The 72,089-nt window shown below is 40.3% G+C and overlaps 1 protein-coding gene across 5 annotated transcripts; it reads right to left on the bottom strand.

Moving 5' to 3' along the window:
- Nucleotides 1-31,467: 31,467 nt before the first annotated feature.
- LOC147605366 (pentatricopeptide repeat-containing protein At2g03380, mitochondrial-like) lies at nucleotides 31,468-58,000 on the bottom strand. Of its 5 annotated transcripts, none has more exons than XM_086793235.1 (6): nucleotides 57,855-58,000; nucleotides 46,545-46,706; nucleotides 43,432-46,425; nucleotides 43,194-43,313; nucleotides 42,779-42,847; nucleotides 31,468-31,791 (listed from the first exon to the last, which is right to left on the bottom strand). In XM_086793235.1, exon 3 carries the CDS (start codon nucleotides 46,302-46,304, stop codon nucleotides 43,473-43,475), a length of 2,832 nt encoding a protein of 943 aa, XP_086649361.1. In that variant the 5' UTR covers nucleotides 46,305-46,425; nucleotides 46,545-46,706; nucleotides 57,855-58,000; the 3' UTR covers nucleotides 31,468-31,791; nucleotides 42,779-42,847; nucleotides 43,194-43,313; nucleotides 43,432-43,472. The 5 variants fall into 5 exon arrangements, with proteins under 5 accessions (XP_086649361.1, XP_086649363.1, XP_086649362.1 ...); XM_086793237.1 differs by having other exon boundaries at nucleotides 31,602-31,791; nucleotides 42,779-43,017; XM_086793236.1 differs by lacking the exon at nucleotides 31,468-31,791 and adding an exon at nucleotides 38,057-38,139 and having other exon boundaries at nucleotides 42,779-43,017.
- Nucleotides 58,001-72,089: the final 14,089 nt, after the last annotated feature.

Here is a 72,089-nt window from a genome sequence, read left to right as displayed (position 1 = left end):
AGGTCCATGAGAAGGAGAAAAAGAGGAAATTTATAGTAGGTCTCAGATCCACTATTAGAGCTGAAGTAAATCCACTATTAGAGCTGAAGTAAATCCACTATTAGAGTTGACATAAATATGTTTCATCCATATTCCCTTAGCTATGCCATTTCTTAAGCCGTGAATTATGAGAGGAAAAAATGGATTTCCAAAAGAGGCAAAGAATTCCAAACATTAAGTGATAAGATCCCAAAAATCAAAATTCTTTTTAAAGAAATTTGACAAACCAAAGGTAAACAACAATGACAATAATGTCAAGAGGGATGACAATTCTAGCAAGCCTTACAAGGAAAAGGGACTCCAAGCCTCGTGTCATTCAGTGTTATAGCATGTGCAATGAAGAGGGCCATATTGCAATGGATTTTTCAGAGAAGAACAAGAACATGAACATGGCAAAGCTGCACATCATTGAAGATGACAAGGCAAGAGGGTAACGAGTATTTGGACTATTAAGGTAAAAGCAAATCTCACTGTCTTTTGAGGAACAAAAGAAATTGTAAGATGTTACTATTCTCCATGATGATGCTAGCACACATGGCTTTATTGTTGAGATATCGAGCTCAACTAGTGCTACGCGACATTGGTGACCCACCTGGGTGATAGCTTTTGCACTTATGCCACTGGCATGGTTGGTGACATTATGGTTGACCTAGTATATGTTTGACTGGCATAGTTGGTGACATTATGGTTGATATGGTTGATATGCCTCCAAAACCTAGTATATGTTTGAAAGGCAGGAGCATTTCTTTGGACGACCAGGTTTGAGTTTTTCTTTTTTAGAATGATTATTTGGATTGGATTTGAGTCATATTTTTAACTTATGTGATAGGCTTACGAGATTAGTGATTGTGGATAATGATGGATAATTTGGCCTTACGAGAGAATTAGTCCAGATGGCCAAAGGTATGACTATGACTTGTTTTTCTATATTGCAGACTTGTCAATTGAGAGGGATATGAGAGACTTTGTTAACACATTGGTTCTAGGGGGTGTACTATTATCAATGCCTATTATAACCAGGATGGAATGCATAGAGAAAATTTATGTCTAGATATGATCTTTTTTAGGATCAGAGGAGCTCCCAAGCTTCATTTATATGGACCTCATACCAAAGAATTTATAGGATCATTAGCTTTTTTGTACCACCCCTCACACAAGATACGTGCCCCTTGTCGAGTTATGAATTGTGCCTATCATGGCATGTGGACTACAGAGTATATTAGGGATATTTAATAAAAAGACGAGAGAGCTCAAGAGAGAGCAAAGGAGGAGGTTTGAGGAGCCCTAGATCAATGAATCTCCTTGTACATAAATAAATATTGAAATAAAAACTTTTGTTTCCTTTTTATCTTAAGAAAATAGGATTCTTGTAAATTAACTTGAGTGAGTTTCTAAAATTGCTATATGATGTGTGAATAATAATTTTATAGAGATTGGATAATTCAAGCATTTTTGAGTTCTTAGGTAATGGATCTAGTTCCTGGAAAAATTTAAATAATGATCTATGTTTGCCTTTTCCCATATTTCCATGAGAGAATAATAAATTTTAATCATAAGGATTCTTGATAAAAATGGTATTGGATGTAGGAAAGATGTCTAGTTGGTTATCAGGTCTTATAGGGTTTGATGAATGCAAGGATAGAAAGCATTTGCCTATCAAAGATTATCCACTAGTTTTCATCTAGCCAGAGAATGAGTTATGAAGGACATATGGGATAACCTTTTTCATTCTAAACGATGCTTTCTATGGAGAGCCAGAAGAGATAGAGAGATGTTGAAGTTCATGGTGGACCAAATACGAGGATCATCATAGTGGATTAAACATAAGCATACACAACATTGAATGATTAGCAGTAAGTAATCAATAGAAGACCAACATAGTGATATAAAACTCGAGCTTTTTGTTCCATTAGATGTTGCCTCTTAAATAAGCACAGATACATAGTTTGATTACATCAATAATGAGGTCGGGAATCCACCTCAAAGATCATGGCCACACCTCTCCATAATTCTCTTCTTGATTCTAGCTCGTCAACCAGGCTACATTCTCTTTTCCATGATTTCCCACCTACCAGATTCTCCACGAATGGCTTCGACCTACTTGGATAAATTCTTTTGATACTTTACTGCTTGTTGGTGATTACACCTTTGACCTTTGCACACATTTTCCCTAAGGTTATACTTCATATAATATCGCTCATCCTCATATACTCATAAATTTTACCCAACAATTCCTCTCTCAAATTGATGACCCTCAACCGTGGTAGTGGTACCATGGGAAGCTACATAGGTCACACATGTACCAACTCCTATGCCCCCAAACTTTTACTCAAATTGATGACCCTCAAAGTACCATGGGAAGCTACATACCTTGACCACACCTGTACCAACTCCTATGCTCCCAAACTCGTACTCATCCCAGTTGCATTGGCAGTAGACTCATTTGGGCACCTAAGCCCCAACATGATCTCACTCTAAATTTGGTCCATTAGTTTACAAATTGAGAGGATTCAATTGGCATATGTGATTTACATATGAGTTAGGATCCTTATGAGCACTTAGAGAGCCCAATCAATAACAACAAAATTGGCCTCATGAGAGGCCACAACATCCAGCAGGTTCTTCATCTTCAACCTCCACCAAGTTTGTAGATAGCCTCTTCTTAGTGTAGCAATATTTCTCGAAGTGTCCAGGATTTTTCCCCTTTCCATTGGTAATTCTCCACAATCCCTTTCTTATTAATGAAAATTTAATCTTAGTTTGGTATGTATGAAAGCTTGTTCCTTCAAATTTATCTTAGTGGTGGTGGCCATAGGGAAGGCCTTAATGAAAATTTATCTTAGTGGTGGTGGCCATAGGGAAGGCCTTACCTCAGAAAGGCAGTGTCTAGTCTCTTTACCTCAGAGAGGCAGTGTCTAGTTCCTTTACAAGAAAATAAGTACAAAGATTAATCCCAAATAGTTTAAGTAAATGAGCCCTCCCATAATTAGATATGCATGAGAATAAATGTGGAACAAAATCTAAAAATATGAAACAAAATCTGATTTCGACAGCTGATTCTGACAGCTAACTCAGACAACTGAGTCCGAGAGTTGACTCAGATAGTTGAATTAGATAGCTGAGTCGTCAGAGAGCTGACTCAGACAGTTGATTCAGATAGCTAACTCTAACCTCACTCAATTTGCTGACTCCGAAATCTGACTCAAGCAGCTGACTTCAAAATCTGACTCAATTAACTAACTGAGAGAGCTGACTCCGAGAGTCTAACTCCAACAGATGATTCAACCAACTGATGTAGATAGCTGACTCCAAGAGCTGATTTAGTCAACTATGTAGATAGCTGACTCCGAGAGCTGATTCAGGCGGCAACTGATGCATATTCAGCCAGCTGATGTAAATAGTTGACTCTAAGAGCCAATTTAGATGGATGATTCAGACACTTGATTTAGACATCTAATTCAGATAGCTAATTTAGCATTTTCATTCGCATTCAAATTTTGTTAGTTGATTTAGTAAACTTGGCCAAAAAAAGTAAATCCGTCCAAGAAAGTCAGCAGCAAGTGTGGCAACACAACAGGTGGCAATTGTTAGAGCAAGTCATTATAGCGATCAACAAAGTAGGTCGTTGATTGTCAGTATAGTGGGTTATCAGACTTCAGCACCCAATAGGTCATTGGATTGCTAGCAAAGCAGGTCATTTGATTGTCAGCAGAGCAGGTCGTTGGATTGTTAGCAGAGTAGGTCATTCGATTGTTGTCAGCAGAGCAGGTCGTCGACTTGTTTGACTGATTTAGTAGGTCGTCGTCAAGAATCAATAATAGGTTGTCTGACTGATTCCATTTTTGTATTGTACCTTGATGCTGATGCTAATATACTTGATCTCAGATGTCGACTAAAGTAGAGCACCGATTAGAAGACAAAGTGGCACACATATTGTTGAGAAATGTGGTGCCATGGAGCACAAGAAAGGTAGGGAGTGAGTCACATGAGCAAGAGAATAAGCATGCACATTATGAAAAGGAATAGACTAAGGGTTAATGTCAAAGGTTGATTTGTATGGTCATTTATAAAAGGTGAAGTCAAAGATCAAAATGGTGGCACATGCAAAGTGCAAGGGAGCACATGTAGTGTAAGCGTTTATGGACACATGGTTGAGATCTCTATGAGGGCTATAAATGACGTATTTGGATCAACTCTAATGTATGAAATCGTGTTGTTTTTTCTTATGAGCATTATCATTGTGTTGTTAATTTTTAATTATTTTGTTAATTATCTTATTAGTCTCTTCAAGCATGTTTATAATCTCTTCCTATGAGCCGCCCTAGATCCATGTTTTAACATGGTATCAGAGGGTTGGCCATAGTTAGAGCTTAGGATTAGGGCATTTTCTTTTTATTTAATGCTTCCATTTGGCTTGTAGTCGAATTAGAGAGCTTGGAGTTCTCGCATTAGGATTTGCTAACCATTGAAGATATGAAGAAGGAGAATATGTGAGGAAGTACCTTGGATTTTCCAAAAGATATGGAGCACTCCAAACATCCGGATCTGAGAGATCAGGCCTATTACATGTCTTAGGGTTCCATTAAGGCAAGGTGACTATAGGAAGCATCATTTCTACAAAATAGAGGCCGGCAAGCTATTCCAATTCAGCACAAACTGCTTCTAGGTTTAATATGCAGCAAGCTACTATCATTAGCAAAAGTAGCCACCACGAGACTATTAACAATCCATGTAACCCATAGAGATTTGTTGACTTGCAGTACACAAGCTCCTACATTAGTGTGGCATCACACAAGCCAGAGCAGCATCTTAAAAGAAAGTGACACAAAATAAAATTTAGACGTAGCGAGAGAGCGAAGAAGCGAGAAACTAAAGTAGAGCTTGAACCACAATATCAACATCATCCGATGCACCCAACAAAGCGATAATCAAGTAGATCCACCGGCATTAGAGAGAAAATAAGAAAGGTGTCATAGCCTAGCACCAATAATAGTAGTGCACACGGCAGTAGGCAGCCAAGGAGAGCTAGAGACTTTAGAAAGCACATCAATGAGCATAGTAACTTTCACAACAAAACTACATTGAAAAATGGCGTCCCCAAGAAAGCGGCCAAATAAGTACACAAAAATTGCCTCACTACCCAAGATAACATTGTAAAGGCCACCAAATGAGTAGGCCAAAAATCATTTGAAATGTTGTAACACTCGACCACTAGAAAGTAACCAAAGTTGAAAGATCCCTGCCCTCTCCGCGCAACGAATTCTGGGGTACTAGCAGCGGAAGTAGCACTTCTTCAATAGGATAGAGCCTCTCACTCGAAGCCTCGCCCCCCACCACCACGGATATCCGGACAAGAGACTAATCCCTCGATTCTTCCAAAACCGAACCCGGAAAAACTTCCCTCGCCCAGCAAACATAGGCGATTCCTCCAGGAAATTTTATTATAACGTAGTCAAGGTCTTAACCAACCAAACTCATCCGACCGAACCCGTAAGTCACATGGTCAGATCAAGGAAGAGACGTGCACTTGAATCATAGAGACCAACACTTTTTTCCTCATCAAGAGTTGATTCTTTTCCATAGAACAAGGACTATCCGGGATTTACTTCATCTATCGTAACATAACAGAATTGATTCTCATTTTAGGGATCCATCAGTCCAACCTAACCCCATCCAATCCCATGGGTTAGCCAACCGCCCCCAACCACTGTAGTGATAGGATCCATTTAGGAATTTGTTTATGTTTTGCCCCGGGTACCAGGGAAAAGAGTTCCCAGGCCCCCTAGAGCCGGCGCTTCAAGCAAACTTCAAGATAGTCACACCACTTACACACCCAATATGAAATTGCATGTTTCACAGATTCAGCTATCTTTAAAACAATCTTTTAATGAAACCATAGTATCACTGATCATAATCCTCCAAAATATCTAGCTCAAATTCAATTTCCAATCATTCCTTCATCGATGTACCTGTGGCATCATTGGCAACCAGAACGCTCACCACCTGTTCACTGTGAGGGGCCTTTTCAATAGTTCCTAGCTCATAGTACCCGAAAATATAATCACATAAGAAAAATCCAGATGGGCTCTTCGTTGAAGATCAGCAAGCTCAACCAACAGATCCATATAAAAGAGCCATGGACTCATCCGTTGAGGATCAGCAAGGCTAATCAACTAGATCCATGCCCGAGTTCAGAAAACAACTCTAACACCTTGTTCCATTTTCTTCCCCGATGTACGCGTGGGTATCTTCGGCGACTTAGAGCCCAAGCACCGTATGGTCAGCACCCTCTAGGCTCCTTCTTCGCAAGTCACCTAGCGCTTCACTCATGTCGCTTCCTTGGTCCCTCATCCACCGTATCGGAAGCTCACCATTTAAATTGAACCGAGGCTGGTCAAGACCTCGGACGACCTTGCTACGCGAGATGTCCTCCATTGACTCCCCGTCTCAGCTCTTGCAACTTTATCACTTAGGTCTCCACGACCTCATTCACAAGATGGTCAAAATGCTTCCCCAGCATTCTTGACATAAAACAGTCATTTAAAAACAGGTCATAAATATAGTTTCTAACGAATTCTCATCTTTCCACATTGTTCCACATCATTTCTCGGTATTCCTTATTCTTCTAAATCAATTCACATTGCTTATTCCATATCAAATCATATGTATTCGCATCGTCTTCATCCATTCTCATCCAATCACATCATATTACATCTCATCACATCTATCCACATCACATCACATTCATCCACATCACATCTATCCACATCACATCACATTCATCCACATAACATCTCATCACATCCATTTATATCTATTCAGATCCTCATCACATCTCATCACATCCATTTATATCTATTCAGATCCTCATCACATCATGTCACATCCATCCTTATCATATCTCATCCATTCACATCTAACCATATCCACATCACATCACATCCATTCACATCTACCCCGATCCAAATCACATCACATCACATCTCATCCTTTCACATCTACCTAGATCCACATCACATCACATCACATCTATCTACATCACATCTCTCATCCATTCACATCTATCCAGGTCCACATCTCATCACATCTCATCTATTCACATCTCATCACATCTCATCTATTCACATCTATCTAGGTCCATATCTCATCACATTCATCCACCTTACATCTCATCCATCCATTCACATTACATCACATCCATTTATATTCATTCAGATCCTCATCACATCACGTCACATCCATCCTCATCACATCTCATCCATTCACATCTACCCATGTCCACATCACATCACATCACATCACATCACATCACATCCATTCACATCTCATCACATCACATTCACATCCATTTACATCTCATCACACCCATTCACATCCATCACACCCATTCACATCCATCACATTCATTGCATCCACATCACATCACATACATTCCATCCACATCTATCCATATCGCATCACATGCATTTCATCCACATCACATCACATTCATTCTATCCACATCCATCCATTCATTCCATCCACATCCATCCATTCATTCACATGCTCATCTATCCACATCCATCCATTCATTCACATGCACAACTATCACTTCACAACTCATTCTCATCCATTTACATCACATCACATCTCATCCACATCTCCTCACATTCACATCTACATCCACTTACATCACATCACATCTCATCCACATCTCCTCACATTCACATCCACATCCATTTACATCACATCACATCTCATCACATTCACATCCACATCCATTTACATCACATCACATCTCATCCACATCTCATCACATCCACTCACATCTCATCACATCACATTCACATCTTATCACATCACATTTATATCTTCTCTTCACATTCACATCTCATCTAATCACATCGCATCCATTTCCATCCCATCACATTCATTTACATTCATTGAGATCCACATCACATCTTATTACATCCACTTTTAGTACCGTTTTCTACTTTCGATACTGATAGGACTTTTATAAGTTTCTGCCAATTGCTTGGCCTAGTTAAAGGTACTTTTTCTCGTTCCCATTGAATCTACGTATCAGAGTGTTGTTGAAGGTTTAAAAAGGGAAAATAAACCTTATCAGAATTGAATATAGTAAAAACTCAGAAAGAGCATTTAAGTATTGTATTTTCATTCCTTAAGGTTCATGAAGGAGAATTAATTCTAAACTTCCGTTTACTTCATTGGATCCTCGATTCTCCCAGGGATTCTAGATTCTCTTTTTTGAATAAGAATTATCCAAGTTTTCTCAATGGATATTTTCACATTCTTTCATAAATTTCTCAATTAAGATATATTCAATATTCTTCTTTTTGAATAAAAGATTCATGGGATTTACAAAAATCAATTCTACCCATATTTCTCAATAAAAATAATAATACTCAAAATTCCACTTTTGATAAATACTCATAATTTGAATTAAGCAAAAAATTCTTCTTTTAGCATTTAATTGGTTGGATCTCGAATATCATGGGAATTCCTCTTTTTGCATAAAAATAAATTTACCAAAAATTTATCTTTTCTCTTAATTAAATATTTATGTATAAATATTTAATATGTAAGAAAAATCATCTTTTCTCTTAATCCTAGAATATGGTAGGAAGTCATCTTTTAGCATTATGCATAAAAATAAGATATGTATTATTTTCTGAAAATTTTGCCATAGCTTCGCTGCTATTACTGATAACTCTCAATTTTTTTTCTAAAAGAATAAAAGCTTGTAATGAAAATATGATAGTAGTTCCTCTTTTTTCTTAAATTCAAACTATGAATTTAAATCATAATTTTAACCATAAAATTAAACATAACTATGATTATCTCACTAGATTAAACTAATTTCAGCATTCCTCTTTTTCCAAGTTGTTAGGATAATCCGTTTCTCATTTAAAATGAATTAGAGTAGTTTTCAACTACTCATAAATAATTTGAAATAATTTACCATTATTTTAACAGCACAAAATCATGAAAATATCATTTTCTTAATATCTAGCTTATTAAGCTTATAGTTTAGCTTCTTTGAATTAAGAGACTATCATTGAGAAGTATCCTTTTTCAAGGGATTTAGCCATAAATATGGCTATTCTTTTAGAGAGAGAGAGAGATTTGCTTCAAGAAAGCATTACAAATAAGCGTAAAGATAAAATTTCTCTTAATTAAACATTAAGACTTTAAGGGAAAGCTTGATTTGAATTAAAACAATCATTTAGAAAGCTTCTCAAGCTTGAGAGGGGTTGAGAGGAAGAAAGTTATTGAGAAAATTAGAAAAAACCATAAAAATTGATTTTACCTCCAAGTTTGGCTTGATTCTCTAATTGCAGTGAAGCCCCCGACCAATCAATTGGTCCACCAAGAGGAGAAGAGCAACTCCAAGAGTTGTTGTAGAGAGAGAGAGAGCTCCAAGCTCCCAAGAGAGAAAAATTTAAAGGATAATAGAAAATATGATTATTTTAATATAATACTGGCATGGTATAGCTCCAATATTTAATTACAAATGACTAAGGATCTATTTATAGGTGAGGGAGGCCACTAATCAAGTCCAACTGGGTTCTAGAATTTTCCAGGTTCAGTTTGACTCAATTTGGACAAGATTTGGACTAGTTTGGCTCCCTTTTTGATTTGGTTTGATCCAGGAGAGAGGAGAGAAAAAAATATCACAATTTTTTTGAATAAAAAACCCTTCTACACATGTGAAATAGGTGCCTACCTCAAGAGTCCCCCTTTCCTTAGCAAGGTGTCAAAAATGCATTATTATACCAAAATATCTCATTTTTTTATAATATCTCATAATTTTTAACTAATAAACATTATACTCAGTCAACTCTTCATCTTATGTGAGCATTTACTCATTTTTGGATATTTTCTTTTATTCTTTTGGATTTATCTCATCCCAACACTTGGATTAATCCAATTGTCCCATTGAAACCTTAATTGGACCATAATCTAATTTTTTTTTGAAAATGTAGACCCTTAGGCTAAGGTCCCTTATACCATTTTCAATTATTTCCTAATGCACATTGGAAAGTTCATTTTGAACTTCTAATTCAGGGGAATCCATTTTAGACACTAGGAGAATTTTTGTATCCAAAGATATCTCAATTTTGAATCACCTCTCTCTCTAAGCCAAAATAGGGTAAAATAAGATCTTTCTTCTATTTCAGAGAGGGGAATAATTACAAGAATAGAAGGGGAGGTTCTTACACCTTTACACCTCAAAATTTGGAGGGAGGAATCTTACAAAAGTAGCACTCTGGGAGGGAGTGAAAATCAACCCAACTATCTCTAAAAATAACCTTTGATCTAGAGAGTAAACAAGCCAAAAGAGCCTTTGAGTTACCCAACCAAGTTAGAAATGAGGGGGGGTGATGGAATTGTTGTAACCTCACATCCGACCATCATGCAGTAGCCTAGAAATGTGGCACAAAGGGGGGTTGTTGAGAAATGTTTTGCCATGGAGCACAAGAAAGGTAGGGAGTGAGTCATATGAGTAAGAGAAGAAGCATGCACATTAGAAAAGCTAATAGACTAAGGGTTAATGTCAAAGGTTGATTTGTATGGTCATTTGTAAAAGGTGAAGTCAAAGGTCAAAAAGGTATCACATGGAAATTGCAAGGGAGCACATGTAGTGTGAGAATTTATGGACACATGGTTGGCACTAGGGTTCACACATCTTGTGAGTTGAGAGTTCCATGAGAGCTATAAAATGATGTATTTGGATCAACTCTAATGTATGACATTGTGTGGTTTTCTTATGAGCATTATTATCATTATGTTGTTAGTATCTTAATTATTTTCTTAATTATCTTATTAGTCTCTTCAAGCATGTTTATAATCTCTTACTATGAGCCGCCCTAGATCCATGTTTTCACACGGATTTGGCTGATGGTGGAAAGACAATCAGCACAGCTGAGGAGGGTGCTCTAGCTGAGAGACGAACAGGGCATGTAACCTTTGTTGGTTGCAGTATAGTGCTGATGTAGCTGATAAGGAAGCCGGTGTGCTCCGTGACGTGCTGTGCAGTAGAAAATGCAGATAGAGCATGCTACAAGAGATCGATGGGGAAGAGCGCAATAATTATTGTGGTCAGTAATAAGTAGAAGGACTTGATGTAGTCGTTATTTAGTAGGTGGTCACTACTACAGCTGATCGCATAAGACAAAAATGAACAGTGAAGTGGAGATTTAGTCGATAGTAGGCAGAAGACAAAATGAATAACCTCGCTCTGATACCATGTTGAAGTTCATGGCAGATCGAATACAAGGATCAGCATAGTGGATTAAACATAAGCATGCATAGCATTGAATGATTAATAGTAAGCAAAGTAATCAACAAAAGGCCAACATAATGATATAAAACTTGAGCTTTTCTTTCATTAGATGTTGCCTCTTAAATAGGTGCTGGTACACAGTTTGATTATAATGAGGTCGGGAATCCACCTCAAAGATCACCGCCACCTGTCCATAATTATCTCCTTGATTCTAGCTCATCAACCAGGCTACATTCTCTCCTCCATGATCTCTCACCTACTACCAGATTGATTCTCCACGAATGGCTTCTACGTACTTGGTTGAATTCTTTTGATACTTTACTGCTTGGTGATTACACCTTTGACCTTTGTAAACATTTGCTCTAAGGTTATGCTTCATACATTATCCCTCATCCTCATGTACTCATCAATTTTATCCAAAAGAGAAAGCCTCGAAATTTTTTTTCATTAATATAACCTTAAGATAACAAAGCATATATCTAAGAGAACCTCACTCTCATCGTATAATGATTATAAAGAAGCCAAGGTTAGCGGCGAAGAAATATAACCTATAGGGAGACAAATCCTTATCCTTAGGAGATTTCATTTTACAAGGATAAATTTCTTGAGCTTGTACCTCCCACATTGTAGGTTTATATACACTAACCGTAAAAGCGAGCTTACATTATTTGGAAAGTCATGTTATAAACTAATATGGTAAAAAGATTAAGATTTAAAAAGTAATTCAGTAGTTTGATAGGAAAACAAATAAAGGAAACATGTTAGTAAATTAGTTATGAAATGATGCAAGCTCTTACTATGGCTCAGAACTAGACCTTACCCCATACTTAAGAAGTGATGAGCATAGCTTTTATGCATTTGGCCTTGGATAGAGATATGGAAGAGCTATGCTGTTTTGGAGTTCAAGAAATATTACTTCAGTCTCAACCATATCAACATATTTTCTTATGGTCACAAGATAATAGTTGCAAACCAAGAGGAAATTTGTGGTTGAAATAAGTTTAGATCATTAATCCTTTTCTACGCATCAAACCTTAGCTTGTCAATGATAATGGAGAAATTATAGTTAGTAGAAGAATATAGAATTTTTGATAGCACCCCATTACCCTTAGTAGAGGAGTACATTGCCATACTTCATCACCTCTCACTATATTTACCCCGAGAAAAGTTTGTAATTATTGGATAATACCATATTCCTCAATGTTAACCACTCTATTGGTTGACATGGTTTCACTCGCCCAACCTACCATAAGGTGCTTTGTCATCTTATGAGCACTTATCTATTACCATGTGCTTAATGTCAAATAGGGAAAGTCTACAGACTTAGTGTACATAGTTTCTTATTATGACTAGTAATAGGGGCCATACAATTTTTAAGTTTGGCCAGCCTAGTGTGCTTTGTCATCTTATGAGCACTTATCTATTACCATGTGCTTAATGTCAAATAGGGAAAGTCTACAGACTTAGTGTACATAGTTTCTTATTATGACTGGTAATAGGGGCCATATAATTTTTAAGTTTGGCCAGCCTAGTGTGAAAACTATCCACTTGTATATATAAGTAATCTTTGATAACAAGTAATCTTTGACAATAGGTAATAATCATTCCTTTACAATAGTTTTCTTATCAGATCTCCTTCTTCCCTCTTCTTGCTTACTTGTATGCCTTTAAATCTTGCTTGCTTGATGGATGCATGCTAGATAGGTTTGATTATAGGTTTTACTCCTCTTCTTCCCCCACTTTTTGTGAGAGACAACCATTACAAGAAGATGGATCTCTTCTTACCTCCATCATCTAGGCAATGAGAGCTCTCACTTCATCCCTTTAGCAAATTAACATTCAAGTATGATAAGGAGTGAGAACATGATGGATGAGCTAGTACACCCACATGGGAAGTCACATTTTATGACTCTAAGGTAAAACCCAATGACACATGCAAGTCTAAGGTAAGCTCTTGACTTGAAAATATTTGGTGCTCACTACTAGGGACTAGCATAGGGCTTAGCTCTATTTTCCCATCCATTCTAAGCTATTGGGATCACCCGGTGAGATTAGGAGGTCACACTCCAAAAAACATACAGTTTTGAAGTATTAGACATGATGGTTTGTTGATTTTAATTTTCATTTGAAGTTTACTTTTCATTAGGGCAATGTATGTCTATCTATTGGTAGGGTAAAACCTTGATTTTTTGGTGATTTGCATGAAGTTGGAGCCCAAGAGGCTTAGATTTCATTACTTCAATCTAAGAATTAGCTTAGAAATTAAGATTAGGAGTGGAATCCATTCCAAAAACATGATCATTGAGCTCCACTAGGTTAAATTAGAGTGAAATTATCAATTTTAGTTCATGCATTTCATATTTTTTAAAAAAAATATATTCTTGCATATTATGGAATTGGTAGAGTAGAAGCATGGAAAATCATCTAAAAATAATAAAAAACCACTTAATTAGTTGCATCATAACCATTAATTAAGATTAAAAATACTAAACACACCCCATTAAGTCCAAAATTTTTACAAAAGCCAAGCTAAACTAGCTCTAAGGTAGGGGACATAAGCCCATAGTCCCACACACAAAGACATAAACTTGGACACATGAGCCTATAGATGTGAACCTGAGACGTGAGCCGTGAATCTATACATATGTGAGCCATGAGCTTGGACATGCGAATCTTTAGATGTGAGCTTGTAGACTTGAGCCTAGAGGTAGATATACCTAGACCAATTATTACAACCATAAAGACCTGTACTATGGACACACTTACCTATGTCCTTGGAAGATATTCTATACAATTTGTACTGGCTACAAATTCCAAGGAAAATTCTTATCCTTTATAACTATTTGGTAATTATAAGTACACTTATTACCCCAAGAAGTGCACACCCACCTTGTTCTAATTATTCTTATATTTATAATTATTTGGAAATTATATGTACACTTATTACCAACAAGGAAAATTCTTATTCCTATAATTATTTAGAAATTACAAGTACACTTATTACCTAATAAGTGCACACCAACCCCATCATAGGCACTGTTTCTAGATTTTCGTGCCATGGATAGGCGTGTTTTAGATTAGGAAAGGACGTAATCCAAGTTTGTACAAAAAAGGAATGAGCTTACACGTGTAAACTTGGACACATGATCCTATAGACGTGAGCTTACACGTGTAAACTTGGACACATGATCCTATAGACGTGAGTCTAGAGGTGTGAACTTAGATAAAAAAGCCTATAGATGTGAACCTACATATGTGAGCCGAGGCACACGTGAACCTGTAGATGCAAGATTGGAGACATAATCTTGTAGACATGACTCTTTAGATGTGAACTTGGACACATGAGCCTAGTAGCAACTTTAAAAAAAGAAAATTTTTTCTTAAACCATTCTAAGACCTAATCTAAGAACACCTTTTGATATGAACCTAATATGGACTAATTATTGGAAACGACAATATAGTCACTTGTAGTACATCAAACTAGACCTCCTCAAACCCACCATGCCTTCCATCCTAGCAAATAACCAACACTCAATAGAGTGATCCTCTATTAAGAAGGCTGGAATCCTTTAGACCCACCTCTAGTGAGGACCTTTGGGAAAAAATGAGCCAACAAAACATAGATGTGTGTGGAGGAACAATGAACACGTACTGTTAAAAATAGGACCTGCCATGGTCCTCACACCTGGTTCTCTGAACTCTAAGTTCACAAACTAGCTTTGTAAACATCACCTTAACTTTTATGAAGAAGGCACTTAACTTTCCTATCTTTAAGCATAGCTCTAATGAACGAGCGAGAGAAGGGCCTCAAATCTCAAGGTTTTCTCCCATAGAAAGCAGTCAAAACATGCCAAATATCACAATGTTTCAAACATTTGGTGTCGATCTTGTGTTGAGATATCGAGCTCAACTAGTGCTACGGCGGACATTGATGACCTGCTTGGGTGATAACTTCCGCATCTACACCATTGGCATGGTTGGTAAGATTATGGGTGATATGCGGTCAGTGGGATGACAAGCTATGTGATAGCGATTTTGGATTACTAGAGACTCGCATAGTTATAGCGCCAGCTCATTTAGTCAGGTTCACATTATGGACCAACCCTTGTATGTTGTAGTAGTTGAGTTGTAGTAGTTGAGTACTAACCCATATAGTGTGTACTCTTATCTTTATGTTATGTTGGTTGAGTAGAGAAGAAGAAGATAGAAGAAAATTCAGCCATCCATCTCTTTCTTGTGTCTTGCTCTCTCTTGTGTGTGTTTGCTTGCTAGGGTTTGAAGCTCTCCCTCTTCCCCACATTCTCTTTCTTGTGTCTTGCTCTCTCTTGTGCGTGTGTGTGTTTGCTTGCTAGGGTTTGAAGCTCTCCCTCTTCCCCACATTCTCTCTATAGTATCAGAGCTTGGTTCGTGTGACAGCTAAGGAGGCAAGCAAGAGGCAAGAACAAGCAAGAGGAAGGAAGCAGTACTACATTATCTCTTACTTGGAAGTTCAGAATGACCAATTTCCTAATGGGTAAAGGATTTTGGGATTATGTAGAATGTGAGGAGCCTCCAGAGTTATCTGAGGAGAATGCCACTTCTACAGATATAAAGGCATTCAAAGATTGGAATCAGGGTGTAAGAAAAGTCATGTGCTAGATTTCAATTAGTGTCACAGACACTATGATAGAACACATACAAGACGCTATGATAGAACACATACAAGATGCAAACACTCCAGTAGTTGCATGACAAAATTTGGTTCAGATGTTCCAGACTAGCACAAAGACAAGGAAGTTGCAGTTAAAGCAAGAGTTGCATATTATGGAAAAGAAAAGTATGTCCATCAATGAATATGCCTTAAAGATCAAGGGTATTGTTGAATCCCTTGGGTCTATCAATGTATTAGTGGAAGATGATGATTTGGTGAGTGTCTGTCTGAATGGGCTTGGCAAAGAGTATAAGCCATTCAAGACCTCCATTGCAGTTAGGGAGAATATTCCCAAATTTAGGGACTTGATATCCATGCTGATCATAGAAGAAAAGGCTTTAGGTGATGCAGCCTTGATTCTCCTTTGGATATGATCAGGTAGAGGCAGAGGCCATGGTTGAGGCCAAGGTGGTGGCCGACAAGGAAATTAGAATTCTGGATAACAACGGTCCAATGATTTACAATAGCAATCATACACACAGGTGGAAGAGACCAGTCTAGAGGCAGAGGGAGCCAAAGAGGCCGAGGTGGTTGGCAAAGAAATCAAAATGCAAATAGAAAAGAGTGCTATTACTGTGGCAAACCAGGCAAAGGACTGTTACAAAAAGTAGAATGACATTAAAAGTGGGAAGTTGTAGCAAGGCAACTATGCGTCATCTAGCAAACATGGAGGTGATGAAAGAAGCGAGCAGCTGTTTGTGATGTAGCACATGCTTAGTTCCATAACAGGGGATGTGTCAGGATCTTAAGATATATGGTATGTGGATTCTGGTGCCTCTAACCACATGACACGTCATGCTGAGTGGTTTAGAGATATGCAGAAAATGGAAAAACCAAGTTATATAGAAATAGGTGATGATATTGCACATCCCATTATTGCGCATGTTGATAAAGTGCCATTGTCTATGCAGGATGGCAAAATGAAGTACTTGGCTTATGTACTTCATGTTTCAAATATTACAAAGAACCTGGTTTCTGTTGGACAAATGGTTGTGGTTGAGCAGGGTCTGCAAGTGTGGTTTAATCCTCAAGGATGTTTTGTGGAAGACTTCAAAAATAAGTGTCGCTTGGTTGTAAAGGGTAACAGAAATGGCAGGATGATGTTTACTTTGGTGGATGTGAACATGCCTAAGATAAAGGTAGCCATGTTTGCACATGGAACAGGTTTCGTTGTAGATATTGACATATGGCACAAACACATTGGTCATGTGAATGTACAGTGAAGTCTATGTAGGTCCAAAATATTATTGCAGGTAAGGTATGTGAAGCATGTCAACTTGGTAAGTAGGCAAAACATGCTTTCACACATGAAAAGCATGTCAGTGCAAGGCCATTGGATTTCATACATTTAGATGTATGGGGACTGACCAAGACTGCAACAATTGCAGGTTGCAGGTACTATGTTACATTCATTGATGACCATACTAGGAAAGTGTGGGTTTATTTTATGAAGAAGAAAAGTGAGGTGTTTGATCACTTTCATAGATTTAAAGCCTTGGTCGAGAAGAAAAAAGGCATGCAAATAAAATGCCTAAGATTAGATGGTGGGAGAGAATATTTCTCCAATAGGTTTAGCGATTTCTTGAGAAATAAAAAAATATCTCATCTTATTAAAATAAGTTCCCCTGAAACAGAAGCTCAAAAAGATTTTCAGAATGTGCATTATATTAGAAATTAAGTATTATCTGTTCAAGAGGCATTATCCTGGGGGGTGAAGATTTTTTCAAAATTTTAAATTAAGGAAGATTTATCCAAATGTAGGGAGGAGATAAATGAAGAAATAAAAGAAAAATCTCCCAAAAATGAGTAAATACTCACATAAGATGAAGAGTTGACTAAGGACAAGGTTAATAGTTAAAAAAGGGAGATATTTAGAAGTAATGATGTATTTTTGACACCTCTGCATGGGGAAATTTCTCTCATGAAGGAGGTTCCTATTTCACATACTTGAATGAGTTTTAAACTCCCAAATAATGGGATATTTTTATCTCTCCTCTCTCCTGTTTCAACTAGATCCAAAAAGTGAGTAAAACTGACCTAAAAATGGTTAAAAATTGACCAAACTGATCTGGAAAATTCTAGAATCAGTTGGCTTGGTTAGAAGCTCACTTTTTCCTATAAATAGAAGCCCTCTTCTTTGTTGAAACTCAATAGTGTTTTGCACTGTTACCCTGCCTCTCCCAAGTACCAAAAACAGTGAATTTTACTCATAATTCATTAGTTTTTGACCTTCCCTCTTCCAAAAGATTGGTGGCCACTCTTGTTTCAAACAAGAGTAGAACCCTCAAACCATCAAGCCAAAGGAAAGCTCTCAAATTCATTAGTAAGTTGGAGATTCTTCTCTTTTCCATTCATTTTATGGTTTTTTATGATTTTTGTCTTCTCTTCATTGCAAATGATGTTATGCCTCATTGCAAAAGGCATTCCCCTCTCTTCTCTAGTAAATCCAACCATTCTTTATCCTAGGTGAATGATTAATGAATAAAATCAAGTTTTTCATAATGTTTCTCTTAAATAAGTAGAAAAATGTTACTTTAGAATGATTAATGAATAAAATCAAGTTTTTCATAATGTTTCTCTTAAATAAGTAAAAAAATATTACTTTAGAATGATTTAAATACTCTTGGTACATTTCTAATTAATTTTAGAGACTTAAAAATTAAAAAATGATCAACCATACAAAGGAGGTTATGGCAAAATTTTTTCAAAATTTGGAAATAAGTATTATCTTTCATTATTTTTAAAGAGTAATCCTTATGATTTCTATATTCTGAAGTGTCATTTTCATGCATAGAAGTATGCATAAAAGATTTTTTTAAATTATAAAAGTGTTACTTTTATCATATTTGATTTTCATGCATAGAAGTATGCATTAAAGATTATTATTATTTATTATAAAAGTGTTACTTTTATCATATTTGATTTTTATGCATAAAAGATTATTTTTTAATTATAAAAGTGTTACTTTTATCATAATTGATTTTCATGCATAAAAGTATGCATAAAAGATTATTTTTTATATAAAAGTATTACTTTTATCTTATTTGATTTTCATGCATAGAAGTATGCATAAAAGATTTTTTTAATATAAAAGTGTTACTTTTATCATATTTGATTTTTATGCATAAAAGTATGCATAAAAGATTATTTTTTTATTATAAAAGTGTTACTTTTATCATAATTGATTTTCATGCATAAAAGTATGCATAAAAGATTATTTTTTTATATAAAAGTGTTACTTTTATCATATTTGATTTTCATGCATAGAAGTATGCATAAAAGATTATTTTTTATATAAAAGTGTTACTTTTATCATATTTGATTTTTATGCATAAAAGTATGCATAAAAGATTATTTTTTTAATTATAAAAGTGTTACTTTTATCATAATTGATTTTCATGCATAAAAGTATGCATAAAAGATTTTTTTAAATTATAAAAGTGTTACTTTCATCATAAATGGATGCATAAAAGATTTTTTTAATATTAAAAATGTGATTTTCATCATAAATGGTTTTTATGCATAAATGGGTGCATAAAAGATATTTTTTTATTAAAAGAGTGATTTTCATCATAAATGCATAAAAGAAATTCTTCATGTTAAAAGAGTGATTTTCATCATAAATGATTTTTTATGATGATAAAAGTGTGACTTTCATCAGAATCGGATTTTATGCATAATTAGATGCATATAGAATCTTTATAATTAAATAAGGATTCTCCTTAATCCTCTGTTTAATTTTCACAAAAATTAGAAAAATGAATAAGTAGATAATCTGTGAGAAGAAATGCTACCGTTTCATATTCACTAAGATGGTAAGGAGAAAATTCAATTAAACTATCGAAGTCGAAGATTGAGATAAATGATTATTTTATTCCTCATAAGAAATTCATGTTTTAGAAATCTGTAAGCAAATATTCGTCGAACGAAATTTAGAAAAAGAGAAATTGAAATAGTACCTTTCGAGAAAGATAGTTTAGGAAGCACCTTTCCAGACCCAAACTCTGATTCTGACTATTGACCAAGAGACCTAATTCCTTCGTCAATGACGATGTGCTCAGTTCAGGAAAAATGCACTCAAAACACCCACCGAATCTGAAACTAAGTTAAGACTTTTGATTTTGATCTGAGGATCAAGTTGACAAAATTCGAGGAATTCTGTTTGGAATTCAGACCTGGATTTAGAAGTATTGAGATACGGATTTAAGATTATTCATAGTTTTCAAACAAAAATCAAAACTGAAAACTTGCATAGAAACCCTGTTTTCTTAAAGGACCGTCTTACGCCAGAATGATGGAGGGAGCATTTGGCATATATGTTTATCTAAGGGAAATTCGGTTGCAACAGCTGGCGGGGAGTGTTTGCGGAAGCCTGCCAAGGTCTTGACCAACCTCGGTATGGTTAAAATGGTGCGCTTCCGCGGTATGATGGGCGAGGGCCGACGAAGCGGTCCCTGAGTGAAGTGCTAGGACACCTAAGGAGGATCCTGGAGGGTTCTGACCAGGCGATGCACGGGCTCGCGGTGCTGAGGACACCCATGCGTATGTCGAGGAAGATATTGTATGACGACAGACCAATGTTATTGTAATCTATCACTGGATCTCGTTGTTGACTCGCTGGTCTACGGAGAGTCCAGAGTGATTCTGTTTTGTGAGAAACAAAGACTCAATGGAAATTTTGAAGTATGACATGTGTAACTAGTAAATTATTTGTCAATGGATTTTTTTATATATTAAAGTTTTAAAGAGGAGTGTGTGCGTATCTGTTTTCTAAAGCTAAAGTTAAGAAAGGCATTTCAATTATGGGTGGGTGAATACTTGTTTGGATCTACCGATTCCGGCAGGGTGGTGGTGGCTAACCCATGGGCCGGATGGGGTTAGGCTGGAATCAGTGGAGTTTTAATAATCAAACTGAAAAATCTTAGGATTACGCTAGGATTCGAGTAGATAGTTAATTCTTTGATAAATTTCTCGATTGAGTGGATCAACAGCTGTGCCTAATCTTGATTAGGAAAAAAGCGTTGAATTGCTCAGATGATCAAATTATATCAGTGATAGTTTCCTTCTATCTGGTTTATTTAGGTGGAGGATAGTTTAGATTTTGATCTCGTTAGAAAACTCGTTAAGAAAAATTCAAAAAGGTGGAATCGTCCCCGCTTTCCAAGCATGGAAAATTTTCCCGGTTTCGGTTTTTGGAGTGACCACCAGCCTAGTCTCGTGCCAGGACATTCGTGGGCGAGGCCCCGAGTGAGAAACTCTGCCCCGCACATGAGGGGGCTACTTCCGCTGTCAGCTACCGAGAATCCGGTGCGTGGAGGGGGCTGAGGGATCTCACAGGTGTATTGCATATGTACATGTTCTTGATGAAGTGAGAACAAAGTTGGATCCAAAGGCAGAGAAATGCATCTTCATTGGTTGTTCTATGGAGTAAAAAGGTTATAGATACTATAACCCTACCACTTGGGAGATGCGAGTAAGCAGAGATGTCTTTGATGAGATGAGTAGCTGGTATGTACCAGTAGTGAAGGCAACATAAGATATAGATGTAAGAAGTGCTGATGTTGCACCACATGTAGAGCAGCAATCACAGGTGATGAGTGGACCTGGGGAGTCCTCGAGTAGTGGATCCAATGTTAGCCCATGGTCAAGGCAAGTTGAGAAATGATGTAGGTACACATGTATCACGGAAAGGGAAGAAAAAGGTAGAACAACCTTTTGTGCCTGATCTGTCAGCAGGTTACTCATATGTGGATGATGGCTCTAGTGGATCTGAGCAGAGCCTTGATGAGGATCTTGGCATTCCATCTGTGGTTACTCCTGGTATAAGAAAAACCAAGGCTGTTTTAAGGACACTTGGCAGTGATCCAGGTGTACGCAAGTCTACGAGGGTTAGATACCTTGTTGATAGGTTGAGATATGATGATGGATATATAGTCCATCATTATGCTTACATGGTAAAAGCAATATAGGAGGTTGAGCCCACTTGCTTTGAGCAGGCAATTGAAAATAAGAAATGGGAAGATGCCATGGATGAGGAGATGGCAACATTGGATGCAAATGCAACATGAGAGTTAGTGCCTTTGCCTAAGGAAAAGAAGACAATTGGATGATAAGTGGGTTTATAAAGTCAAGCACAATGCTGATGGTTCAATGAGCAGGTACAAGGCAAGATTGGTTGCCAAGGGCTATGCGCAGACTTATGGGATAGACTATGAGACGACATTCAGCCGGTTGTAAGAATGGCAACCGCCATGAGAGCTGTCATTCTTACAACTGGTTGGTCTTTACATCAAATGGATGTAAAGTATAATTACTGTGGAAAACTAGGGTGGCACATAGCAAAGGACTAGTATAAAAAGAAAATTTTCATTTAAGAAATTGAAAGTTATAACATGGAACTATACACAGGTAAGGAGGTTGAAGATATAAGTGAGAAGATTTTTGTGATATAACATATTCTTAGTTCCATAACTGTAGATACAAAAAATTCAAGAGATGTATGGTATGGTGATTTGGGCACCTGTTACTAGAGTGTTAGAATTTATGTGATCTAAAATCCATCCTTGGTGCTAATCTTAGTGGATCCTTAGTGGTACCTTAGAATTGCTTATTTTGAGGTTAGAAGGTTCATTTGCTAGAGTTATTGGGTGTAGGTCTAGTAGGTATATTCCCTTGATGTAGGCATAAGGTGAGTCACATGAGAAATCTAAGGGAGATGAAGAGATTCAAGGGCTCTATGCACCCTCCTCTCCTTTATGGAGTCTATATAAACAAGGTCTCACACACATCTTCTTAGAAGAAGGTGTGGAGAGTGTGATGAGCCTACTTTGCATACTTGCTTAGTGCATAATATACTAAGTGGTCTTTTGTGAAAACACTCTATTCATTAGCACTTCATTAACATTTGTTTATATCATATTATTAATGGGCTGATTCTTGAGCACATTCCATTGCTTTTGAGTCTCATTTATTTATGTTTGTGTAGCTTGTTCATGTGTTAAGCGCATTAATGATAGCTTGTGTTAGTGTATTCAATCATAACTTTTTTTCACTTCATCTTATTGTGAGTAAGCTCACCATGTTTTATAACATGGTATCAGAGCTTCCCTTCTTGGAGCTTTCTCTATGCAAGAAGTGTGTGGGTATGGTTGATTGATTTGTTCACTAGCTTCCATTTCATCACATTTTGTGTGGAAGATTCATTTGTGCATTTTTTGTTTGTTGAGATGATTCATTGCTTCTTAGAGTGACACTTTGAAGCATCAAGAGAGCCAAAAATCTTGATTTCTTAGTGAGAATTGCTTTGTGAAATGCATTCATCTCTATGCTTGTGTAAGTGGCATACATAGGAGCGAGAGAGAGCGAAAGCTTTAATCTCTTTATCTTGAGTGGCACAAGAGAGGGAAGAGAAGATCATGTATGAAGAGATCTTTGTGAGTGAGAAGAAGTGGAAGATAAATCTATGTTTTATGCCCTTGTGTGAGGCGTCATCACTTTGTGTGAGGCCTTGATTCTCCTTTGGATATGCTGATTAAGAAAATTCTCTCCACAACCTTTCCCTTCTTGAGGATGGCTTGAAAAGGTTCACTAATCTCAACTCCAAAGAGGTGCCTTCATCCCGTACAATGTGACATTAGTACCCAAGGTGTGTTGTGCTCTAAAGATGATGAAACGATGGGTCTCTCTGACATAAAAATGCCACATGTTAATGTTGACAGGCACAAGGAAAGATCACACCTGATGACAGCTTACAAAGATTGAATGTTGCCAAGATGGAACTGCAAGTGTCCTTGTAGAGAAGAGGCCATGATGATGATCGACAAGTGTTTTCTTCATGTGTGTGAGGACGAAAACAACATACAGGGACTGCGCGCGTGCTTTGTTTTTTTCTTGCTTCTCGCTGAGAGGCTGTGGACTAGTCATTACGTAAACGCCACCACGTTGGTTTTTTCTGACATATGTTGTTGGCCTACCTAAGTGGCTATTAGCCAACTGGTGGGCCACGTGTGTGAAGGGCTTAAATGTACGCCTTAAATTATAAGGCTAATAACTTAGTCACTTTATTTTTTTCTCTCTTTCTTTTGTGAAACGTCACGTTTACAAAAAACGTGAGCGCTTGTGAACCCAAAGGGTGACACTCCCTTTGATGATGATGATTCAGCCTAGAAGGATCTGATCAAGACCTCCAAGGAATATGGGGCAGCCTGCTAGCACATGGATGCAACCCTGGTGTGAGTCTCTACTTCCCATCGTTTTTTTTGTAAAAAAATTGGGGGAAATGACTAATCATGTAAAATTGGGCAAAGGGGCCAAAATTGGATGGGGCATTCTCTCTTGCTCTTCCATATAACTCTTGCTATACCTAATTCATAGGTTAATTTGCTAATTTAGGGTTTTTGATTTTTAGGGTTAGGATTAGGGTTTTTAGGTTGTGGGTATCCTATAGGTTGGAGATTGTTTGCTCTAATACCACTATGAGGACTTCCTAGTCTATTAATAATTTAAGAGACATGACTAAGATTGAATACAAGAATTAAAGACAATTAGAGAGCGGAAAGTTGTGTTGTTTGCATCGAGACACAATGCCTCGTTAAATAGGACTTGAAGAGGTACAAATGAAGAGACACATCCCTGACGAAAGGTTGTGACTCTTGAATGAATAGTTATGTCCGTTGGACGTAGAGATGTGTCCTTTAATCAATAGATGTGTCCTTTAATCAATAGATGTGTCCCTTTGAAGAGACGTATCCTTTGATGATGACCCATGTGACAGGGTGTAACCTTTCACTTGTGTTCTTTCAATGATTAAGAGTAATTAGAAATAATTAAGGATAATCAAGAGAGATTAAGTCACAATCGTGAGACAACCAGATTCGGTTACAGCTAACATGGCCTCCAAAAGGAAACACCTAAGCCTATGACCTGTCCCACAAGTCTCGGATCAGATGACTAATGACTATACTAGGCCTTGCTATTTATAGACTCATGGAATTTCCCCTACAACTAGCCGACCGCCCACCGTTGTCGGCCAGGTCCTTGGAAAAATAAATACTAAATATCCCATATAAAAAAGCTAGTCAATGCCTAAAAAAGGCTCCTAATCATGGCCAGCTACTTGGCTGTCTTTGGATAGATAAATACCAAAAATCCCATAAAAAAGCTGGTCAATGCCTAAAAAGGCTCCTAATTTCATAGTAGGCTACATCCATGGAGACTTGGAAGGTCATAGGACTTGGCGAAGTAGCAGGATGAGCGGGGGTTGAAAGAAGTTTTTGGAATGTCCTACTCGCATATCATGATTTGGTAATATATCCAGATTTTACCCCTCTGTTTCTAAATAGGAATAAATTGAATTACTCAAGCTTTGTTTGAACACAAGGCCGTACAAACACATAAAACTAACACGGGAAAAAAACACACAAGACATTATTACATCTTGTTTTCAGGGACATCCTCGAGAAAGAACCCTAGATGCCCACACACATAAAATCATAAGTATATTAAAAGTCAGGATAGAATTCCCCCTCCATGCCAGTGATGTAAACCTTTTTGCGGTGTCGTTTCCAAGCAATGGAAGCTTGGGCAATCGTTTTAGGATGTGGGGCCACGAGTCTAAAGAAGAAGAGGGAAATCCCTAGATTTTCGTCGAAGCAGAGGCTTCATCTTCATGCCCAAGGTTTATGCTTGAGAAACCCCCAAACTTTTAGGACTGTATGTGCTTTAGATTGATGATTTTGTCCATTTTGCAAAAAAAAATCCCAAGTATCCAGGATGTAGATACACTTGATCTAATGTAGTGGATCTAGCAAAAGACCTCAAAATTGATGAGCATTGAAGTGATCAAGCAAGCAAAAAGATGGACTAGGGATCTGCTCGCGTTGCACTGCGAGGACTGGTGAGGCTCGCCGCAATTATTGTGTGTGAACGGACAGGAGGTAACATAGAGCTACACAGGTGGAGGACCTCATGGAGAAGAGCTGTTGGGAGAGGCTCAGTTGCAAAGCTGTCACATGCACTCTGCATTGTAGTGCATGATGACAAGATGGCTCATCACAACAGTGCTTCATTGCAGTAGGACACTTTAGGATTTGATATTGTCGTGTGACATGAGCTACGTAGGTCATTCCTCAGCCTTAAGAGTGTCAGTCACAATCAATCAAGTCTCTTAACCCACTTCATGCATGTAGAGTCAGTAGAAGCCTTAGAGTTTGTATCACATCATGGTTGCATTGCATATCATTCATCCCATATGCACATAGACCATTGCAAAAACCTTAGAATATTAATCAACATTTTTAGCATATTTTTACCATATTTATGAGTATCATTATTTCAGCATTTATCACCTTGACCAAGTCGTGTAGCATAATATGCTATAGTCGGCCAGCTTTATAGCCAGTCGCCCAGCCACATGCTCATATAAATAGCCATCGTTTGCATCATTCTTAGCATCTCATCATTCAAGCACAATTGATTCAACATTTAGCCTATTGGATCATCATTGCTTGAGCATCTTGAGCATTCATCATCAAAACACATAATTCAGCCTATTAGATCATCATTGCTTGAGCATCTTGAGCATTCATCATCAAAATACATCCATAATTCAGCCAAGGAAGGAGGCATTTAAGTCCTTGCGTTTTCAGCCTTCGTGCAGTTTTCAGCATTTATGTATCACATCGTTTGCTCCAGCCCTCAAGGTGAAGGTAAAATAGCTTGTTCATTCATTCATAGTGCGTAAACTTAGCCTAGAACAGTCCCAAAGCAACCCATCTCTTAGTCTCAGTTCGCAGCCTTCCTACATTCCATTGGAAGAGTGCATTGAGATCGGTCATCATTGGTGCTTCTATAGCCGGGTACAGATCAGCCCAACTCTTGGTCTTTCAAAGGTCTTGTGTTTGGCTTATGTACAATCCAAAGTCAGTCTTACATTCATTCTCTTCAAAGATAATAAAGCAAATACTCCTAGCAAGAGAAGGGGACCCTTGAGTGGGTAATTCGGGACCCAATAAGGTGTACAGATCTATCTATCTCTCTCTCATCTCTTAAATTGTGAAGTGATAAAGTGGATTGCTAAAGACTCGTGAAACTCAAGATAAAGAAGGCAGTGTGTGTCGTCAGACTTTGTGTAACAAGATCCTTCATCTACGCATAATTATGTTACATGTTACATTAGTAGCAGATTCAGCTTGTCCACACACACCGCACTCTAGCGTGAGAGAATTCTTGGATGGTCATCCTTCACTCCAGCACGACCACCAACTTTAATAACATGTCTACAGAGGAGAGTACACATCAGCAGGAAGACGTCTCCTTCGAAGGAGACCATGCTCTTCCACCACCCTCAGATACCATAGCTCTACTCCGAGCATAGAACCAGCTTCTCATAGAGCATCTCCAACTCTTGGAGGCAACATTAGAAAAATCCACTCCACTAGCTACCCTCGACTTTATCTCCCTCTTCTTTCAAATGGAACAACAACGACGAGAATGAGACTAAACGGCGGGAAGAAAAAGCTGAGGCAAAAGCAAGAAAGCAACAAGATAAAATTGACAGACGGGCTATGAAGAAGCCCAACGCAAGCTTGAAGAAGACCGGCGTCAGGCTGAACTCGCCACTCGGGAGCACCAACGAGAGCTCAATTGAGAGCGAATGTTACTCGAATACCAATAGGAAAAGGAGGCCATGCATCTGAAATTTCAACACACCCTCTCTTCAGTTTCCCGACCCATAAGTGCCACTAGCCAGAATCTGGTAACATCAACAACTGTCATCCAAACTCAACCGAATTTAATAAGTATGATGGTAAGTGTGATCATTTAGTTGTAAATCAATTTATTCATCAGTTTGACACATATTTTTCTTTGGCAAAGCTAACAGATCCTCAAGAAAGAGTCCACGTAGCGTATGCATTTGATAGAATAACACAATGCCTCTATATAGCTTAACCCAGTACCATGCTCATGTGACCAACACCCACAACACAAGCAAACAAAGCACCACTGACATAATTTTTCAAGAAAAACTCAGGCACCAAATACAACATCCAACAAGATAACACCATAAGACCAAACTATGGTATTGAGTGAAGTACAGAGATCACTCTTATTACATATGTCTATTGTGATTAGATCATTACAATGATAAAGATTTAGAAAATAGCCTCCTCCTCACACAACTCTACATGGTAAACTTATTCGGGTAAATGGGATTCAATCTGGTTGATTTACAATGAGTAAGAAACTTGCAATAGGATGAACCATTCATAATCGGTTTGAAAAGATAGAATCATGAAAAAGGGGAATCCAAGACACTCCACTTGATTTATCTCAATACCCAACACCAATGATAAAATCATGGTGACACAAATGCTTCCAAAGAGTGAAACTCTCAATTTATATAAAAGAGAGTCTCCGGTTCTTCCAACAACACAGCCAACAAAACCAAAAAATGGCCAATGGTTCTTGAACACCCATTGTGTACTCACCAAAAAAAAAAACTATGATATGGATGGTATCTTAGAGAAAACACAAGAGAGCTCTTCACATGGAGATGGCCGTTTTTTTTTGCAGAGAACTGACTTCACCAATCATAAGCTAATTGGTGATTAACAAAACACCAAAGTCGGTGTCTTCTGTATGGAGCTGGCTTCAGCGCAGACTATCAAGCTCTCAGGACACCTTGCACCCCAAAAAAAACTCTCGTATCTTGTTGTTCTTCTCCAAGAAAAAAAACTACGCAACACAGTTCTGTACAAGGTCGGCTCTACGTTCTCCTCTCAGTCCTTGTTTTCATCGACTCTTTATATCCTTGCCTACTTTGTAACTGTCGTCTTCTACCTCTTCTTTCCCTCACTATTCGCATCACCTCACAGTTCTTTACTTAACAGCAAAATCTAGCTATAGCGCTATGGTGAGTGGCTAGGCCACTACTTCTTTTTTCAATTGTACCATGCAATCTAGTAATGGTCATTCTTTTAATCGATGGTGGCAGCCAGATTCACCTCTCCTCCACCATCCTTTACATTTTTTAGTGCACAGCAGTCTCGCGGTCTCCTCCACCATCCTTTGATACTTTTTTTCTGACTGAATCGCACAGTGATATCACTCTCTTCCAACCGATGATATGCGCTTTACCACCCTTCAACCCTTGTTTTATTATTAAGCTTTAAAGTCAAAAAAAAACATTACTGCGCTTTACCACCCTTCAATCCTTGTTTTATTATCAAGCTTTAAAGTTAAAAAAAAACATTAGCCAAAACTTTTGAAAAAGTAATGGGTAACACATGCCCATATAACTAATTCCTTTGTCTATATTTCCAATATGTGTAGAGAGAAGTTGGCCACCAACATTTTGGGCATCTTATCTTTATGATGTGAATGCCCTATACCATGAGAATCCTCATCATACTATGTGCCACCGCCGAGCCTTTCCCTATACACATGGATCAAGAAAAATAAACATCATGTGTCACCGTCGAGCCTTTCCCTTTCCCTAAACCCTAAGATCTCTCTAGATGATTGTTATGCATAAACATGCATAAATCAAGCACAAACTCATCCACCCGACCACCGCTGAGCCTAAGGGATGCACACATGAATTATAATGAAGTACATCATACCTTTACCTTGATGTCCCATACCATCAAGAGGTATAACTCCAATCGAGTAGCATGTAGCTATAGTGTGAAATGGTAGGTGAGTAGTTATGATCCTCTACACAAGAGAACATAACATAATCTAACCTCAAGATGACATCCAGAGACCATAGCCTAAGCTCCTCTTGAGTGTGCCCCATGCCCCTATTAAATAGAAGGGCCCTCAAGTGACTCTTGACTCTCTATCTCCCATGTGTGACCCTTGGATGCCTGACCCTAACCTTAACCCGTAAGGTTAGTCCTAACCCATGCTTCACTAGAGCTTATTCCAATGCTCCCATGCTCACAAGCTTAATGTGGGTTAGCCTCCTAGTATATGCACACATAATGTGCATATAACATACTTCCCCTCTCTCAAAACATTGCACTCTTGCAATGAAAAGAAGGAGAACTGTGCTGAACAATCTCAACCGACTCCCAAGTCGAATCCTCTATTTCTTTATCTTTCCACCTAATTTTAACCTCAGAGATTCTTTCCCTAAATTCAAGTACCTTATGGGGTTCATGTGGAACATAGGATAATTCTTCGACTTCAACGAGTTCTTGAGTCAGGAGTAACTGTGTTATCCGCACCTCTCAGTTTTCCTTTCAATCTATTGATATGAAAGACTGGATGAACTCTAACATGTGGAGGTAGTTCAAGTTCATATGCAACCGTGCCAATTCGATATGTAAGTCGAAATGGACCACAATATCTAGGAAATAAATTCGAGCATTTTTCTTTTGACAAAGTCTGAAAATCTTTAGGAACTTTTAAATAAACCAACGCTCCTGGTTCAAAAGACCAAATTGAGCGTCCTCTATCAGCATAGAACCGTGCCCTATCTTGAGCACTCGTGATAGAAACCCGAGCTTCGGTTAGCATTTCCTGCTGTATATCACGCAAGAAATCCCTCGATGCATCAAGCTCAATGTCCTTAAGATCAACATCAAATAGATGCCCTAGGTTGATACCCATACATAAGCATGAACGGACTAAAACCAATAGCCGTATGTTTAAAACTGTTATACGTAAATTCCATCATTGGAAGATATTTTTTTCAATTTGATGCTTTTCCAGAGACATGCACAAAGCATATCCTCTACAGTCTGATTCATACGCTCTGTCTGTCCATCAGACTGCGGATGATCAGAGGAATTAATACTCAAAGTAGTTTCCTCGTTGTAAACCATTCGAAATAAAGTAGGAAAATATGACATTATTACAGCAAGAACCAGGTATCGGCGACCCGACGTACCCACATCTGCTCATGGAATTATCAGCATCCCGAGTTACCCATATCAACAGAGAGTCATCAACGTCTCGCTGAGTTATATATGTCCATCCGTAAACCATCAGGTTGATTATATAAATCACCTAAAGTACGAAAGTAGAGAAAGAAATATCAATAAAGGAAAAATCTAAATTTTCTTAATCCGAACACAACAAGATAAAATTGTTGAACTCTAAAAAAAGAGATTTCAACAAGTGAAAATACCGACGACATTACACTCATCAATACATGCACGCTATAGATAAAAGAAGTTTATCTAGAGAATGCCCACATAATAACTTTAAATGAATTCAAAAAATGAGATTATTTTTTAATGTTGAGATCAACATGCTAAGTGATGTAAGCAAAGCAACAATCTTGAGCCCAAATTATCCCATAAGATAATATATGTGAGGGATCACTAGCGTCCCATACCACCATGATACCACCTTAACTTGAAACGCCCTAGTATGTCGTCTAGGAAAAATGAATAAAATCCTGTACAAAAGGAATAAGATGACCTTATCCAAGACTTTCACATACTAAAACCTGTCTCTTTATTCTTGAGACCACATCAAGGAATAACTCTTTCCGAGTACATCATCAGAAAAGACTTTTGAATTATTGGCGCCTTTCTAATGATAGCTACTCAATAAACACACTAAAGCTAAGGTAAAAAATAACTCACCTAAATATATAAGCAACTAGATATCCAAGTTGGAATATGTACAAGAGTACAAGAAATATACTCTAAAATTATGTACAAAAAACGAAGGCAAATGCTACCCTCCAAGCACATGAAATTACTCTTACTGCATTTCAGTAGAAAATTGACAGAAAATGGATAGAATATCCGCGAAAAACCTGCAAAATTACATTAAAAAATACATTTTTAACCATAAAAATGCTCTTAAATTTTCTTAAAAATTAAGAAAAAAATTCTTAAAAATTCTAAAAATTTAAGGAATCCATTCTACCAAAAAAATCCACACTAAAATATGTGATATTTTCATAAAAATTTCTATTAATGCTTATTTAAAACCACAAAATAAAAAAAAGCATTAAACTCATAGAATTCTCCCGCAACGTCAATTCGTCCATTGAATAGTAGTAACACACATTTCAACTACCATATCGACGATCCACGTGCAAATCATAAACACAAATCCATAAAATAATATTTTTATTTAGTAAATATTAAAATTTATTTATAAAAATATCAAAAATTATAATAAGAAAGAAAAAATAACAATAATTAACTAGAGATTGCTCTGATACCACTGTTAAAACCCTAAGATCTCTCTAGATAATTCTTATGCATAAACATGCATAAATCAGTATAAACTCATCCACCTGACTAACCCCGAGCCCAAGGGATGCACACATGAATTATAATGAAGTATATCATACCTTTACTCCCATACCATCAAGAGGTATAACTCCAATCTAATAGCATGAAGCTATAGTGTGAAATGGTAGGTGAGTAGATATAATCCTCTATACAAGAGAATATCATATCATAATCTAGCCTCAAGAGACCATAGCCTAAGCCCCAAGATAACATAGCCTCAAGAGACCATAGCCTAAGCCCCAAGATAACATAGCCTCAAGAACATCATATCATAATCTAGCCTCAAGAGACCATAGCCTAAGCCCCAAGATAACATAGCCTTGACCTCCCTTGAGTGTGCCCCATGCCCCTATTATATAGGAGGTCCCTCAAGTGACTCGACTCTCCATTTTCCATGTGTGATCCTTGGATGCTTGACCCTAACCGTAACCCTTAAGGTTAGTCCTAATCCATGCTCCACTAGAGCTTGTTCCCATGCTCCCATGCTCACAAGCCTAAGGTGGGTTAGCCCCCTAGTATATGCACACATAATGTGCATATAACATACTTCTCCTCTCTCAAAACATTGCACTCTTGCAATGAAAAGAAAGAGAACTGCGCTGAACAATCCCAAGTCGAATCCTCTATTTCTCTATCTTTCCACCTAATTTTAACCTCAGGGATTAGTCAACTACAAAATTTTCTTTCCCTGAATTCAAGTACCTTATTAGGTTCATGTGAAACATAGAATAATTCTTTGACTTCAATGAGTTCTTGAGGAGTAACTGTGTTATCGTTACCTCTTAGTTTCTCTTTCAATCTATTGATATGAAAGACTATGAACTCTAGCATTGGAGGTAGTTTTAGTTCATACGCAACCGTGCCAATCCGATGTATAAATCAAAATGGACCACAATCTCTAGGAGATAAATTCGAGCATTTTCTTTTTGACAAAGCTTAAAATCTTTAGGAACTTTTAAATAAACCAACGCTCCTGGTTCAAAAGACCAAGTTGAGCGTCCTCTATCAGTACATGCAGGTTATAGATCAAAGAAGTTTATCTAGAGAATGCCCACACAACAACTTTAAATGAATTCAGAAAATGAGATGGTCTTTGAATGTTGAGGTCAACACGCTAAGTGATATTAGCAAAGCAACAATCTTGAGTCCAAATTATCCCATAAGATAATATATGTGAGGGATCGCTAGCGTCCCATATCACCATGATACCACCCATACATACCTTAACAATTTGAAACTCCCTAGTGTGCCGTCTAGGAAATATGAATAAAATCATGTATAAAAGAAATAAGATGGCCCTATCCCAGACTTTCACATACTAAAACCTATCTCTATATACCTGAGACTACATCAAGGAATAACTCTTTCCGAGTACATCATTAGAAAAGAAATTAAATTATTCGCACCTTTCTAATGATAACTATCACATAAACTCAATAAAGTTAGGGTAGAAAAATAACAATTCACCTAGATATATAAGCAACTAGATATCCAAGTTGAAATATGTACAAGAGTACAAGAAACATAGTATGTACAAAAGTACAAGGAATATAGTCCAAAATTACGTGCCAAAAAACGAAGGCAAATGCTACCTTCAAAGCACATGATATTATCTAAAAGATAAAAAAGATCCTTATAAAACCATGGATAAAAGCATAGAAGCCTCTCGTATCCATAAAAACCATAGTTGATCATAAAAATCAATGCATGCCATCTAATGGTCATTAATCATGCCATCTAATGGTCATTAATCATGCCAAAAGAAACATTAAAATTGATGGCCAACTCATCAATCCAGAGTATATGAACATAGTGTTGTTCAAGTAAAACTCCAAAGTAAGCAAGTGAAACACATGTGTAACCCTCATTAAAAAACCCCTAGATACAAGTGATCAAGACAAGACCTGATGAGTCTATATAAAACTTAAAAACCATCCAATAAAATCGACCAAAACAAATCGATCAACTAACCCATGATAGAAAACAAGCGTAAAATAAATTATCATGAAAAAGTGTCAAAGATTAAAAACACTTTGAACGCAAATTATAGCGATTAAAAAAAATTAAAGAATATGTCCAAAAAGAATGGCTAAATAATGATAAAAAATCATGAAAACATCATTTAAAATTAATCCAAACAAAAATATCTACTAATACGAGATATAATCATATTAATAATATACGAATAACCCGCATCTATCTAATGACAGTACGAGAAAACATACTTCAACATTAAATAACTCTCGAAAATATTAAATTCTCGAGAAAAAAATTATTATGATTTTTTTAAATTTTTTCTAATTTTATAAGGCTTCAAAATACGATAATTTTAAATACCACCAAACCTATCTTACGGCATTTCAAACCTATATTTTTTCAAAAAAAATTCTTAATTTTTTCTAAGAATCCCATCGTTCACGAAATTTTCAATTCCACCTGACAATTCTCAAATCTAATGAAAATTTAAAACTTAATGAATTTTTTAATTTTCTAAGTTAAAAGATATATTTTTAAAGTAATTTGAAATAGCACGGACGCTCGAATGAACACATCACATGCCAAACACCAACAATTCTTAACAATGGTATCAGAGCAATCTCTAGTTAATTGTTATTTTTTCTTTCTTATTGTAATTTTTGATATTTTTTCAAGTAAATTTTAATATTTACTAAATAGAAATATTATTTTATTGATTCGTGTTAATGATTTGCACGTGGATCCTCGATATGGCGGTTGGAACGCATGTTACTACTATTCAATGGACGAATCGTAATGCGGGAGAATTTCGTAAGTTTAATGTTATTTTTTTTATTTTTGTGGTTTAAAATAAGTATTAATGAAAATTTTTATTAAAATATCATATTTTATTGTGGATATTTTTAGTAGAATGAACTTCCTAAATTTCTAGAATTTTTCTAAAAAAATTTCTAATTTTTTAAAAATTTTTGAAACATTTTTATGGTTAAAAATGTATTTTTAATACATTTTTACGAATTTTTCACGAATATTCTATCCATTTTCTGTCGATTTTCTGTTGAATGCAGTAGGCGCAGCATGTTGATGCATGGAATGCTCTTCCGTGTGCGTGGGACTCTCTTCGTCTCTCAATCCTGAATTTTTATCTATTTTTCTCTCGTCCGTGTGATCGCCTCTTAATAGGCATAATTTGATTAAATATATTAATCCTAATTAAACTTTAATTATAATTAATAAAAGTTTAATTAAATTCTTAATCAACCTCCTCTCTATTAACAGAGAAGAAGGGAGTGAAGGAGGAGAGATAGAATGGAGAAGAAGGAGAGAAGAGAGGAGAGAGGACGACTCCTCACAGTTTTTTGAAAACGCGCACGAGAGGTTGCGCTAAAACCCCTGTCGTGCGAAAATCGCTCCCCTCCCCCCTCCTTATAATTTTTTTAAAATTTTTAATACAAGGCCTAAGAAAAGCTTTATTTTTAGCTTTAAAAAAAATAATATATATATATATAAAGAGTTTTTTTTTCAAAATTTTATTTTTAAAAAAGCTTTTCAAAGCTTGAAAAAAAAGCTTTAAAAAAGGAGAAAGAAAATACGAAATTTCAGAATAACAAAATCTCTGAAAATTTTTGAATTTTTTTCTTAGAATCTCTTGGCTTTCTGCATTCCCAGCAGGAAACCTTTTGGCTTTCCGAATTCCAGAAAATCTTTTAACCTTTCGGATTCCAGAAACTTTTGACCTTTCACATTCTGATTTTTTTTTTGTCTTTTCATTTTCCCGAAACTGTTGGCTTTCCATATTCTCAGAAGACCATTGGGATTCTGAAATTTTTTAACCGTTCGTATTCTAAATGCGTTCGGGGTAAATTAATTTTTTTTTCAAAATTCAAAGAAATTAGTTAAAAATTACACATGTTATTTTAAAATTCTGAAAAATGTGGGATTAGTGATTGACACGTGGTGTGTCCGTTCGGGAGCCCGTAACCATTCAACTTCCTTTAAAAATATATTTTTTGACCCAAAAATTTAGAAAATCCATTAAAATTGTAACTTTTCATTGGATTTGAGAATAGCGAAATTGAAAATTTCGTGAACGATGGATTCTTATGAAAAATTATGAATTTTCTAGAAATTATTTTTAGAAATCCTAAAAATTAGTATTTTTAAAATATCAATGGTATTTTAGCAAATCTATTTGTTAAATTTTTTTTTGAAAAAATATAGCTTTGGAATGCCATAAGATAGGTTTGGTGGAATTCAAAATTATCGTATTTTGAGGTCTTATAAAATTAAAAAAATTAGAAAAAAAATCATGATAATTCTTTTTCTCGAGAATTTAATATTTTCGAGAGTTATTTAATGTTGAAGTACGTTTTCTCGTGTTGACATTAGATAGATGCGAATTATTCGCATATTATTAATACGATTGTACCTCGTATTTGACCATTAGATGGCATACATTGATTGTTAAGATCAACTATGGCTTTCATGGATTTGAGAAGCTTCTATCCTTTTATCCATAGTTTTATAAGGATCTTTTGATCTTTTGGATAATTTCATGTGCTTTGAGGGTAACATTATTTGCCTTCGTTTTTTGCACATAATTTTGGAGTATATTTCTTGTACTATTGTACATAATTTTGGAGTATATTTCTTGTACTCTTGTACATATTCCAACTTGGATACCTAGTTGCTTATATATCTAGGTGAGTTATTTTTCTATCATAGCTTTAGTGTGTTTATTGGGAAGTTATCATTAGAAAAGCGCCAATAATTCAAAATTCTTTTCTAATGATGTACTCGCAAAGAGTTATTCCTTGATGTGGTCTCAGGAATATAGAGACAGGTTTTAGGATGTGAAAGTCTGGGATAAGGCCATCTTATTCTTTCAGTCAAAAAATTTCGGACTCCCAACGGTCTTCCCGAAATACGAAAAGCTAACAGTTTCGAAAAAATATGAAAAGACAAAAAAAAAATCGAAATGTGAAAGGTTAAAAGTTTTCGGAATTCGAAAGGTCAAAAGATTTTTCGAAATTCGAAAAACCAAAAGGTTTCCTGGAAATGCGGAAAGCCAAGAGATTCCAAGAAAAAAATTCAAAGATTTTGTTATTCTGAAATTTGATATTTTCTCCTCCGTTTTTTAAAGCTTCTTTTTAAATAATTTTTTTTAAAAAAAACTCTTTTTTATATATTTTTAAAAGCTAAAAATAAAGCTTTTCTTAGACTTTGTATTAAAGCTCCAAAAAAAAAATTAAAGGGAGAGAAAGGAGAGGGGGGATTTTTGCCCGGCGGACCAGAGCGCAGTCCCCCCTTGCGCGTTTTCGAAAAACTCTGGGAGGGGAGGAGTCCTCTCTCCTCTCCCCTCTCTCCTCTCCTTCTTCTCCATTCCATCCCTCCTTCTCTATCCCCTCCTTCTCTGTTAATAGAGAGGAGGTTGAGTAAGAATTTAATTAAACTTCTATTAATTATAATTAAAGTTTAATTATAATTAATATTTAATCAAATTATGCTTATTAAGAGGAGATCACACGGGCGAGAGGAAAATAGAACGAAAATTCAGAATTGAGAGACGAAGAGGATCCCACGCACACGAGAGAGCATTCCATGCATCAACATGCTGCCTCTATTGCATTTCAGCAGAAAAATGACAGAAAATGGATAGAATATCCGTGAAAATTCCGTAAGAAAAATCCGCAAAAATACATAAAAAATACATTTTTAACCATAAAAAGCTCTAAAATTTTTTAAAAATTAAAAAAAATATAAAAATTCTAGAAATTTAGGAAATCCATTCTACCAAAAATATCCACAGTAAAATATGTGGTATTTTCGAAAAGATTTTCATTACTGCTTGTTTTAAACCACAAAAAATAAGAAAAAATTACATACTTGAATTCCCCTGCGACATCAATTCGTCCATTGAATAGTAGTAGCACGCGTTCCAACCGCCATATCGATGATCCACGTGCAAATCATCATCAACACAATTTAACAAAATAATATTTTTATTTAGTAAATATTAAAATTTACTTCAAAAAATATCAAAAATTATAATAAGAAAGAAATTTAATCACAATAATTAACTAGAGATTGCTCTGATACCACTGTTAAAACCTTAAGATCTCTCTAGATAATTATTATGCATAAACATGCATAAATCAAGCATAAACTCATCCACCTGACCACCCCCGAGTCCAAGGGATGCACACATGAATTATAATGAAGTACATCATACCTTTACCTTGTTGATGTCCCATACCATCAAGAGGTATAACTCCAATCCAGTAGCATGTAGCTATAGTGTGAAATGATAGGTGAGTAGTTATGATCCTCTACACAAGAGAACATAACATAACCTAACCTCAAGATGACATCAAGAGACCATAGCCTAAGCCCCCCTTGAGTGTGCCCCATGCCCCTATTATATAGGAGGGCCCTCAAGTGACTCTTGACTCTCCATCTCCCATGTGTGACCCTTGGATGCCTGACCCTAACCTTAACCCTTAAGGTTAGTCCTAACCCATGCTCCACTAGAGCTTGTTCCCATGCTCCCATGCTCACAAGCCTAATGTGGGTTAGCCTCCTAGTATATGCACACATAATGTGCATATAACATACTTCCCCTCTCTCAAAACATTGCACTCTTGCAATAAAAAGAAGGAGAACTGCGCTGAAAAATCTCACGCAACTCCCAAGTCGAATCCTCTATTTCCCTATCTTTCCACCTAATTTTAACCTCAGGGATTAGTCAACTACAAAGTTTTCTTTTCTTGAATTCAAATGTCTTATCAAGTTCATGTGGAACATAGGATAATTCTTCGACTTCAACGAGTTCTTGAGGAGTAACTGTGTTATCCTCATCTCCCAGTTTTCCTTTCAATCTATTGATATGAAAGACTGGATGAACTCTAACATGTGGAGGCAGTTTAAGTTCATACGCAACCGTGCCAATCCGATATATAAATCGAAATGGACCACAATATCTAGGAAATAAATTCGAGCATTTTTCTTTTGACAAAGTCTGAAAATCTTTAGAAACTTTTAAATAAACCAACGCTCCTGGTTCAAAAGACCAAATTGAGCGGCCTCTATCAGCATAGAACCGTGCCCTATCCTGAGCACTCCTGATAGAAACCCGAGCTTCAGTCAGCATTTCCTACATATCACGCAAGAAATCCCTCGATGCATCAAGCTCAATGTCCTTAAGACTGACATCAAATAGATGCCCTGGGTTTATACCCATACATAAGCATGAACGGACTAAAACCAATAGCCGTATGTTTAAAACTATTATAGGCAAATTCCATCATTGGAAGATATTTTTCCCAATTTGATGCTTTTCCAGAGAGACATATACACGAAGCATATCCTCTACAATCTGATTCATACGCTCTATTTGCCCATCAGACTGCAGATGATCAGAGGAATCGATACTCAAAGTAGTTTCCTCATTGTTAACCATTCGGAATAAAGTAGGAGCATTTAGACGGTGCAAAATTTTTCACTAAGATCGATCTCAAGAGTGGTTACCATCAGGTCCACATTTTTAAAGCTGACATTTCAAAAACAGCTTTCTGGACCGAGTGTGGTCACTACGAGTTCGTAGCCATGCCCTTTGGGCTTACCAACACACCCACAACCTTCAATAAAATGATGTCCAAGATTTTCGCAATCCTCATTGATAAGTGTGTTTTCATATTTCTTGATGACATACTTATATTTCAGCCACTGCGGAGCAGCATGAGAAAGATGTGGAGAAAGTCCTGCACCTTTTGCGAGATAATGGACTCTACATAAACGCCAAAAATTCTATCTTCGGCGTTACAGAGGTTCAATACTTGGACTACATCATTGGTTCCGTCGGGATTCGATTGGACCCCGCAAAGGTTCAAGAGATCTTGGATTGGGGCATCCCTAAGACCACCCAAGAGATCTCTTCATTCGTAGGTCTTTGTTAGGCCTACAACACTCATGTTCACTAGTTTTCCAACCTTGCAGCACCTCTCACTGACTTGCTCAAGGGGGTGAAAACTCATAGACAAAAAGTCGCAGTTATAGGCAAGGCACTTGATGCATTCCGTGCACTCCAAAAAGTAGTCTCAGAAGCGCCTGTTTTAAAGTTAGCATCTTGGGATGAACCTTTCGAGGTCATTACCGATGCCAGCAATGTAGCCATAGGTGCAGTTCTTCAACAAGACAACAAACCCGTGGCCTACTACAGTAGAAAGTTGGATGTCGTCGAAAGGAATTATTCAATTTATGACAAAGACCTTTTGGGTGTGATCACAGCGCTCAAACATTGAAAGCCTTTCCTTTATGGTGGACAGGTTTTCACAGTCAAAACACACCACCAAGCACTTAAGTGGCTTCAGACCATGCCAAGTGCCCGATGGAGTGATTAGCAAGCCAAGTGAAGTCAAATCTTCCAACAATTTGGAGGAATGATCGAGTACATCATTTGGAGGAATGATCAAGTACATCCATGGTAAGCATAACCCAGTAGCAGATGCTCGTGGTCGAAAGACCAACATCCAGACCATGCAGGAGTCTACCATTCTCGAAACCATTGGAAAAGACTTGGATAGCATGAAAGATCAATACGTCGATTCCGCAGAGTTTGGTACTCAATATACTTTGGCCCTCAAATCTGAGCTTAGCCATTACTGAGGTTCAGAATGTTGTATTGGATCTTGTATATATCAGAGTTTATACAGCTTCTCTCTCTCTCTCTCTCTCTCTCTCTCTCTCTCTCTCTCTCTCTCTCTCTTCTGTGTTTGCTCTTCTTCACACAGTTTTGCGTTGATATTCAGGTTGGTGATTCTCTCCTGTGTGTGCTCGTCTTCATCGTAGAGTCCTACTGCGTGTGCTCTCAGTTTTCTGTCTCGTATCCGTTGCGTATTCCGACAAGGTATTAGAGCCCCGAGTGGCTTGAAGGTTGGAGACATTGGAGAGCTTGCGGGATTGTTTCTTGAAGACCTTGGAGAGCTTGCGGGAGATTTGAAGAGCTTGCGGGACAGACGGTTTTTTGGTGCTGATTAGAGATCCTGTGGGCTGTTCAGGACTTGGAGATTAGGTAGAAGGCAACCATCACCATTGGACATCCACCTTGCATATTAGTTGCAGCCTCTTCTTCATTTTTTTTCCCACCCACCCTCCCTTCACAAGACCAAAGTAACCCAACCCCCCCCCCCCCGCGAGATGGCAGACTTGCTTGAGATGGCTGAGAAGCAAGTGAAGATTCCTTCTCTCCCCACATTCCCGGTGGATCGACAATTGGACGAGACCAACTATGGCATCTGGAAGGTTATGGAGTCTGTATTGGAGTCTTATGACTTAGCTGATTTCATTATTGTTGGTGTTCAACTTCCAGAGTTAGAGAACGGGGAGCTTTTACCCTCTACTCAGAAAGAACGGGAGGCTCAGGCACAGTTGTGGAATTGTGTCAATGCCCATGTGCATTCTTTCATCTTCCTTAATTGCACACCACAGGTGATTAATCATATCAAACATATGACGCTGACCAAAGGGATTTGGCAACACTTGGCTTCTCTGTATAACAGGGTATCACCCATGAGTCGATCTCCTTGGAAGTGCAGATGCGCGTGATGGATCATGCAAAGTCTTCGACAATGCGGGAGCACATCAACAAGTTGCAAGCTCTTCAATAGGCGGTTCTTCAAGCTGGGAAGGAGATATCTTCAGAGGACATGGCCATCACTTTGCTGTCTCATCTGACCTCTCAGTACTTGGCTTTCTACTACTCTTTGATCACCAGTGGCAAGCTCATCACCATCACATGGGAGGAGCTTATGCCTATGGTCTTGGACCAAGAAGAGCGTTTTACTAACTCTCCATAGGACAGAGGTTCTGAGGCCTTGACTAGCCAGTCAGTGAGAGTGAGGAAGTGATCTCTATAGAAGTGCATCTTCGTGGGGAGCTCCGGAGGTGTGATCCATTGCAATGGGTGTAGAGGCTGAGAAGATCTAACCAGATAACCCAGTTGATATCCTTGCGAGTGAGCCGGAGAAAAGGGGAGTCCAAACTGTACTAAAGGGGGGGTAGGCAGTCCATGCGGAGCCCATATACTGAGAACCAAGTGGAAACTAGTGCATACCATACTCCAAAGTGGCCTACCCAATATACCTTCTTGTTTGGGAAGACTAATGGTGTCCCAAGCCATTGGTAGTAAAAATTGTACTCTTATGTTGTGCAACTATCTTTGAGTCATGTGTTGAAAAGATCCTTGCTTGTGAAGGTTGAGCTATAGACACCACAGTTTCTTTTCTTACACTGAGGACAGCAATCAACCCCTCACTGTTCTTCTGCTTGAATTTGAGAGCAATGTAATCTGGAAGACAAATAATTATAAATATGATAATTATGTAGATGTGTGCATGTGCACACATGTATAAGTCACATGGCCAAAAACTACAGAACATACTAATTTCATCAAGACTAGTTCATTATTCTGTTCATGCTACAGCAGCATAAATTCTTGGCAAACCCAAGAAATGGCAAGATACCTACTTGAATTATCTGCTCATGGGATCCCATCGCTCATTCAGCATGTCCTTCTCATGGCTCAGGGATGAGTACCTACAAAAAAGAAAGAAAAAATGTTGCCAGGATATTACTACGCATCTTTCCCCAACCTCTCTATGATGTTGTTCAATGTCCCATTTATCCTTCCTGTCCTTTTCCAAGGTCAATGTCGTAAGGATACTGATTGGGGCACCCACCAGTGGATTACAAGCAACAGTAAGGACCTGGTGCATTACCATGCATCAGTAAGGACCTGAATGCTCCATGTCTTCCCATACATCAGGACACCATTGCCTTGTCACAAAAAGGGCATTTAAAGATTCCAATGCCAAGTCTGTAAACTAGCATGTGAAACTTATTGAATTTGGTGATGGCAGAGTTAAAGCTACCAGAAGTATACCTGAGGAAATGAGAGTCTCAGACGACAATGGAACTATTTCTGCAAATGGCCAAGATCTCAAGTGGGCTTGTCGGCAGATTGACGAATGGAAAAAGGAAGGCCAACTTCATCCTTGCTGGCCTGCAAGAAAACCAGAGAGAAATCATGAAGATGAACCAGTCACTTGACCAGACCTTCGCTAGAGCAGCTACAAAGAAAAGACAACTGCCTAAAAGCACAGCAGTGATGGACACTGCACCTGATAACCCACAAAGGACAGGCCCTTATGCGACGTCATGCTCAAAGATGGGCACCACAACACAATAGAGGACCCTCTTCCACACTTTGTTCCTGTCTAGCCTTCTCCACCTCAGCTGCACAGTCCTGCAGCCCAGCATTGGCATATATGTTTGACATGAGAACATATGCAGTAGTGCACTTGGGCTGCAGACTCACTGCATGATCGAACGCCCGTTTTGCCAACTCTAAATTGACATGTGTACAGGCACCTAGCAAGCACAACCAAAAGGTCACATCAGCTTGCATCGGCATTTTCTCCAATATATACTCAACCCTCTTGAAGTCCCCTGCTCGCCCAAGGAGGTCTAGCATACTGCCATAATGCTTCATGTCTGGACATATGCCATGATCCCTGCTCATGGATTCAAAGTACTCAAGACCTTTGACAACAAGGCCAGTACGAGCACAAGCTGAGATAACTAAAATGAACGTAACTTCATCAGGTTTGATACCTGCCTGTTTCAGATTCTCAAACAAGTGGAAGCTTGATACAAAGTTTCCTTCTCCTGCATGGCCAGCAATGCATGCATTCCATGAGGCTATATCAAGGTCTGAGAGTTCATCAAAACAGGCCTGTGCATCTATCATGCTTGCACAACCGCCATATGCGGCGATTAGTGTGGCTGCTACAGAGGAAATCCGATCATATCCAGCAAAGACAACCTCAAAGTGAAGCTGCTTACATATTTCCAAGCTTCCTGTTGCACTACAGGCTTGCAAAAGGCGGGTAAGTGTAACATGAGTCACCCATTGCTTTTGCATCTGTCTGTACATCCGTAAAGCCTTCTCTCCTTGGCCCTGTTCGACATATGCTGAGACCATGGCATTCCAAGACACAATGTCACGATGCGACAGTGCACCAAACACATCCTCTGCTTCCATGATGGCCCCACACTTGCCATACATACTAATGAGGGTGTTGCCAACAAAGACATCAAATGCCAAGCCTAACCTACCGGCATCTGCATGTAGTGCTCGTCCAATATTTAGAGACATCACCTTGGCTGACCGTCCCTCTACAACAAGGGCTTCTTCCTTATCTGCAAAGATGGCACACGCCTGAAGGATGACCACAAATGTACGCTGGTCTGGAGTCACACTTTCCTCTTGCATCTGTGTGTAAAGCAGCAAAGCCTTCTCTAGATGGCCCTGTTCGACATATGCTGAGAGCATGGCATTCCATGTCACGATGTCATGGTCTGACAGTGCACCAAACACATAATCTGCTCCCACAATGGCCCCACACACGCCGTACATACTCACAAGGGTGCTGCCAACAAAGACATCAGATTCAAAGCCATTCTTGCGGGCATCAGCATGTAATGCCTGCCCAATCTTCAATGACATCACCTTGATTGATTGTCCCTCCACAAGAACAGGTTCTTCTTTCTCTGCAAGGGTGATACATGCATGAAGGACAATCACCAATGTGCGCTGGTCTGGAATTACTGTTCCTTCTTGCATCTGCATGTACAGTCGTAAGGCCTTCTCTGCTTGGCCCTGTTCAATATACACTGAGAGCATTGCATTCCACGACATGACAGTGTGCTGAGACAATGCACCAAACACATGCTCTGCTTCCACAAGAGCCCCACACTTGCCATACATGCTCACGAGGGTGTTACCAACAAAGACATGGGATGTATAACCTTTCCTGAGGATGTCAGCATGTAATGCCCGTCCAATTTCCAGAGACATCAACTTGGTCCCCTCCATGTCAAAAGCATCTTCCTTCTCTGCAAGAGTTGCACATGCTTGAAGGGCGACCACATATGTTGCCTGGTCTGGACTCACACCTTTCTCTTGGATCTGTGCATACAACCCTAAAGCCTTTTCTCCTTGGTCATGTTCTACATATGCTGAGAGCATGGCATTCCATGACACGATGGTTGGTTGGGGTAGTGCATCAAAAACATGCTCAGCTTCCACAATGGCCCCACACTTGCCATACATACTCATGAGGGTGCTAGCTACAAAGGCATCCGATGCAATATCTTTCTTTCGGATATCAGCATGTAATGCCTGTCCAATTTCCATACACATCACCTTGGTTGGTTGCCCATCCACAAGGATAGTGTCTTCCTTCTCTGCAAGAGTGGCACATGCCTGAAGGGTGATCACACATGTTCCTTGGTCTGCACTTATGTTTTCGTGGTGCATCTGTGTGTACAGACATAAAGCCTTCTCCCCTTGTCCCTGCTCGACAAATGCAGAAAGCATGGCATTCCACGATACAACAGTGTGCTCAGACATTGCACCAAAAACATGCTCTGCTTCAGCAAGCGCAACACACTTGCCATACATGCTGACAAGGGTGTTGCCAGCAAAGACATTGGACACGAAACCTTTCCGGTGGGCGTCTGCATGAAATCTCATGCCCTGTGCAAGGTCAGGAATGCTGCCACAAGCTTTGAAAAGGCTGACATAGGTGTAATTGCTCGGCTGCACCTTGTCCTCTAGCATACATTGATGCAATCTAAGAGCTTTGTCCCCGTAGCCAGAGTCTACATAAGCAGAAATGAGGGCGGTCCAGGAGAGGACAGAGAGGTGAGGCAATTTACTTGAAACAAGTTGGGCATCTTCGATGGCACCACACTTGGCCAGGGTGACCACCAAGTGGTCGCCGAGCGATGCGGCCAGGGGGACCCTGTGGAGGTTAAGGTGTGCATGGAGACACTTGGCAGAAGCAAGGGCCTTGTTCTTGCAACAGGCCTTGAGGAGGGAGATGTAGATGTTGGCGGAGGGGGGGGTGTCGAGGCCGACAAGCACGTCCAGTGCCCTTTCAAGCTCTCCTTTTTTGCACAAAGTTTGCAGGATTCCCCCTCTGGACATCCCGGGGAGGGTCGAAGATCGAGGATAACAACAACTTCATTGGAGCATATCCGACTCCTTGTGTAGCATAACTACAAGTGGGCAGGCATCCACATAGATATTGTCACCATCTGCTACGTTCCTGCAAGAAAATACACACAAAGCATGAAACTATACATTCATTCCTATAGATAATGTCACTGTGTGCTATGCTGATGTAGGATAGGAAAACACATACAAAATAAGAGAGAAGTTACTTACAGATTTGGATGGATCCAGAATGGAAGCCAGCCGGATGGGCTCCTTCAACAACAAATGAGAGGCCTGCATCTTTCCCGAACTCAGCAACCAAAATCTTCCACATAGGCTTGGATGGATATGGAGCGCCAATCTTGTCATCACGGCCAAAAGAGTAACAAAAGCCTGTACTGCGAGGCAAATTTTAAACATTGAATAGGGCAAGTTTCAAATGTCTGTGCGGCGAAATTCATACGTAAATGAGGCAAATTTCAGAAGAAATCAAGCGACTACAAAGGTTCCCTCTGCCGCAGAAGGTGATGTCAAGGTTTTCAGCAAGATTTTTCCCCAGCAAGGTTTTTAGCTTCTTTGGGAAAATCCTTGTTCTTCCTTCAATGCTACTATTGATGTCTCCAATTTATCTTTAATGGCGTTGACGCCAACCTCTACGGTCCATAGTCACAAGAAACGTTTCTAGGTTTTGAAGGTTTTTTTTCGAAAGGTTTCGTCCATCACTAAAAAAACCAGAGGTTTTTGGGGATTTTTATTAAAATTATATATATATATATATATAAAGAGAGAGAGAGAGAGAGAGAGAGAGAGACCTATGTTTATTGTGAACCGTGATGAAAGGGAGGTGGTAGAAGGAGAAGAAGAGGGTAAAGGAGAGGAAGTGAAAGCTTTAAGTAGAAGAAGATGGCAAAAGGGAGAAAGTGGGAGGAGGAAGGAAGGAGAAGAAGAGGGGAAGGAAGGAGAAGAGAAGCGGAGGAGATGGTATGAGAAGAAGTGGGGAAAAAGGGAGGAGGTGGAGCAAAAGGGGGGGGAAGGAGAGGAAGTGGAAGCAAAGGGGAGGAAGTGAAAGAAAAGAGGAAGGAACAGAGGTCAAGAGTAGACAAGGAAGAGAGGAGATGGAAGGTGAAGAGGAGGAGATGGAAACAAAACTTGAAATTTGGGCAAAACTGCCTTACTGCAAAGGTTTTGAGGTTTTTTAGATAGAGGAGAACGAGAGGAGTTGGAAGGTGATGAGGAGGATATTGACAAAAAACCAAGAAACCCACCCCCCCCCCCCCAAAAAAAAACCCAAAAAAAAAAAAACTGAAATTTGAGCGAAACTGTTGTACTGTAGAGGTTTTGAGGTTTCAAATGGACGAAACACATTTTTTTGTGACTATGCCTCTACCTCTTTGTTAATGTGTTCAACCTTGAGCCGATTGTTGGCCTCTTGATCTTTGGCCTCGTGGAGAAATTCTTTGAGGCTCTATCTTGGCCTCAATTGAAGTTCTGATTGCTTGTCCTTGGCCTTAATCTCCTTGTACTAGCATGTCATCATGCTCTTGGCGATGTCTACAACATGGCTTAGAAGTTCTAGCCACTTGGTGCCTTTGGAGATTAAAAGATTTGGGTGAGCAACCTTGTACTGATTATACTTTGCCTACAAGTTAAATTATCCTTAGAAGAGCTTCTTGCAAGGCTTGAAGTTGTAGGCAGATGGAGCATCGAAGAGTTTCTTACAAGGCTTGAAGTTGGTAGGCAGGTGGGCTCACTTGGGGTGTGGTAGTCTATGAACTAGATGTTGCCTCTTGGCGGGTCCCCTTGTCCTTGGTGTCAAAGTTTGAATGGATTATGAACCAGCTAGCTTACTGAAACAAGTGCAGTGGGGTCAGGTGAAACAAGTGCAGTGGTCAGGTGAAACAAGCACATTAGCCACGGCCCACGGGGACCAACTAGCTGATTGGTTAAACACCAGCACCATGGTCATGGGACCAGCACTATGGTTGATCAAAAAGGTCCCAACACATCCCCTAATATGTAGGTAACACTCACACAGTCTCACGGATTAATTCCCGTGGATCAAAAGTTATCGGCAAATCACCCTCGTTTTTAGAAGAGCTGTATGGCACCTAAGGCTATCCTTGCAGCCAAATGGTGAAGAATTTCATGATACTTTCTTCAATAAAGTTGTAGCCCCTTGTGTGATTATTCTACCTACAAAAAAGATCATCACCATCAACATTATGAGCGGTGAGATATCAACTCTTTAATCAGCACCAGTCATGTAAAAATTTCAAGCACAAGCAACTCCATTTACTTGTATGGGGATTTATATAGGTCGAATGTACTTCAAAGGAGTAAGCATGGGTAAAGGCAGCTAGAAGAGAAATTATCATAGTTGTGTGAGATCTTTAGGGTTGAGATTGAGTAGTACCCCAAATAGTTCAAACTCTTGTAATGCATACAATCATGAGTCTTCTGTTGCATGCACGGAAGCCTTCCTGTACAGATCCATAGCTCTAAGCTTGATTAAGAACAAGACGTTGATTAAATATGATTAAGACAAAGGAGAGAGAAGAAGAGAGAGAGTTGGTGTCAGGGTTTTCTTTATTCTATGGTAAAGGTGACTAGAATGTCTGTACATCTGTCAAGGCCTTGGTCTACCCAATAGGAGAGTTGGTGTCAGGGTTTTCTTTATTCTGTGGTACAAAAAGGTGACTAGAATGTCTGTACATCTGTCAAGGCCTTGGTCTACCCAATAGGGTGACCTCTAGCCTTCTACATGACTGATAGAATTTGGTGCATCTCAGTGTATTTGGGCAAACCCTATTTTTGGGTATTTTATGTAATTCTTCTAGTGTAGTAGGTCGTGGACCAGTCGGCCTGTTCTAGGAGCAGTCAGCCAAGTCACATTTGCACTATATAAGGAGGCCTCCCATATCTCACTTTAACAGTTCATTCCCTTGCACAAGTTCATCACTATCTTGCTGGCTAACTGCCATTGTAAAGCTTCTTGCTATTGTAAAAGGTGATCTTGTCCACAAGCTCTCTCTACTCTCTCTCTTGTTCAGTTTATCCTTCCACCTGTGCATTCTGCATCATGGTATCATTTGCTTAGGTTCAGGCTGCCCCATCCTTCTACAAACTGCTCACCGTCTTCAACTGTGCCTTGCGTTTTCTTCCATAGCTTCTCCCAGCTGCTGATCAGTGAAAACAGTGGCTGCGTTTCACCACATTGCTGCATTTTCTGGTCCAGCCAGCCTTCTGTTTTCTGTCGGCCAACCTTCTTGGCTGCGTTTTCTTCTACAAAGGCAAGCTGTGAAGTTTTCTGGTCCAGCCAGTCCTCTCCTTGCTGTTGGCCAGCCTTACAAGCTGCGTTTTGTCCTACACAGGCAGGTTCTTGGAGTTGTGGCTGTGTCTGCTGCTTCCACATCAGTTGTGGTGTGCTTCTTGCATGTGGTGTTGCCAAACAAGTGGCACTACATCTCCTCCTTCTTCCACAAGTCTCTACCCTTCCAATAGGAGGTTCCAGGTGGTTTCTTGTATTGTTTTGCTGTTGTCCAGCCTCTGTCTCTCTCAGGTCTGAGAGGGGGCTGACTGTTCCAATGCCTCGCTTCGTTGGACAGCACTTGAGAGGAGTCTTCTTGGAGAGCTAAGATTTGTTTTCTTTGTTGCTGTGGATAACCGCTCCCCACTGTACAAACAAGGATGACAAGTTGAAAGGACCCAACTATGCCCATTGGAAGCTTCAAATGCGGATCTGGTTCATCCACAGGGGTTTGTGGGATATTGTTCAGGGCACTGAGGGGAAGCCCGAGCGTCCTCAAAACTCTAGGAGGTGGACTCAGTGCTTTCAAAGAGCAATTTTATGATCAGTTCCTTTCTCCTCACTTTGAGAAGGATGTACGAAAGGAATGGGATTGGCTAACACAGGATGAAGGCGAATCCGTTTCTTCTTATGTTTCAAAGTTTTGGCGGATTCTTCTCAAGGTCACACCTTTCATGACAATTAGTGAGGACGAGAAGAAAAGAAAGTTTGAGTCAGGGCTGCAACGAATCATTCAAAAGAGCCTTGCAGTGTACCCCCACAACACTTTACAGGAGCTCATACACTCAGCAACTATTTCTGAGGAGTTGCATGGCAAGGGAGCATCTGAAAGACAAGAATTCAGCTCATACAAGGAAAAATTCAGAGCTGGAAATAAGCAGAAAAAGGGTGGACAGCCACCTAAGTTTATGTCTCATGAGTCCAAGGATGCTAAAGGGGGCTCAGAAAAGAAGCCGGGGGATAAAAAGGATGATCCTAAGCTGTCCAGACAGTATATCTTTGATTGCATGAGAGAGGGGAAGTGTTTCTCATGTGGGAGCAAAGATCACATGAAAGCTCAATGCCCCCAGAATCTCTTATAATTTGGCTGATTTCATTGTGGTTGGAGTTCCAAGGCCAAAGTTGGAGGAGGAGCTTTCACTATCTACTAGGAAAGAGCGGGAGGCTCAGGCATAGTTATGGGATCATGTCAATGCCCGTGTTTGTTCTTTCATCTTCCTTAATTGCACACCTCAAGTGATCAATCACATCAAACACATGACGCTGGCTCAAGGGATTTGGCAGCACTTGCTTCTTTGTACAATAGGGTATCGCCCATGAAGAGAATTTCCTTGGAAGTGCAGATGCGAGTAATGAATCCTGCAAAGCCTTCGACAATGCGAGAGCACATCAACAAACTCCAGGCTCTTCAGCAGGAGGTTCTTCAAGCTGGGAAGGAGATATCTTTAGAAGATATGACCATCACTTTGCTATCTCATCTATCCCCTCAATACTCAGCTTTCTATTCTTCTTTAATCACCAATTGGAGGCTCAGCACCATTACATGGGAGGAGCGTGTGCCAATGGTTTTGGACCAGGAAGAGCAGTTTTTGAACCCTCCAGAGGGTGGAGGTTCTAAGGCTTTGACTGGCCAGCGGTCGAAAGGGGACAACAACAACAAGGGCAAATGGAAGTCTTCACCAGTGAAGTTGTCTAAGAAGAAGCCCAATTCAGAGCATGATGCTTTGAAGGCCGAGCAAACCTGTAACAATTCTGGCCAGAAGGGTCATTATTGGAGGAAATGTCCTCAACGGAGCACTGAGAAAGGTGTTGATTCCTCAACTGCAGCCCCGCAAAGATTCCAGCTTTTGTGCACTTGGAGATTATGGACACCGACGCTTCATCTTCTTCGAGCAGGGATGCGGTTTGTCTCACCATTGGGGATACTCAGGAGTGGATTCTAGACAGTGATGCTTCCAGGCACATGACTCCATCTCGAGAGTTGTTACAGGATCTTCGAAGACAAACAGGTCACATCTTTATTGGTGACAAATCCACTATCCTGATTCACAATGAGGGCAGGTTGGAGATCATTCTGTTAGAAGTCATCTCCTGTCTATTTTTATACACCAGGGCCTGTGTTGTGGGTGTGCCCGCCCTTATGAGGTGTTTTTTCATTTTTCCCCACTCTCCGTATTTTTCCCCCATTTTTCCCTATTTTTTCTATGGCTTGGGTGGCTTCCCAGGGTTGGCAGGAGGGCCCATGTGCTGGCCGACTGATGGTACTGGTCCACGACTCCATATCTGTGATGGCCGACTGCTGACAGCTGGTCGACTGGCTGTATTGGCTGGTCGTGGAGGTTCAGGGCCAGTCGGCTGCCTTTAGCACACGCCGACTGGGTATTTGGGGCCATATAAAATGGCCCCATGGCCCCCATTCCATTTTGTATCATACTCGGGATCTTCTTGTGTATATAGAGCAGAGTTACACGCCTCTCTCTCTCTCTCTCTTGTGCTGTGATTTTCTGCACTGTGTTTTGCTCGTGTTCCCAGATCTGGTCATCATCTCCGCTGCGTATTCTGACATGGTATCAGAGCCTAGGCTCTAGATAGTTCTTGGGATTTGTGTGAGCAAGAGGAGGACTTTTGTGTTGCTGATTGGTGGACTGTTTGGGACTGTTCGGGAAGAGGAGAAGCAAGAGGACGGCGGGCTGATTTGTTGGACAGCAACTTACAAGTGTTAGTTCTTCTTTGTTCCCACCCACCCACCCTTTTCAGAGTACATCCCCGCAATGGCAGATCTGTTTAAGATGGCCGAGAGGCATGTGAAGATCCCTACTTTCCCCACATTCCCAATGGACCGTCAGTTGGACGGGAACAACTACGGCATATGGAAGGTTATGATGGAATCTGTTCTGGAGTCTTACGACCTCGCTGATTTCGTCGTTGTTAGGGTTCCACGGCCGGAAGTAGAGAAAGGGGAGTTACTGTCGATCCGAAAGGACCGGGAGGCTCAGACACAGATGTGGGATCGTGTCAATGCCAGGGTCCGTTCGTTTATCTTTCTCAATTGCACACCGCAGGTAATCAATCATGTAAAGCATATGACGCTGGCCAGAGGTATATGGCAGCATTTGGCCTCCCTTTACAACAGGGTATCGCCCATGAAGAGGATTTCCTTGGAAGTACAGATGCGGGTTATGAGCCCTGCAAAGTCGTCGACGATGCGGGAGCATATTAACAAGTTGCAGGCTCTTCAGCAGGAAGTTCTTCAAGCTAGGAAGGAGATATCGTCACAGGACATGGCCATAACATTGCTGTCACACTTGCCCTCTCAGTACTCAGCATTTTACTCGTCTTTGATTACCAGTGGGGGGCAGGCTCAGCACCATCACGTGGGAGGAGCTTGTGCCCATGGTCCTGGACCAGGAGGAACGATTCACGAACCCTCCTCAGGGTGGAGGTTCGGAGGCCTTAACTGGCCAACGGTCGAAAGGCCGTAACACGGGCAAAGGGAAGGCTTCGTCAGAGAAGTCTTCTGAGAAGAAGTCCGTTACTGACCGCGAGAAACTAAAGGCAGAGAGGACCTGTAATGATTGTGGCGAGAAAGGCCACTATTGGAGGCAGTGTCCCAAGCGGAAGACCGAGAAGGGTGAAGATTCCTCAGCAGCAATCATGAAGACTCCGGCTTTTGTGCACCAGGAGGTGGTGGACACCGATGTTTCATTTTCTTCACACAGGGAGGAGATTGGAGGACTCTCCGCAACGGATACTCGGGAGTGGATTCTAGATAGTGGTGCTTAAGCACATGACTCCTTCCCGTTCTGGTTTACAGGATCTCTGCAGGCTTTCTGGTCACATTCTTACTGGGGATACATCCACTATCCCAGTTCACAGTGAGGGCAGGATGGAGATAGTTCCCGATGGCAAGGGGGGAAGCATTCCTCCCAAGTGTTGTATGTTCCGTCACTTGGTTTTCATCTGTTGTCAGTGCATCAGGTTTGCAAGACTAGCGTACGGGTGGAGTTTGATGAGCATTTTGTTGCTCTCCGGGACAAAGCAACAGGCCAAGTGGTTTGGGAAGGCGGAGTGGAGAATGGAGTTTACAAGCTTTCAACACTCTCTCTACCAGGTCCTCAGGTTTGTGATGAGTGGCAGTCTGGTAATGGCCACTTAAGTGTGGATACGCTACAGGTGCACGCTTTCCGGGACCAGATGGTGGATAGCTTGCCAGTAGATGGCAGCAGTTGGCAGGAACTCTCCAGTACTGATGTTGGTAGTTCTTGTGTTCGTCAGTTAGAGGAAACTGAACAGGTAACTTATGCTCTGATGTCTCATAGTATTAACAGGCCAGGTTGTTTGGGAAGATGGAGGAGAGAATGGGATTTACAAACCCTCCGCACTCTCTTCTCTTACAGGTACTCAGCTCAGTGATTTGTGGCATTTCTAATTTGGCCACTTGAATGTGGATGCGCTGCGGCAAGCTTTCCGGGACCAGATAGTGGATGGCTTGCCAATGTTGGCAATGGCAACAACAAGCAGGAACATTGCAATTCTTGTATCCATGGAAAGCAGCACATGGTGTCTTTTCCGAAGCAGGCTACTTAGCGGGCTTCGAAACCATTGGAGTTGTTACACACTAACTTGTGGACCTATGCAGACCCCATCTTTGGGAGGCTCTTTGTATTTCATGATGCTTGTGGGTGATTGTAGCAAGTTCACATGGGTTTATTTTCTCTCACAGAAGGACCAAGCCTTTGCTTCGTTCAAGGATTAGCATGTTATGGTGGAAAAGGAGTCTAGATTGCAGGTGAAGACTGTTCTGGCTGACAAAGGAGGGGAGTTTTCTTCTAATGCTCTTGTGCGGTTTTGTGCAGAGCATGGCATCAAGCGGGAGTTGGCCAATACAGGGTCGCCTTCGAAGAATGGAGTAGTTGAACGGAAAAAAAGGACCATGGTGGAGATGGCGAGGACGATGTTGGAGCATCGTGATCTTCCTCGTCCGCTTTGGGGAGAGGCTGTGGCTACAGCTGTCCATACCCTCAACCAATCTCCAAGGACTTCAGTACCTAAGATGACTCCATTTGAGGCTTATTTTGACAGGAAACCAGATGTCTCCCATTTCCGTGTTTTTGGGAGTGACGCCTATATTCACATACCCAAGAAGCAGAGGGGGAAGCTTGACTCAAAGTCCCAAAAGCTTGTTTTTGTGGGATATAACTCTCTTTCCAAAGGCTACAGGCTATATGACCCAGAGCGGAATGAGGTTGTAGTCGAGCTTGGAGATGAGCCACAGCATCAGTAGGATGCTCCGCGTTCTGTTCGCGTACCAAAGTGGTTGTTGGACACCATTCGGGAGTCAAGTGTTACGGAGTATCCCTCCAAGTGGACCATAGAGGATGGACCTCGAAGATCACGAAGAGTTTGTGATAAAAGTCAATCAAATGAGCTTTTGCATATGCATTGATGTCTCGTACCATTCGGGACGAAGAGCCTACTTCAGTTAAGGAAGCTCTTTCCCAAGAGACTTGGAGGAAAGCCATGCAAGTGGAACTTGAAGCCATAGAGAAGAATAAAACTTGGGAGTTTGTTCCAAGGCCGTCAAAACGGTCAGTCATTAGTGTCAAGCAGGCCTACAATACCAAGTATACGTCTGATAGGTCGGTGGACAAGCACAAGGCCAGACTTGTGGCTAAGGGCTATGCTCAGTGGCCTGGCATCGACTATGAGGACACTTTTGCACCGACAGCTAAGATGACCACGATTCGAACAGTTCTTGCCCTTGCCTCTTCTCAAATGGATGTGAAATCTGCATTCCTGAATGGTGACTTGCAAGAGGAAGTGTATGTTGAGCAACCTCCAGGCTTTGAGGTTCCAAGATGAAAGGTATGGTTTACAGGTTACAAAAGGCCTTGTATGGTCTTAAACAGGCTCCCAGGGCTTGGAACCAAAAGATTGATTCTTTCTGTCTTAGAAAGGGTTTCTACAGATCAGTTGTTGCAGATCCGAACTTGTACCTCTTTCGGGAACACGATATGGTCACTTTGATTATCCTCTATGTGGATAATCTTATTCTCACTGGCGGTCATGTGGAGCACATAGCTATGACGAAGGCTACCTTGTCCAAGGAGTTTGAGATGACGGATTTAGGCTCACTCCATTTCTTTTTGGGATTGGAGATTTGGCAGACCCAAAGAGGGTTCTTTGTTTCTCTGCAGCGATATGTTCATGAGTTGCTAGAGGCCTTTGGGAAATGGAGAACCACAAGCCTATTCATCTCCGATGGACCCGAATACCAAACTTACAGTACATAATCCTTGTAAGCAGGTTGCCTCCTTGTATCGGAAGCTTATTGGTTCATTGATTTGGTTGCTGAACACCAAATTGGACTTGAGCTTTCTAGTGGGGCTGTTGAGCTCATTTATGCAGACACCTTTGAAGACTCATTGGGACGCACGATTGCAGATCTTGCATTATCTGCAGGGTATAAAGGATCTTGGCCTCTTTTATAACACTGGAGAGGGAATGAAGGACCGAATCAATCTCCAAGGTTGGAGTGACTCTGATTGGGGAGGAGATCCAGACACGAGGAGATCTACTTCAGGCTACGGCTTTACCCTTGGCTCAAGAGTTATTTCTTGGAGCAGCAAGAGGTAGCCAACTATTGCCTTGTCTTCTACTAAGGCAGAGTATCGGGCTGCTTTTGCGAGGTGGTGCTGCTTGCGAGATGGTGTGGCTGCGGAGATTACTTGGCAAGATTGGATTTCCACAAAAGGGAACCCACGGTCATCATCCAATGCAATAACCAGAGATGTACATCTATCGCTCGGAACTCGATCTTCCATGCCCGGACCAAGCACATAGAGATACAATATCACTTTGTTCGTGAGAAGATCTTGGCTGGTGACATCAAGCTTATCTTTTGTTCGACGGAGGACAATGCGGCGGACCTCTTCACAAAGCCTCTACCTCAGCAGATTCTCCGTCTCAGCACTCCAGCTCACTGGGGTTGGTTCCACATCCAGGAGCTGAGAGGAGGTGTTAGCAGTCATCTCCTGTCTATACCATATTACACATTAAGGAGTGAGAGCCAGTGCCACCCGTGTTAGGATTCTCTCCATTTTTTCTGTCCATTCTTAGTTTTGTAGGAGTATAGAACAAGCCGACAGCCCAGTTTCAACTCCCATTGCATAAAAGTTCATGATTGCCCTTGCATTCTGGGAATTGTGTAGAAAATGAATGGATAAGATTTGTGTGGTAGTAAGAAATCGTAAGAAATTAGTTGTGATGTGGTGTATGTGTGTGGTGGAATGGTCTTAGGATAAAGCTTCACTGTTTTTTCTTGTTAATTTTGATATTTGCATCATTGGAAGCATCAACGTGAACGAACAGGTTGTTGTTTTGTTTTCTTCTTTTTTTAAAATTCACAAAAATAAAAAACAGAAAGAGCCATTGACTGTGGTCTGTACTTCTGCTCTCTCAGTACTTTGTCTTATTTCCGCTGCCCATTTTGACAACCTCGTTACGCCATTATCACATGGCTAAAGGCTTGTGACATCACGACCCCCTGCCTGGCCACATCATACATGTTCATCATGAGTGGAGAAAGGGGGATCTTGATGTCACAACCCCCTCCCATGTGATTGCCAAGGGCCATGAATAGGCCAGGATCCCTAACGTGCTTGATTGTGCAGGTGTAGAGGTAGCTTCACGTTGAAGTGTTTGTTGTGAGACAACCTTGAGCTACTAGCGCAGACAGGCTTGGTCATAGTCATGGCCGTTGGCAACATGGCCCTCACCCTTGCACGTGGAGAAGAGAGGGTGGTGGAATCCTGCGAGGCGTGGCTTATGCAGTCAGAATTTTGAATCAGTTCTGATACAGGGGTGGCTGTAAATGCATCGGTACATCTCAACGTCATCCTCAAGGGCGCCCACTATCACAGGGGATCAATTGGAAGACAAATGACCTTCCTGTCTCCAGGAAGCGCATAACTCCAACAAAAATGGGGCTGCCTACAAAAGCATAGCATGGCCAGGGGATGAAATCGCTTGCATGGGAAGAACTCTTTGGCCACTGCCGCTTCTCATGGAAAGCATCATAGGAGGTCGTACCCCCACTGCCTTTTCACCATCTTGCAGAGCCTCTTTTTGAGTCAAGCCTATCCATTTCTCTCTCCAGGGATCTTCCCTTCCCCCTTCCCCCTCATGGCCAACTGAAAACAAACACCTCTGCTTAAAGAAAGTTGTGATCTTACCTTTGGAAGGCGGTGACTATGGTAGCAATCTTGACTTGGTGTGAGAGGATTGCTTGATGGTAACCACCCTGTGTGTGAGAGGATAAGGAAAATTAGGGAAATTCTTCATATATCCAGATTGATCGATATTTAAATTAATTTTAATGGTAAGAGGGCATTGTATGCACTTTGATTAACCCTAGAAGGGTTACTGAATTTCACTATAAACAAGCAAGTAATTCATTTAGATATGGATATAACTCTCATAGACATCCTCTCTAAATCTAATCATTTTTTATGGTGTCATCTGACACTATGTGTTATAAATCATGTTCTTTAGCCTGAATGAGCACGATGGGGTCATATTATTAAATTTGAAAGATGTGCTTGCCAATGCCTCAAACTTATATGTGTTTGTTTAAATGTACCCACACACTTAAATATATATGTAAGTACATAGAATCATATATGTGGAAGTATATAAAATGCATGCATACATATATATGCATACATGTGAGTGTGTATACTCACCCTTACACATGCTTATCTTTAAGTGTGCATGCACGTTTGTATGTGCAAATTTGGTCCTGTGTATGCATGCATGCTATAGTTACTAACTCTTGGCTACATTAGAAGATGTCATCTTGATCTATTTTTGTTACAATTTGTTTTTCTTTCAAGAAGTACTCAACCCTACTCGGTCCTGCTCGGCCTAGGACCTTGCTTGGTCCTAGGCCGCTCAATTTTAAATAATCCTCCCCTAGTGGTAGGCTACTTTTCAAGACGGCATGAAAAGTATATGTGAACTAGAATTTCATCATGCATGGCCTCCTCCTATTTTTAAAGTGGATTGGTAGGGCAAAACCTTGGTTCTTTGGTGATTTGCATGAAATGGGAGCCTAAGAGGCTTAGATTTCATTGCTTTAATCCTAGAATTAGCTTAACAATGTGATTAGAAGTGGAATCCATTCTAAAAACATGAGCATTGAGCTCCATTAGGTTAAATTAGAGTGGGATTGTCATTTTTTGTTCATGCATTTCATATTTTTCATAATTATAATTTGTTCATATATTGTTGGAATTGGTAGATTAGAAGCATGCTAAACCATCAAAAAACACTTTATTAGTTGTATCACAATCATTAACTAGGATTAAGACCCTTAATCTCATCCTATCAACTCCAAAAAGCACAAAAACCACTAAAAACCAAGCCAAACCAAGGGACGTAAGCCCACAATCCTCGTCAATGCAAAAAGACATGAATCTAAACACGTCAACTTGTAGATGTGAATTTGGACACATGAAGTTGTAGACATAAGCTTGGAGGTAGGTATACCTAATATAGTATGGACCAATTATTACAGCCATAAAGACTCATACGGACAAATTCCAATAAAAATTATTATCCTTCGTAATTATTGGGGAATTAAGTACACTTAATACCCAAATAAGTGTACACCAACCTTGTCGTAGGCCTAGTTCCTAAATTTGTGTGCCCTAGGTCATACACGGGAAGTACATGAGTTGAGTTTATACAAAAAAGGCATGTTGTAGTTGGTTCGATGACCTCCGATACTATTGGTTCTACGACCTCCGAGAACGAAAAGGGTATATCAATTCCTACATTCTCATTCTCAGAATTCGAAGCCATTCCTTTCACACCGCTAGCAAGGAAAGAAAAAGAATAGGCTAGGGACGGGGTCGACGACCGTCATACGTGAACTTGGACATGTGGACTTGCATACGTGAGCCAATAGATGTGAACCTACATACGTGAGCCAAGAGACATGAACCTATAGCCCCATCCCATAGCCAATCATAGAACCATTTAAGGAACCTCAATGCCCGCCAACGCTATTGACTGAAACTGTAACCATTATTAAGAGGCCGCAAAAAAGACTAATTTCGAAGCCTCTACCTCTGGAACCAATATGACCAGATTTCACATTACTAGATGTAGTGAAGGAGAACTCACTGGGAGGCCTTCCATAGGTCATCATAGTCACCATAAGATTTTCTCTGATGTGATAGGTGACGACTTCATTTCAACCCCATTAGAGACACTACTTCTTGTAGGGAAGGATCAGTGCACATCCCCTACACATTGGCAGGTCTAAGCTCACCTTTGAGTGATTCTACGACCTAAGTGAGCGTGAATATCATATGAGGGACATAGCATGCCTCACAACCTTCTTATCCTTGAAATATTGAGTCCCAATAAGTTCTCTTTTATAAGGAAATTCTCAACTTTGGAGAGACTTATCCGACTGGATGAATGGGAATTTAGGAGCCCACACAGGTGAACCTGAACCTAAAGAGGAGGAGGATGAGTAATGCTAGAGTGAGTGCTCTCCTTCCATTATCCAAGATAAAAGGATAGCCAAAACTACCCATGAAAAAGCTGGGGCACTACTTTTAAAGCGAGGAAATGAACGTTGTGTTACCAGTCATTTATAAAGGAATGACGATCTCCGCAATCTTGGATGGTGGTGCTAGTGTCAACATAATCAACAAGGATTGCTGGGAGGCTTGGGGAAGTCTGCTAGTCGTAAGCACAAGCCACCATTTGGTCCACATTTTATGCCAAGCACAGTAGATCCCCATTCATAGTTGCTAAAGCAATAGCCCCAAGCAATAATGTTCTACCCAAACCATAAGTCTCGTTGGATTCCATAAAAGCTGCTAGAAGCCTAGGGAAGGGGAACCTCTCCATGTGGGTCCTAAAAACCTTGTTGTCTACATAATACCAGAAGCCAAAAAGATACAGATGACGGCCTCAATATCCTGGATCACCTTAAAAGTTGATGCTTCGTTGGATCCCAACACAATTGCTAGAAGCACAAGGATTCTACGAAGGGAACACCACATGTGGGTGCCGAGATCAAAGAAACATGTATCCCAAATCCCTGCAAATTCAAACTCGAATGTCAAATCCAAATGGGTGTGGAGACCCAAAGCCATGCCTCCAGCGCTAACCCCAAAGAATGGAGTGTAGTGGCTTCCACTTCGACTCAAGTGCCGACACCACCATCAGAAAAGTCGAAAGAGCTCATGGACCTCGAGAGCAGCTGTTAATCCCATTCGGATCAACAACATGATCCTCAATTGAGGACATTAATAAGTGTCATGCAAAGGCACTATAAAGGTTGTACATTATGAAATATTGGCCACCCAAGGCTTAGTTAGTAAGTTTTGGGCGTCCAAGTGTGAATAAGGGCCAGTTGTATATAAGGTATTTTCTCATAATGAAAAGGACACAATCCCCTTTGTGCTCTTGAGAGCTCTCCCCCTATGCTTTGTGAGAGAGTGAGAGCATTCTAGCATTGTGCCTCTTTCATGCTTGTGTGTTTATGCTTGTATGAGAGAGTGAGAGAGAGTGTGATGGTGTGAGCGACTCCACGATGACAGTGTGGAGCTTGGAGCTTGGAGGCCTCAAGGGACTTGAGATCGAAACATTGATAAGTACCCCACGACGGTTGTGTTCTATTGCTCATCCATTAGGTGAATGCGTAGAGTTCCCTCTTGGAGATGAGGTAGCCCATAACATTTTTGGCGCCGCTGCCGGGGAAACACCTTTGTTTCTTCCATACTCCTTGAGTTTCAGCTCCTATTGCATAGTACTCATTATTGCCCTTCCATTTTGGTAGTGCATTGTGTGGAAATGACAGGATAAGGTGTGTGTGGTTGAGAAAAAAGTTATAGTTTTGATGCTGTGAATGTTGTGGAGAGTAGTTTAGGAAAGCATTCATTGGTTACTCTTGATAAGTTTGATGTTAGTATCACAAAAAACACCAACGTGAAGAAGTAGGTTGGGTGTTGTTTTCTTCTTTTTTCAAAAAAATAAAAAAAATAAAAAACATAAGGGACCATTGATGCATAATCTAATTTTCACCATTTGGATAAGTATTATGCGCCCAAGACCACAAATTACTGATGCGAAAAACTCCACGTGAAAGTGCAAGAAAGTTGTTCACGACGTAAACCATTTCCCTGCAGTTTCATGGTCACGTCACGAGTCGCTCACAAAATTAGTGCCGTGATTTTCACCAAAAATCACAGGATTACATTCCAAAAATAGAAACTCTTATCTAGACACCTCTGACACGGTGCAACCTGTCAAAAATTGGAGCACATGAAAGTGCAGTATACTTTCACGGCATGAACCATTTGAAGAAGTTCACGGCGTGAAACACTTTCTGTTTCATGACGTGAAAGAAATCCTGCAGGTTCACCTGAAGGCCAAAACTGACGGATTGACAAAACTAAGGTTGTGAGGGTCGGCTACTAAAGAAAGGGAATTTGACTAAAAGAAGGAATTTAACCCTAAGGAGGAAAATTGTGAAAGTGCAGTAAAACCGTTCACAACGTGAACCATTTTCCTGTAGTTTCACAATGTGAACCGAGTCCTATTGTTTCACGAACATGAAACATTCTCGGCTAATTCATGCCTCCTGAACAGAGCGATAGAATCAGAAATTGAATCAAATTAGGTTGATTAATAGCTTATCAAATCATACATACATGCACTTAAGATCTGGAAAACTCATCGGAGATGATCCTACGCCTGACGATAGTGCATCAAATCATCCAAGAACTTCCTACCAAAGAAGTGTGGGATCAGGACATTCCGCAAGCACACACTTAAGTGTTTTGAGAAACTTGACCTCTGCGGAAACCAGTAGAGAAGAATCCATGGAAGAAGGGCTAAGATACGCTGGGTTTGGGGAAGGAGATAAACCACACTCCCCAACTAAGTCCAGTGGGATCATTGATATCGCCCAGGGATTTTTCGGTCTCCAAACTAGTCATGATGAAGAAGCGCAATCTACGGGCATGGGTCCGTCAACTAGCGTTGGACTCGGTCCAAGACAAGAAGTGCCATTCCAAGCGTTGAATTCTAGGCTGTCAAATATTGGCACTCCTTGAATTAGATGAGATATGGAAAGTGCAGTTAGGACGGGTCAAATATTCTTTCCCACCACCGAGGAAATGGAATTGGACCTCCAATGAAGTGAGGTGGAACGACAACTCTGAGAATTGAGCTTAAGGAAACAAGAGCTTGATACTCGTAGGGCAAGAGCTGAGAGAGAGGAGACAGGAAGTGTTAACCCACTCCAATTACGAGGAAAAGAACATGAAATTGCTACAGGTAGAAGTGATGGAGAAATTGCGAACTTGGAACACATCAACGAGGAATCCAGAATGGAGGAAGGGTTTACAACCGGAGAAGAAGAGGGTAACATAGCTAACTTGGCTGTAGAAGTAGAGGACCAACTCTATACCAAGAAGGATATTGAGTTAATGATCAATCACCCTACATTCTTACAAGACATGGAGCTCTTAATTACACAAAGGCGCACAGAGGCTACTATTGGGGAATCCCACCAGGGTACCACAACTGGACCAATCCATGAACCCGAGATAGCTAGAAGAGCCAATACAGGTAGGGGACAAGGTCTAGGAAGGGGGGAGCAATTCCCCAGAGACCTAGAAATGATCCAGCCATGGACCTTAATGTGGCCACAAGGGCAGACTTGTTAAATATGGTAGCAGAGATGGGTAGGGGGATGGTCAAGGAACTAGGCTTTACTCTAGAACCCTGACTTTCTCAGATGAAACCCCATATAATTTCAAATCTTTTCCAAAAGTTCTCTGGTGATGGGGATCTTATCCAACATGTAGAGATTTTTGAATCTACATGTGAAACCTGTGGACTGGTTAGTGACATGACCATGATACATGGCTTCTCGCTGACCTTAGAAGGAAAAGCTCATCAGTGGTTCAGAACCCTTAAGCCTGAGGACAAGGTTAATTTTACAAGATTAAAGAATGTTTTTGTGCCTAGCTTTGCACGCGGTGGTGACAGATGGAGCCCTGTGGCACAACTACATAACATCAAACAAAAGGAAGATGAGTCGATGAGAGACTATGTCTCTCGCCTAAAGCACTTAAATTCAAGATGCAAACTTCATGAAAGGTTGACAGATGATCAATTGTTACCTTGTTTCAGGAGAGGGGTTAAAGACCATAAAATGCATGATTACCTGCTGGTACTAGCCCGGCCAGCTACTCTTAATGCACGCTGCAAATTGGCAATCGAATATGAAGATAACATGTTAGAATTGCCACAACCTGAAGACGTTAAAACATTTGCAGCAGCCACGACTTCACGTGTCTCGAGTCACCAAGAAATTGGAACTCGAAGTAAGCAAGTCGGACATATTATTGTGGATAAACTCTGCAATGCCATATTAGAAAAATTAAAGGTTAGGGAAGGAAGAGAGACATCGGGGTAGGGGCATAGTCACCTTTACCCCCGCAGGGAATTGGTGTGGTGCTCCATGTGCCGACTAAATCATACCACCACCGAATGTCCATAGTTAACGGCAAGACCATTACTTTATTGTGCGCACTGTGTAAAATTGGAAAATCATGACACGTCAATGTGTAGATTTCCAAGGTTTCAAAAACGTAGCATCACTACCAGAGCAAATAGAGCCCCATTGGCTTTGCCAGCACCACCTATGCAGATCTCTGCCACTGTTGGACAACCCAACTCTTCCTACTTACCTAGGGGGGTGTTGCGGGTACAAGATGCTTCGCCCTTGCCCAGTTCTACCACCACAACCACCATAGGCTAAGATCAATCAAGTAGGGATTGAAGAGCCATCAGAAGATGTTGAGCTGGTGTGGGAATTAGAACTTAGTGGGGAATACTACAAGGACATGGGTGAGGTCACTCCAGAATATTATGTCCTACAGAATAATACGCCAATACCTGTGTTTCAAACCATGGTACATTGGAAGGGTAAGGAAATAAACTCAAATTTGAGAAGAGAATCTTTACAATGCTATGGTTTTAGTGGGCCACATCGAGTAGCCGAGTGCCCGAACAAGAATATGAGTCATACACACCAACCACAACAAGTGGCAACCACACCCAATGACATGCCAGTGCTCACCTACACTAAATGTGGAATTGATCATTTGATCAAAGATTGTCCCTACCGAGCAAGTGGTTCCACTTCTATTGCTAATTAGGCCACCATTCATACGATTAGTGTACAATCTGGGAAGATCACACCGCTTAATGTCCTAACACGAGCTCAAGCTCAATCAGGAGACAAGGGAAGAAACCGGGCGGAGGCGACTATTTCCAGATCTAGCCTCACGAGAAGAGTGAATAAACTAGGAAAGGGTGACACACAGGTTACAATCCAAGACAGATCCGAAGAAGATACAATTGATACCAGATCCACACAATCAAAGGAGGAAGGGGGTCAAGGGATCAATCTGGGAGGATTAGACTTGGGAAAGCAAGGAGAACAACCAAAAACTCCAAAGGGGGTTGGTGAGTATCCCAATGTCGACGACGAAGAAATAAGGAAGCTAGAAGATGCCAAAGCCTTAGTCGAAGAGTACCAACAACTTCATGAAACTAAGCCAAGGGCCAGTCGCGAGTAAGGGATACCATCTATCCACGAGATGAACTACCCCGGAATAGGGTCTTGAACATGCCAACCCCGATTCCGGAGGGAACTGAAGAGAACTTCCAAACAAACACAATGACAAGAATGTTTGAGGAAAATGAGTTGGGGGGATCTATTCATTCCTTCCCCTTGGAAGAATACGAGACACCTCGATGGGAAGAACACTCTATATCCAAGGAACCCAGGGAAATAGGAAGCCTCACGGCTGTACTATCCACACCTATCCAGATGCCCTTGGGGCAACTGTTACACGCAACTCACCCACCTTATGGACAGACGTAAAAGAATGGATCGACGGAGGTCTAAAACCCCAACCGATAATATTGATGATACTCTGCCACCCTTGGCAGAAAGGCCCTTGAAGCATACCAAGGAAACGTGAGTCGTTAAGATACCAGCTAACCAATTGGGATGCTACTATAAAAGTGACGACACGAACGCTACCATCTTGATTCATCATAATGGATACCAGGCATTGGCTATCCTAGATGATGGGGCAGGTGTCAGCATCATTACCAAATGTTGCTGGGAAAACTGGGGGAAGCTTGAACTAAAAAGAGCAGATCTAATAGTTAAGATGGCTGTTGGAACATCTTCGAGACCCATTGGGCTTTTGGAAAATGTTAAATTCAGACTTTTTACGTTTCACTATCGTCATACATTTGCGGTCATGGACTTCCTATGCCAACCTGATACATATGTCATAATATTGGGATGACCCTTCATGAGAAAATTGGTGCATGATTGGGGTACCGCCGAAGGTGGTACAACATACAATTCCAATCATGGAAGGCTCGAGACCCAACCAGGCAAAAACCATACCAGATGAATCTAAAGTATGTAGCAATTGTAAAGGAGGAAATTGATAAGCTCATTGCTATAGACTTTATCTACGAATTGGTTGTCACCTATTGTGATAGTGCCTAAAAAGAATGGGAAACTGAGAGTATGTGTCGATCTTAAAAAAGTAAATGCGGCCACTCGAAAGGACCATTACCCATTACCTTATACTGAACATGTCTTGGAAAGAGTGGCCTGGGAGGGAAGCGTACAGCTTCTTGGATGGGTTTTCCAAGTACAATCAGGTGTCCATAGCACTAGAAGACCAACACAAGACAACCTTTGGGGGACATTTGCTTACAAGGTCATGTCGTTCGATCTCACAAATGCCCCGGTAACCTTTCAAAGAATTGATGTGCACAGCTTTTAAGGACTACTTGCAAAATTGGTTGGAAGTGTTTATTGATGATCTATGTGCACATTCTCGATGGGAAGATCATTTGACCTGTTTGAGAAAAGTGTTTGAACATTGCCGATTATATCGGATATCATTAAACCCCTTGAAGTGCCAATTTTGGGTCAAGCATGGTGTGATACTAGGGCATATAGTCCCAAAAATGGTATATCCACTAATGATAGTAGCAAGGTCAAATTGATCCTGGAGCTACCACCGCCTACCAACTACAAAGGAGTACAAAGGTTTATGGGTCACGTGGGTTATTACCGACGCTTCATCATATTTTATGCTGAGATAGCCAGACCCTTGTACAAACTTCTAATTGTCTTTGAGTGGACCAAGGAGTGTCAAGAGGCTTATGATTGTCTAACGCAAGCATTAGCAAGCGCACCTATTTTGCTACCCCCCAATTGGGATCTCATATTTCACGTCCACATCGATGCGTTAAATTTTGCTATTAGTTGCGTGTTAGCCCAACCTGGTGAGTTCAAATTGGACTACCTAGTTTGCTTCACTAGTCGTCGTCAGTTGAATGATGCAGAGGTGAACTACACCACTACTGTACAGAGAGAGAAGGGTTGGCCATGGTCTCTACGCAGTCAAGAAATATCGACATTATCTCTTGGCAAACAAATTCATATTTTTTGTAGACCATCAAGCCTTGCTATATCTAGTGAATAAGCCATGCACCACGAGAAGAATCACACGTTGGCTACTATTGTTATTGGAATTTGACTTTACCGTCACTCACGGCGGTAAGGAAGGGAACACAGCATGTGTTGGCCGACCACCTGTCCAAAATTCCAAATGGAGAACTAGCTACTAGTGTCGATGATGACCTTCCTGATGCTTGTTTATTCAAATTGGATATGGTACCTAATGAGTGGAGTGAAGAGATCTCAGAGTATTGAACAAGGATAAGATGCGGAGGCTTATCAAGCTTGTAGCACCATATCAATTGATTGCTGGAGAACTATATAGGCTAGGCAAAGACAATGTGCTCAGACGGTGTGTAAGAGAGGATGAATTCGTGGGGGAAGAATCTCATTCTGGGATAGCAGGTGGGCATTTTGCTGGAGAACTTACAACTTTGAAAGTGCTTCAAGCTGGACTCTGGTGGCCCACGTTATTCGGGGACACCATAGAGTTCGTCAAAAGATGCGAGGAATGCCAACATTTCGCTGTTCCTCAACAAAGAGACAAGATGCCACTAACCCCCATCATCGTAAGGCAACCATTTGAGAAATGAGGGATAGATTTTGTGGGGCCGATTAGTCCAACGGCACATCCATCCCAAGCCCGCTACATAATCGTAGCCACGGACTATTTAACGAAGTGGGTAGAAGCCATAGCTTCAAAGAAAGCTGATGCGCAAACAACTGCAAAATTTGTATATGAGCAAATCACATCAAGATTCGGCTGCCCCTTAGAATTAGTGAGTGATCGCGGCGGCTCACATTTCATTAATGAGATGATTAATCATTTGCATGCAGGATTCTTAGTAATCCATCGAAAATCATCACCTTACTAGTCAAGTAGAAAGTACCAATAAGATTTTGTGTACCATCTTGACAAAAACATTGGAAGCAAATCGAACAGATTGGGAGCATAAGCTGACACCAGCTCTTTGGGCCTACTGCACATCATATAAGGTAGTGACAAGGATATACTCCTTTTCGTTTAGCTTATGGTGTGGAAGCGGTTATGCCCATGGAATACCTAGTTCCATGCTTAAGGATTGATGTACAAGAGCCTCTAACTGAGAATACATTAGCTGAAAGGCTAATTGACTTGGAAAAACTGGATGAGACCCGGTTGATAGCATCACATGGGCTCATGGTTGAAAAGTTACGTAGGAAACACTAGTTTGATAGAAACTTCAAGGAAAAAGAATTGAAAACGGGAGACCTTGTCCTCATGTATGGTGTGGGAAACGCCAGGAAAAAGAAAGTTAAATACAGAGGCTTGGGACCATTCCGAGTATCGAAAATCACACCTCAAGGGTCTATTCGAATAGAGACAATTGACGAAATCCAAATGGAGGGCTATGTCAATGGGAGTAAACTGAAAAAATATTTTGGACCATTGACCCAAGAGATGCTCTTACAAGAACACCTCTTAAAACAACATAAACAGTTGGCAAAAGAAAAGATCCAGCAAGCGCAAGTGCAAGACGAGGCTAAGGCTTCGCTAAGCAAAAGCTAAAATACAGAAAGGACTGATTCATGATGTCAACATGGCGTTCGTAGCCCTTGTGGGGATGAAGGGGACCTAAACATTGAGCCAGCATGACTCAAGTTGGGACTCACAACAGCTAAGGGCATTGCAACAAGTGTTGCATTAATAGATACAGGATCCAACCACAACTTAATCTCATATGATACTTGGATAGCCTTAGGGAGACCACACCTTGAACACACAGATGCGCAAGTTCGTAGTGTGCACCTAACAATCACAAAGGTCTAGGGGTATTTAAATGATAATATTTCCATCAGTAATAATCCCTCGGTTAGAAAGGTGTTTGTGATGCTTGCATGTACAATGGAAGAAGAGATGATCTTAGGATGCGATCCTGGATTTGTGCTAACAAGTGCAATATCCAATGGGAAGAAAGAACAGCATCACTGAGCAGGTCATGTCCATACCATTATGGACCTCAGCAAATCAAGGAAAACAAATCACCGCAGAGGCAACACCTCCGAAAATAGAATATGCACCCACTGTGTTGAAATTGCCTACACAATACCCAACATACAAGGGCACACATAAATGGGTGCCCAAGAATCAACTCGAGGATCAACCAGAGAAAAAGGAGACAATGAGTAATAAACATATTCAGGGGAAAGCCCAGTTCAAAAGTCGGCCATTGTCAGCATCTACTAAGTGGCAAAACTTCAAGCACTTGCAAAGGTCTCATGACTCTCGTTAGCAATGGGTCCGAAAAGACCTACTGCAAGCACAAGGCTACTATCAAGGCAATACAGCAATATGGGGTACCCAAACCAAAGTCCATGGCTAAAACCACAACAGGTTCTATTACAAAGAAATGTGAGGGCTTGCAGCATCAACTCCCTGAGAGAGCCAACACCACACCTGCACTTGTGTGGAGGATAAAGAAAGTTCAGCCAACTGAGTGGAGAATGACCCAGGCAACAACAATACCTACTCTGAATATAGAATGGAACAAGATATGTGAAGGTACATGCAAAGGTGTTCCAAATGGAAGCAATACACAAGCAAACACAACAACAAAAATATTCAGTTGGGTGGAAGGAACGATAAGAAACTCCCAAATAGAATTAAAAAAATTACATCAAAAAATGCCAAAAAGTGCCAAGGAGAACCCTTGGTTTTCATGGTAAAATTAAGGGAACAAGGTAAGAAATGCATCATCATGTGCATGTGTGAGTGTTTGAGCACGAAAGATAAAAATTCAATCTTATAAACTCCACATGAAACTACAGGAAAATGGTTCACGCCGTGAACCACCCTACAGTCGTTCACGACGTGATCCATTTTTTGGTGTTTCATGCCGTGAAAGACTGCGAAGAAGTTCACGCCGTGAAACGGTAAGAACTACGGCAGCCAATTATAAAATGACACATGGCTCCTTCATTAAACGTAGCCGCCCTCTGTCCGACGGCTATGCTATAAAATCAAATTTCTGTCTTATCTTTGTCACTTTGCTTTCTGTGATTTTGTGTTTTTCTTCTTTGATCGCCTTCATACAATCGTGTGCTTGCTCTCGATCTCCTCCAACCGCCTACCCAAACTCATCAAGGTGGGAGCTTAACTTTTGCTTTTTCTTTTTCCTTTTCTTTGCTTTCATTGTTTCTATCTTTTGTTTATGTCAATGGATCGTGAAAGTCTCAAATACATTTTCTGCGTTCGAATTTGTTCATTGAATGATTAATGCCTGCCGTTGCATATAAAACCCATTGAATGCATTTTTATAAATGACATGTTTCAAATAAAATGAAAAGACTCCATCCTAAAATATGCATGCATTGATTAAAATCCAAGACTACAGAATTACGTCTGCAGATTCACGTTTGAGACATTCACGTTGAGAGCACGTCTGCTAATTCACGTGTGAGACATTCACGTCTTGGTCTTTCACGACTTCCTCTTTCACATCTTTATTATGTCTCACATCTGCTCTTTCACGTTCCGACCATTCACTACTTGATGCTTCAAAACCCACCCATTCACATCATGATTAACATACTAACACTAACATTATTAACCCCCCCCCCAAAAAAAGAAAAAAAGAAAAAAAAGTAACTTCCATCAGTCATTCGACTGGCTATACATGATGATGTAGATGTTGGTTTCCGAATCCGAGGCACGAGAGCAACCCTCAACAACACAAGCAAGTAGTGCTACAGGGGTCACCATCCAGTCAAAGACTTCAGAGCACCAGCAAATTAAAGACCAACTTCTTGGGCCCTTACGCCCAGTCATTCGAGGGAACACTCATCAGGAAGGATGTCACCACACCACATGGAAAGGAAACTCTCCAATGCCACAGCAAAAAGTGCCTCCATCTATTAGAGGATGCTGAAGTCAAAGCTAAGCTCGATAAAGTTGACCTTGGCAGAATGGCAGAGGTACTACCCCTACTAGGAGTTGACACCAACCTCTGCTGCTGCTGAGTACCTAAGGACATACAACAAGCAGACAAAAAGAGGCAGGATTACAAAGGCGGATGGCACCACAGAAGAGCTACTCATCACAGAAGATTTAATCAGAGAATCTTTACAACTCCCAGCTCTGCAGGTGAAGGCACACAGGCACACCCTTGATACAATGCTAATCAAAGAAATGCTAAAGATAGATTCTTACAACTCAAATGGGGCAGAATATGAAAACATCAGAGATGAAGCCATCGAAAAAGCATGCAAAGTAATGTCATTAATGATGCAAATAAAGTCGGTGTGACAGGTACAACAGGGTGGGCTTGAACAGGATAGCTAAAGTGTACAAGTGTTGGGCTTGTAGGAGAGGTTTGGGGATCCCACCTAGAGGTTGGTTTTGGGCACGAGAGAGGGTTTGATTGAGGATCAGTGGGCCTGGAGAGCGTTTGGGCCGATGTCTTTCCAGTACCCTGTAGGCTTGTGGTTGGCTAATTGGTTGCCGAACAAGGGGGATGAGGAGATCAGGGTGCCGGTAGATGAGGGTGGAAGTTGGATCATTGGGGGATCCACAATGTAGATGTGCCCTCATAATAGCCTTGTGCTGTTAGGAGCTTCTTAGGCACCCAATGGGTAGATCGTATGCCTTGTGTGCATGTCTTAGTTCGGTTAGAATTATTAGTATGGTTAGTCTTTGGTAGTGGGCCAATAGCTTGTGCGTTGTTGACATGTTGGAGTGGTCTTCCAAGTGTGGTGGCAAGGAGGATGTGAGAGGCGATGATGTGGTTGGAAGTGCGAGTGGCCTCTTTTTGAGTGGGATGGATTTTTCGGGATGTGAGGATGCAATGATGATGGGGAGTGGAGGGGTGACTTCTTGGCATGTGGGAGCAGCGGG

This window comes from Cibotium barometz, chromosome 59, assembly GCF_041138505.1.
Source record: "Cibotium barometz isolate CiBa-2024 chromosome 59, ASM4113850v1, whole genome shotgun sequence".
In the NCBI taxonomy this organism is placed as follows: domain Eukaryota; kingdom Viridiplantae; phylum Streptophyta; class Polypodiopsida; order Cyatheales; family Cibotiaceae; genus Cibotium; species Cibotium barometz.
The sequence above is the reverse complement of the archived record's forward strand: the minus strand, read 5'-3'. Positions and strand labels throughout refer to the sequence as shown.

Coding starts and splice junctions, on each gene's coding strand:
- LOC147605366 (XM_086793235.1), bottom strand. CDS start 46,304: ATGTCCAGAGGGGGAATCCTGCAAACTTTGTGCAAAAAAGGAGAGCTT.